The 66,888-nt window shown below is 33.2% G+C and overlaps 7 protein-coding genes across 7 annotated transcripts; 3 read left to right on the forward strand and 4 right to left on the reverse strand.

The window, feature by feature from the left end:
• The first annotated feature begins 1,105 nt into the window (after positions 1-1,105).
• Positions 1,106-4,391, forward strand: LOC105769075 (uncharacterized TPR repeat-containing protein At1g05150). Its single transcript, XM_012589477.2, is given in 2 exon segments — positions 1,106-3,712; positions 3,714-4,391. Coding segments are annotated over 2 exon segments (2,397 nt in total). The 5' UTR covers positions 1,106-1,462; the 3' UTR covers positions 3,861-4,391.
• Positions 4,392-7,371: 2,980 nt separating this feature from the next.
• LOC105766827 (glycine-rich RNA-binding protein 1) lies at positions 7,372-8,219 on the forward strand. The gene has a single exon (XM_012586390.2). It carries the CDS (start codon positions 7,372-7,374, stop codon positions 8,035-8,037), a length of 666 nt encoding a protein of 221 aa, XP_012441844.2. The 3' UTR covers positions 8,038-8,219.
• Positions 8,220-10,474: 2,255 nt separating this feature from the next.
• LOC105770994 (B-box zinc finger protein 21) lies at positions 10,475-11,942 on the reverse strand. The gene is made up of 3 exons (XM_012592380.2): positions 11,617-11,942; positions 11,049-11,516; positions 10,475-10,902 (listed from the first exon to the last, which is right to left on the reverse strand). The coding sequence occupies exons 1-3, from the start codon at positions 11,803-11,805 to the stop codon at positions 10,630-10,632; spliced, it is 930 nt and encodes a 309-aa protein (XP_012447834.1). The 5' UTR covers positions 11,806-11,942; the 3' UTR covers positions 10,475-10,629.
• An 18,049-nt stretch (positions 11,943-29,991) lies between these two features.
• LOC105765836 (S-type anion channel SLAH1) lies at positions 29,992-32,142 on the reverse strand. The gene is made up of 2 exons (XM_012585095.2): positions 31,253-32,142; positions 29,992-30,599 (listed from the first exon to the last, which is right to left on the reverse strand). The coding sequence occupies exons 1-2, from the start codon at positions 32,096-32,098 to the stop codon at positions 30,324-30,326; spliced, it is 1,122 nt and encodes a 373-aa protein (XP_012440549.1). The 5' UTR covers positions 32,099-32,142; the 3' UTR covers positions 29,992-30,323.
• Positions 32,143-36,508: 4,366 nt separating this feature from the next.
• LOC105767573 (S-type anion channel SLAH1) lies at positions 36,509-38,065 on the reverse strand. Its single transcript, XM_012587140.2, has 2 exons — positions 37,043-38,065; positions 36,509-36,924 (listed from the first exon to the last, which is right to left on the reverse strand). Exons 1-2 carry the CDS (start codon positions 38,015-38,017, stop codon positions 36,628-36,630), a joined length of 1,272 nt encoding a protein of 423 aa, XP_012442594.1. The 5' UTR covers positions 38,018-38,065; the 3' UTR covers positions 36,509-36,627.
• A 7,353-nt stretch (positions 38,066-45,418) lies between these two features.
• LOC105771209 (protein SHI RELATED SEQUENCE 5) lies at positions 45,419-47,986 on the forward strand. The gene is made up of 2 exons (XM_012592620.2): positions 45,419-46,817; positions 47,308-47,986. Exons 1-2 carry the CDS (start codon positions 46,247-46,249, stop codon positions 47,670-47,672), a joined length of 936 nt encoding a protein of 311 aa, XP_012448074.1. The 5' UTR covers positions 45,419-46,246; the 3' UTR covers positions 47,673-47,986.
• An 8,697-nt stretch (positions 47,987-56,683) lies between these two features.
• Positions 56,684-58,481, reverse strand: LOC105771046 (cysteine proteinase 15A). Its single transcript, XM_012592447.2, has 4 exons — positions 57,989-58,481; positions 57,763-57,882; positions 57,260-57,506; positions 56,684-57,163 (listed from the first exon to the last, which is right to left on the reverse strand). Exons 1-4 carry the CDS (start codon positions 58,454-58,456, stop codon positions 56,871-56,873), a joined length of 1,128 nt encoding a protein of 375 aa, XP_012447901.1. The 5' UTR covers positions 58,457-58,481; the 3' UTR covers positions 56,684-56,870.
• Positions 58,482-66,888: the final 8,407 nt, after the last annotated feature.

The raw sequence follows: 66,888 nt of genomic DNA on the forward strand, positions 1-66,888 counted from the left end.
TTTCTAAAACCACTTGACTTAGGATTTTACCACTCGAACCTAATAATTCATTATAAAACATAAATTACCCATTCAATAATCTTTTTAAAATCATATTTGACTCATAAATATTAATAATAAAATTTACGAGCTTACTTACCGAATTTGGTGGTCTCGAACTAGTATTTTCGACACCACTGAAAATCAGGCTATTACAACTTAGCTCAATCCTTGCAAATGAGCGTTACCTTTGCAAATGGTTTAAACAAATTATAGATGATGGCAAGGAATCTAACTTTAATCTAAAAAGTTAATTTTAGAATCTTCAAAGTTATCGAAACATGAAGATGATAATAAACTTAACTACAACTTACAAAATTGAATATTTATTTTAATTTTTCTAGTAAATAATTTCATAATTTAATAATACATTTTTATTTTTGTTACAGAATTGTTAGTACTATCTACAGTGTTCGAAGATGATAAAGCTTGAAAATAGTTTGATTTTAACTTTTTGGAATAGATATTTTGTTAATACTTATGAAAACTTCAACCTTGCATTTGCTTTATTTTGATTTGGTTAAAGCAGTTAAACTCTTGATTTTGTTGTGCAGGAAGCTTGAATCTATTCTGTTAAATTTGAATCTTAGAGCGACACATCATCTATATCATATTTTGTGTAGTAGTGGCATAATTTGGTATATAAGATAATTCTTGACGCATAATTATGGTCATAATGATAACAAAATGACCACAAAATGTTATCTTATATAAGATAGTTCTTAACGCATAATTATGCATGTGGTGTAATAGCTTATATAGTTGACTCGAATTATGATCACAATGACCGTCTTGTAACGTTATGTATAGTTATTTTACATGTTTAAAATAGTTCTTTACATGTAGTTATTAAGTAAATTATATTATTTATGTAATTAAATAATATTATACTTCGCTCTACCAATTAAATAGTCGATTCATGTAAACATAATATTGAATATAAATAATAAAATTCATTAATTTAACTCGAAATTTTTCGACTCAATTTAATTTGACTCAATCGAATATTAACCCTAATTGTTTTAATGTGATATCTTAGAGATACTTAGCCTTTGGGGACTAAGACCCACAGCTCATTCGAACCAGAAAAAAGGAAGAAAAAGAACAAAGAAAACATCAATCATCTCTCTACTCCCCCCACTCTCTCTCTCTGCGTCGGTCTCCGTTTCCCTTTACTTTCCCCAGATCCGATGAAACCAAAAAAGACATCCCCAAAACCCCAATTTTAAACACCCCCAGCCCACTCCCATATGGATTATTGTTATTCCCTATTCATACTTTTCTGATTTATATAAGAAATACCCATCTTTATCTCTCTTTTTTTCTTGCTCCCTCATTTCATTTCCCAAAATTTGACCTTTACCATTTCGCATTTCCAATTCCCTAACCCTAGAGGAGAAGGGGGGAAAAGAAGGTAGAGAAAATGGCGACGAGAGGGAGTAGATCAGAAAAGGTGAAGAGGATTTTCCAGCAATTCGACACGAACCGAGATGGGGGTCTTAATAGAGATGAAATGGCAGCGTTAGTCGTCGCTGTTAACCCCAGAGTCAAGTTTAGCGACGAACAAATTAACGCCATTCTCGACGAAGTATTTCGAACCTATGGGGAGTTCATTGACGGCGAAAAGGGGTTAACTTATGACGGTTTGTTGAGAACTTACGACGACGGAGCTGGTGACGTGGACCGTGACTTCGACGCGCTGGGGCTCGAGCTCAATTTCGACGAAAACAAAGGCGCATCTATCGTGTCCGAAGCATCGTCGTCGTCGATTGCGGATGAGAGAGTAATAGAGTCGCAGAAGAATCAACGGACGGCGGCGTGGGCAGTGTCGCCGCATCACGGGATAGTTTTCGACGACACGTGGAAGCTCGTTGATGATTTGGAGATTTTGCTCAAGAGGTTGAAAGCAAAGCAAGCGAAAGACGCGAAATTTAGAAATGATAATTTTGATGCGTATTCAGATGCCGGGTGGTCAAGGGAATTAGGAGCCTCTGCAGAGCTTTCAGAGAAAAGGGTATATTGGGAAGAATCAGGGCCTGATTATGCACTTTTTGTTAAAGAATTGGGAGCTTTAAGGAGTAGAGCTGATGGCGCAAGGTCAAGAGAAGAAGCATTTGATGGACACATGGCAATTGGGAGGGTCTTATATGAGCACCAGTTGTTTAAAGAAGCTTTGATATGTTTCAAAAGGTCTTGCGAATTACAGCCAATGGATGTCAGGCCACATTTCAGAGCCGGGAATTGTTTGTATGTGTTAGGGAAGTCCAAAGAAGCTAAAGAAGAGTTTCTGTTGGCTTTGGAATCAGCTGAGGCTGGTGGGAACCAATGGGGTTACTTGCTTCCTCAAATTTATGTCAATCTTGGGATTGCTCTTGAAGGAGAAGGTATGGTTTTAAGTGCTTGTGAGTATTATAGGGAAGCTGCTATTCTTTGCCCTACTCATTATAGAGCTTTGAAACTTTTGGGTAGTGCTCTTTTCGGGGTGGGGGAGTATAGGGCAGCTGTAAAGGCTTTAGAAGAGGCTATTTTTATGAAACCAGATTATGCTGATGCACATTGTGATTTAGCCTCAGCTTTGCATGGTATGGGTGAGGATGAGAGGGCAATTGAAGTTTTCCAGAAAGCTATTGATTTGAAACCAGGTCATGTTGACGCTCTATACAATCTAGGTGGGCTTTATATGGACTTGGGTAGGTTTCAGAGAGCTTCTGAGATGTACACTAGGGTTTTAGCTGTGTGGCCGAATCATTGGCGGGCACAGCTCAATAAGGCTGTATCCTTGTTGGGGGCCGGAGAAACTGAAGAAGCTAAGAAAGCTTTGAAGGAGGCCTTAAAAATGACAAATAGGGTTGAGTTACATGATGCCATATACCATCTGAAGCAGCTACAGAAGAAGAAAGTCAAGACTAACGGTGGTACCAATGGGGAGGCGGCTTTTGTAATAATGGATCCCTCAAAATTCAAGACTCTGGGTGAGAAGACTACATTGAGGCAGGATTTAGGAAATGCTCTTCAAATTAGGGCTTTCCAGAGACTTACTAGATTGAACCGATGTGAAGTGGATCTTTTGAAGAAAGAAATGAATGAAACTGATGTACCAGTCTCCTATTCCGGTAGCGGTGGTCCTCAGAAATCCATACGCAAGCCTAATTTGGAAGAAGTTCTACGCAAATTACTTAATTTTCTAAAACCTGAAACCTTCCAAGGAGCTGTCAAAGCTATAAATGAGAAAATCCTCTCAGTCTTGGATGAAACAGGATCGGGCAGGGTGGACTTGGGCATGTTTTATGCTGTTCTTGCGCCCCTTTGTAGTGGACCTCCAGATAAGCGAAAAAGGATCGCCTTTGATGCACTCTTATGGCGACCTGTAAATGAAGGTGGTTCTCATATTAGAAAGGTAGATGCAGTTCAGTACATCAAATTGTTGAGGGCTATATTTATCCCTTCTCATGGAGCTAGTGAAATGCTGGAAGTTCATGGAGAAACAGATACCTCAATGGTATCTTTCAATGAGTTCCTTATCATGTTCAATGATCCTGATTGGGGCTTTGGTATTTTGTCCACTCTCCTGAAGTTAGAAACTGGAGATAGGAATCGTCATGAACGCCATGTCTGCTCAGTTTGCCGTTACCCAATTATCGGTTCTCGCTTTAAAGAAGTAAAGTCTCATTTTAAGTCTTTGTAATCAATGCTACAGTGAGGGTAAGGTTCCCCCTAACTTTAAACAAGATGAATATAAATTCAAGGAGTATGGGAAGGAAGCTGAAGCAATAAAAGATAAGTGCTTGTGCTTTAATTTGCAATCCCGGAAAGATCCATAGCTAGTTGGTTTTAAAGTCTTTTGCTAATCTTGTACCATTCCATCGTATTATTTTAGGCATCCCGTGTGCATTGTGCAATATACAGTTCATCAATATGTTCAGTGGCCGTGTCATGCTCTTGTGTAATAACCGTTTTCAAGTGATGGCTCTGAAATATCCCTGTTTCGTAATAGTTGTTGCAGAGCATTTTTACTCTTCTGTTCTTGGGGGGGAAAATTTGAGATGATGTATATTTGAGATTATTACACTGTAACTTCTTCTGCTTCTGCTTCCTTTTTTTTCCCTTGGTGGTGTTGAATTTTCCAGGAGAATTTTCAATGGAGAAACAAACGTTATGTTTCTATTGGGCAAAAAAGATGTTATCCTTTGGGGATGCAGAGCATTAATTCTGCTCAGACTATTCAGCTGAAGTAGTTGATATTAATTGATGAATTGTGATTATTGTTTTGCCTACTTGACTCTTGTTGAGTATCCATTGTTAATTTAGAATAATCCCAATTGTCCTTTTATATATGACTACTGAATACATCACTGGTGATTGCAGGCCCAGCAATTGGAGACAACTAAAATGCTTTATCTTTAAGGAAGAGTTGGTGAAACTCATTCCTGTTTTTTCAGTTCGACGGTCTTAATTTAAGCGTATAGAGCTCCATCAATAAATAAAAGTATAGTGGAAAATATCCCAAACCGGTTTTGCTATTGTTGTAAGTGCTAAATACCAGTAGTTAATGCTCATGAATGGGAGATTTGACTTTGCAAAATCATCATTCCAGCGGATAACAGTAATTACAGAGTACAAGAACAACCCCCCGTATTAGCAACTATTATATGAGCTTCATCGTTCTGATATTCATTGCTTTCTGAAGAGAGGCTTTTATTGCGTTGCCAGCAGTAATGTCAATTTGCTAAAGACTATGATTGTTATATATTGATATCTGCATTCAATGTAATGAAAATATGAATAAATTATCAATTATTCCATTTTTATGTCCAAAAAAAAATTATTCCATTTTAATATAAAGTTATTACCATAAATCATGTATTAACTGAGAGTTTCCTTAAGAGCTGCTCCACCGAGTGACCTGGAGCGCACTGAGTCAAATTTATAAATCAGTTATTTAAGAGGAAAACTTGCCATAGTGGTTCATAGCCACATCAGATCAAACATACATGCATATTCTGATACGTAAAGATGGAATCTCAGCAAATTTTTGTATACCCTTTTTTTTTTTTTCCTATTCGGCATTTTTATATAAAGATCTAAGATTTTCATAAAAAAATTAAGATTGAGGGCCTTAATCTGTTGGTAGTTGCAAGTACCTCTAAATCATTCAAATCAAACATCAGCAGCACAGCAGCATTAAATTTTCATTTCGTGATTTCCTATCTTTGGCCCTTCTCCATTATTATTACAAGACTTTTAATGGTAGCGCTATAGTGGAAGCTCTCAACTCTCAAGGCTGGGACAGTGAGGACATCTGACAGCAGTTGTAGGGATGCCATCATTAGTCCTGACTTTGAGAAAGAGAGCAGGTAATACAGTTGACCTATGCTGATTTAAAGTGTCTTTGTCCATTTTTATGTTATTGAATCACTACTATTGCAGTAACAATAATAAATATATTTTGAAGTAGTGGAAAGATTACATCAAGAACCCCCCACCCCCCATATGTCGCAATTAATCTTGCAGAAGAGATGAAACAATTTTTAGATGACCTTCCATTTGGGGAATACTCCAGTTTCAATTATTGAATACCAAGGTCAAACCAACCACTTGCCTCTGTCGTTTAACGTTTTTCTTTTTATCCTTTTTTTTTGTGTGTGTGTGTCGGTTTTTCTCGCCGCGTTCAAATGCATAATTCCAAAAACTAAATTGCTTATTCCACTAACGAAACTTGTGCCAAGAACTTGGGATGGGAAAACTTGTATGTGTCCATCAACACTGACCTTGTACTCACATCTAACAAACTGCTGGCGACGCTTAGTAAAACCGATGATAGCTTATACTAAATACTCAATAAATAAGTCAGTCCCAGGATGTTAATGGGCCAGTCTTCCTATCTTGGGATGACAAAGTAAATGTTAAGACAACTTGATATGTCAGGACAACCTGGTCCAAACCCCAGTAAGAGAATTGCAAACAAACGTAGTTCAGGCTTCAGCCCAACTTAGATGGAACGGGAAAGAAAAAGTATTGAAACTAATCTACTCTTTATATATAAAAATAATAATAAACTCTGAACAAAATCCTGACACTTTGAGTGGTCTCCCAACTTGCTCTTTTGTTCAATCATGTGTGTGTGTGTCTCTCTCTCTCTCTCTCTCATCTCATCGTTTTCAGTTTGTCTGAGAATCAAGCAAAGCAATCCATGTTTTGGAGTTAGGACAAGCACTAGATGGCTGGTGGTTAAGGAAGCCATTACAAAACTTGAGCCTGAATCTGAATTAGTGAGTGCCAGATCACTTTTTGGAATATTTTATTTCGGATATGAAGTTGGAGGCATGATGGCACCACCGCTCAATTTGTTATGTACCTTGTGAGGAATACGTATTTACAAGCAAGATTATGGTATCCCCACAACTGTTATTTACTCCACTGCTTTTTTCCATTCCTCAAACTTCAGGGTGAAGCAAGTTTGTCTGGTAAGGAGGAGATGGAGAAATTTTCAAAAAAATAATGAAATACCAAAATTGTCATATGTTTCCTAGATTGCTATTGTTGAGGTGTAATTTAAAGCGAAAACTTGAACAGGCTAGTGGATGCTATTTGGTTGGTTTGTTTTATTACCAATGTTCAACTCTGCTCAGCTTTTAAACATCCTTAACTACATCAATTCTCTTGGTCCTTTTTCAACTATATTTTCATTTTCCAGCTCTCATCAGATTAGTGCTTGTTATTAATTTCCACCTTTTCATCAAAAAGATCGTTTTTTGATCATTGCATTTGGGAAAAAAAAAAAAGCTGAAAAACTTTTCGATAGTCAATGAATGTCAATGAACATAGCCGCCTTAATAGATTGGTGCCACTATGCAAACAATTAACAAACAGACGTCCCTAAACATACTTTCAATGTTTCTTCAACTTTCCAAAGAAGCCAACAAAACTGATAAACCCGGAGCTCGAATATGGCTAAGTGTTCACTAAATCGAGTCCATGGCACGTTGCACTTCTCCTTTCCCTTATACTTACATAATCAGGATTTAGGATACACTGATATTATTCTAATTATGTATCTTGGTTCTCACATGTGCAAGTGGGCGAGGGTGAATTCTGAGGCTTCCGGCATGCGCTAGTCACATTACAAGTGGGGACAAAGTGTGTCCTAAGGCATCTCAAACTTTACCACTTTTTTGGAAGAAAACAAGTAGCAATTGGTTGTTTTGGGTTTTCCTTAAGATCTGGGTCAAAGTGGGACCAAATGTAGCTGTAGTAAACTTTCATACAAACCCAAGTATGTATATATAGGTCGAGCAGGTTTAGGCAACAGTTGCATCTAGTAGACATCGAAGGATGGGGACATTTGTAAAAGGTTACTGGGTCGTCGTCCTTTTCGTGGCAGTGGCGGTTGTTAGGCTGAGAGGCGATGACTTGGTAAATGGTACTGCTGCTCAAGCTCAAGGCAATACCAACTCTTCCTCACCCTCAGTTCTTCTCAAGCATCTCCCAGGTAAAGACAATGTTGAAGCAGGCAATAGAAGTTCCACTGAAGTTGTGCTCAACAACAACAAAAATAGAGGACCTTACAATAGAGGTGTTGGTCGTGGGGGAGGTGGAGGTGGTGGCGGCGGGGGTGGAGGAGGAGGAGGAGGTGGCGGTGGCGGGTATGGATGGGGATGGGGTGGAGGAGGTGGGGGGGGAGGAGGAGGGGGAGGGGGAGGGGGAGGAGGTGGGGGATGGGGATGGGGAGGAGGAGGTGGTGGTTGGTATAAATGGGGATGTGGAGGAAGAAAAGCAGGCAAAGGCAATGGAAGAGGAAGAGATAAAGGCAGCATTGGCAGAAATCAAGCGCATAGGAAGAGAGTTTTCAATAAGGAGGATTATAAGATGGGAGAGTTTGCTCAATGCACGGTTAGAGGCAGGTGCAGAGGCATGAGGTTGGATTGCCCCCTTCATTGTGGTGGACCTTGCGTCTATGACTGCCAAAATATGTGCAAAGCTCACTGCAGACGCCCATGATCTCATCAAATTCAAATTCTTCAATAACCTTTCTCATTTATATATACGTTTGTTTCTAATCAGCATGGAGAAAAGAAGATTTTTTAACTAATTAATGTTTGTTTGATTCCATCTTGGATTAATCTTTGAGTTGCTTGCAATTTGACGGAACTGAGATTTTCTGTGTGCTTCTTTTCTTGTAACTGGCTTGTGTTTCAGTGGAAAACCTTAGTGGATGAAAATTGCAGAAACCTTATCTTTAAAGCCTCAACCAGTCATTTCCAATTAAGCCTTCATAGAACTTGTTGGACCCGTAGTAAAGCAGAAACTTTTTGGAGCAAAACAGATTTTGGGCTATTGGAGGCACATGTCTCAACTAAAATATACAGACCCATTTATCCACTACACTCCTTTAAGCTACTTATTTTTCTCTCTTTTTTAATGAGATATAAATAATGTTTTAGTATTTTGGTAATGTTTGATTTTATAATTTTATATTTGATAATTTATAAGTTCATATAATATTATTTATCAAAAAATAAAATAATTCTATTTATTTTAATCATTTTAAAAATATATTTTAATATGGTTGAATGAAAGTAATATGAATTTATATATTATATTATTAATGTATCAAATACAAATTTATTTTCTTAATTAGATAAGTATGAGTTTGTATGCATAAATAAATAATATATAATAAAATAAGAAATAACCTACGCTAATACAACATACAATCTAACACTTTTATTTATACTAAATGATAAAATACAAATATTGAAAATAATAGAAGTTTGGGTTATGTAAAATAAAAATATCTTCATCATTACCTAATTGGTTTATGACATCAATTTATATATATAATACATATTAAATATTATTTAAAAAATAACAATTAATTCGAAACGATATACTGAAACAACTCGATATCCGTAGTAATATCAATAAAAAAATAAAACAATCGCCATTACAATACTAACTACCGTCATAAAAAGCAATTGAAACAAACCTACGTCCGGCACCATGTTTGCTTGTCTAGTGGGCGAAATCGACCGCTACAACGCTTAGAAGAAAGAAGATGGCAAATGATCCAAAACTGCCATAATCAAGCAAATTAAGATCTTGATGTGATATTTCATCCAAGTAACATGTAAGGATAAAAGTCATTTGAGCCCCCACAAGAGTCAACAAAAAGTTATAAAGTTATGATTGAATTGCTTGTGATTAGTAACAAATTCCGATCCAACCTGATATATTAATATTTTTTTTTATGTTTATTCAAGTTTAATTTGACTGAGTTTAAAATTTTGCTAAAATTTATTTATATTTATAAAAGATTAATTTAAACTTATGTTCATTCATATTACCTTTTAAAAATATTTATATTATTTTAATTTAATATTTAATAGTTTCATATATTTTTATATAATCATCTTACTATTATTTTAATATTTACATTAGAGTAATATTATATATTTAGTATATATTTATTTTTATATATTATAAATTACATAATATATAAAAACAATATAATATAAAATATTATAAATTTAAAAACTAATCAAGTCAAATTGAGCTTTAAATATTTAAATTTCAACTCGACTCATATTTTAAATAAATCTATTTTTTAAGTATAATATTTTTATTTAAACTCCTCCAAAATTTAAAAATACTTTATGCACAACTCAAATACGAATAAAGTTGAGGTTTGGGTGGTCTAGACAAAGAAAACCTTTCGGCTCCCCCAAGCAGTCCACATATTGACCCAGCAGTTGTCAATTTTGAACGGTGACTTTCTACTTTTATCCCATTATCACAAAGTACGTTCATAGTGTAAAAACAAGACCAGACTAGAAATAGAAATTATTTCATATTTTAAAGAAGATATTATTTCTGACTATTCATTTTTTATTTATAAAATTTAGAAAGTTCATGCATGGATTGCCGTATCTAGAACAGGGACCTCCTTAGGATGTGGTCGGCCCACCAGCCGATAATGCAGGCTGCTTTAGGACAAATCCAGAGCATCCCTTTTTGCCTACCCCTTTCCCTGGCCCCACCCTCCTGTCCTTATCCGATCCCATCATCAGTTTATCATAAACTATCATCTATCTTCTTCCTCTTATTCCCTTCTCATGATGTCGGTCTCTCTGTCAGTTTCCATTCTTATTGACATGATACATCTCCCCGACCAAAAGGAAAGGGCAGAGATTACTTTACTTTGTTCCCATGAATGTTTGTTACTTGAGACAATTCACTTATAGGTTCTGTTGAGATTTTTTTGATAACGATATGCCATCCCTGCTGTTAGATTCTAGTTTTTTTCAAATTGGGTATTTATTTATTTTTTCATAGTTTCGCCCTATACGTTTTTGTTTGTAAAAGTAAATAAATTTTTGCATTAATATTTACGAAGTCGTTGCATTCTGCAAGTACACAAGGGGTAAAAGAAAGAAAGTGCTACAAACGAAACCGGCTCTATTAGAGTAGGGGGGAAAGGCAAACATCACACTGAAATCTAAATTAGCAAGAAATGAGAAAATGCAAAGAAAGGGCAATGATGTTGTCCAAGTATAAGAGAAGTTGAAGTGTTTGTACTTTGAAAACCTGATCCTACCAGAGACGCTTAGATCTCTTGGAGCTAGTGGATTGAGGGCTGATCCAAGGAACTGTAAAGGAATCATCTACCGGTCTCCTGTTAGCTTTCATGCCTATAATTTCGTTTGTCTCCTTCAACCCGCTTTGCCCTCCCATTTGTGAAGAATATTGGGGAGGATACAGGGAATATGGTGACTGGGGAACCAAAAGCCCCAAACTTTCTGGCGAGGAAGTAGTCATATTGCTCTCAAGATCAGCATCAAGGAACGGCAACATACAATCATCACTCTGAAAACCAAAAAGAAAACAAAATTATTCAGATCCAAAAGAAAAAAAATCACATCATTCATAAACACAACTTGTTAAAAGGGAAACATATTATTCTGTGTCATGACCTTAGTGGTAGGAAAGGGAAACAATAGATCAATGCAAACCTTACAGAAACCAAAGGAAGGTGAAGATGAATCAAGAAAATCTTCGACGTGCCACCCTGGGAGCATCTCTATCAAGTATTCCGATATGCTACTCGCTGAACCACCCTCTACACTTGCTAACAAGTTATCTCCACCGCTCTTGTTATTTGTTACTGCAGCAGATGTTGTACTGATTGATGACGATTTAGCAAGCGAAGTTGAATTTAAATTTGGAGTAGAAGCAGAGACAGAGTTCTTGACCGACTGTTGAGACTTGAATTCAGGAACAGAATGGCCAAGGTTGGATAAAGAAGCGACTGAGGATGAAGAGGAGGATGTGTAGATAGCGGTGGTAGGAGAGAGTTTAACCCCTGTAAGAAGAAACCTGTTATGTTTCTTGGTATGTTCGTTTGCCGCATGAATTGGAACATCACAATCTCTGCACAGAATTGCTCTGTCTTGCTGACAGAACAAGAAAGCTCGTTTCTCCTAACAAAGAAAAAACAAACCCAAAATCAATCGATCTGAACGCCAACTGCCATATCTACACGGTAACTATACCCAGAGAGCAAGAAAGGGAAGAAAGTACCTGACAGATATCGCAAAGAGGGATTTGTTTTGAAGAGGAAGGATGGAGTAGGGAAAAGCGTTGGTGCTTAGAGGCAAGCTTGTTGGCGTGGTGAACCCGGTGGTCGCAGGCGTCGCACAGGGCGGCTTCGTCGGCGGTGCAGAACACCGAGGCCTCCTCTTTGTTACAGACATCGCACTGGATCTTCATCTGTTTGTTGATCCTTTCACCAATCAGATCACTCTTGGTACCCTGAAAGAGTCCAGATGAGATGGAAAGAAGGGTTTATAAGCATATGTGTTGGAGTAAATAGCAAGAGTGTACAGTTTAGGAATGAATAGATTATCTTGACAAGTTGAGTAGTCATATTTCGGATGCTGTAAGAAAGTGGGAGACACCGAAATATAATAAAAATTTCGTTAATACTTTGTCTTTAAAATGTTTTTAAATTATTTCATGCTAGCAATCTAATCTGATATATAAATTTATTTTAAATTTTAAGGTATTTATTGGAATTAATTTCTACATTCTATAGGGTGGATAAATTGTTTTCTTCACAATTTTAATATGTACTATTTTAATCAAATAAATCAAATTTAACATAAGTATATTAAAAGAAAAAAAGAGTATTTGTTAAAAAGGAGAAAATACTCTTTAAAAGAAAAAGATAAGAGTGGGTAATGACTTATTATTTTAGTAACTTTTCTAAGATACATATAAGATTAAAATTCTCATGCGGATGTTACAAATAGTAATCCATTTAGTATGATTTATTTATTTAAGTTAGTAATCTGCCAAATTTCTCAATATTATATTCTACTCTTTTATTTACTTAAGTTAAATGTATTGCATCATCATGGTCGTCACCTAATAAAGCTTTTGTACTATAATCATTTTTTGTTTTGTTTTAGCAAAATTGATTAATCAAAGCAATGGGAAATCAGAATTCTTATCTGGACGGCATGTATTTCCTGTTGAACATTTAATTGTATCAAATGATGGAGAAATTTTAAAATTAAGACTGCTACTCTGTTTTGTCTCTCATCTTTTGAAAGATTTATATTATTAGTATATGGGTTAATATTTCTTTTACTTTCTTTTTATGTCTTCAAAGACATGAATAAGTTAGAAATTAAGAAGTAAAATGAGATAGAAATTTCATAATTAATGAATTCACGCAATTAAGCCATTTCTTTCTTTCTTTCTCTTTTGTGAATCTTATTTTATAGGGATAATATAATGTTAAAGGGCTGACATAATTAGTTGGTCAATAGGAAAATAAAACCCTCGTAGAAATAGCTTCTATTTCTCTGTCCAAATATATGTTTACTGAAATAAAACCAATTTAATATAAAGTATAAATAAATTAAAATCAAAATTTACTTATGATAAAATTGATGATTATCATAGTAAAATATAAATTCAGTACTCAAAACTAAAAGAATAAACAATCACCAAACACAATAAATTTGAATTTAAAACACCATAATTTTAACACGCATACTATAATACTCAAATTGATTTCATATCTTAGGGATTTATGAGCACTATGTTGATGGCATTGTTATAGGTTTAATTAATTATTATAACTAGGGAATGATTGTATGAAATAATGACGCCATGTTATATGTATTCATTTTCATTCATTTAAATAACATTTCATTAATGATTTATAAGCCATATAAATCAAAAAGTTTTCTCAATTCAACTTGATATAAAAATAGAAATTAAAGTAGTGTAAGGTATAAAAAAAATGCATGTTGTTGAGGGTTGTGACTTTCACCATTTAAATTGTGAACTCAAAGTAAGGGCTACCGCCTAAGGAAATGGGAAAAAGTACCAAGTTACTTTCTTTCAAAGAATAAAGTTATTTGAGCTATGAAGCATACGTATTTCTCATTACATTTTGCACATAGACAGATATCTTGGGGAAAATCACAGGATTTACAATCTCAAGGATTTCTTTCAACTTAAAAATAGCAATATCGTTCATATATATGGAGAAGTTGTGTCCGCTAATAGGCGACCATTCCATTTTGATTCCACTTTATATTTTTCTTTAATTTCTCCCATATCTCTCGTGTGTAGGATTATTTTTAATAATAAAATTATTAAAATATGAGATTATTAAATACATTATTTTGTTTAATTTATTTAATCGGAATATAAAATTTTAATATCAAAGTATAAGATTTTTAAAGTTTATTTTATGAAATTGTCATCGTTATAAAACCTTTTTTTTTCGTAAAATTACAATAATTCTTATTTTTATTAAAATTCGACAGGGTCGAGAGGCTTTTAAGGAGTTGGATTGGGCACCTCCGAAGGATGATGGGTTTGTTTAAACTGTGAGGGGTTGTTAAGAGGTAATGAGGGTTGGCATCGGCTGGGGGATCGTTTTGGAAATTGGATGTTGGGGTACTCGCGGTTTTTAGGTTCTTGTTCCATCTCGAGGCTGAGTTGTGGGGGGTATTCAAGGGGATTACTGTGGCTTGGGGCATGGGGGTCCGTCGACTTCAGGTAAACTGTGATATAGCTATGGTGGTGCAGCTGTTATCGGTACGGCAGGCAAAAAATAGTAGTTTGCTATTGGTTCGGAACATTAGATCATTCTGTAACAGGCCCTGGGAGGTGTCATTCAACCACGTCTACAGGGAAGCAAACCAACTAGTGGATGGAATGGCGAAATTATCTCACACGCACAATCTGACGTTGCTGCAGTTTAAGCATCCCCCGACGCATCTGTGGAGTATTTTTCTCCATGAATCAATGGTTATTCAACTGCTAAAAAAAATTTATATATTAATAAGTGTATATATAACTTTGAAATAAATTTAAAATTCATAATTATAATAATTCATTAAAAGTTGTTACATCACCAAAAATTGACTCTTAAAATTTTTAGAACTCAAAATAATTATTTCAAATAATGTAATAATTAATAATAAATAGATGGTAAAATAGTTTTTGAAAATGAAACTCCTTCTTAGACTTATATTTTTATTAAAAAAGATAAAATTGATTAAAATAATAAAAATGAAAGGTGAAATTATCAAAATTTTAATATTTCATTTAGAAATTTAAAATTACTTAAAGAAGATGTGTTATTAAAATTATTCTTTATATCTCAAAATCTTAGAAAATATTAAATAATATTATATTTCGCTAAATTTAATATCTAAAATAACCAAGCAAATCCACCTAAACTTGATTTTATAATTCTCTAATGTTTTCCTTTTCCCATCTCTTTCGCTATCCCGTACAAAGATGGTGGAGATCTTAAAAAAAAGGGAACAACCAGAAGCCTCCCACGTGCCCCCGTCCTTGGAAAAGGGTCTAAACTGTAATTCGATTTAATCTGTAAGAAAGTATTGACACGTGATACTTAGAGGTGATTATTACCGGCCAGGTTCAAATAAAAATTTAAGCTCATTTGTTAGGCCCAACTCAATTTAATCCGAAAAATATGATTTAAGTCTAGCTCTGATAAAAATATTAGAATCCGGGCTCAACCCTGTCCGCCCATATTAAATTTTTTATATTATATTTCTTTACATGATTTTTAAATGTATATAATACATAAAAAATACTAAAAACATTAAAATAAATATTTCTAAATAAATTAAAAATAATTTTTTTTAAAATGTATACTTAAATAATACTAAGATAGATGCAATTTAACAAAAAATGTCTCTAAAATAAAAACAAAATCAACAATAAAACAAGTGTTATACAATATCCAACAATAATAACAAAATAATAGTAATATAATAGTGAAATGGTAGCAAAATAGAGAGAAAATAACAAAAAAAATATCATTAAAATACAAAAAATAGCAGATTTTTTTTTTTGCTATTTAGTGAATTTGGGCCGGGCTGGGTTCGGGCAAAAAATTTCTTACCCAAGGCCCGACCTATTTTTAAAACAGGCCTATATTTATTTTCAAACCCTTTCACTTTTCGGGGCGGGCCTTCGGGTTGGGCCAAGTGGCCCAAACAATGAGCATGTCTAGTCGTACTTAATATGGCACTCTTTTTTTTGCATTATAGGTTAATGATTAAATCTTAGATTTTGGTCTTGATTTTTAACAACCCAATAGTCATGGGTATTGCAAAGCATATTTTCAGGTTTCCGTTTTCGGAAAATGGATTCGTAAATATTTATAAATATTTAAGAAGTTAGTTGTGTGGTTAATTAGATTTTGATTAGGTGAATTTGCTTAATTTAAGAGTAATTAGGTGTAAGGAGTAGATTGCATATAGGGAGAAAGTTAAATTATAGATTAGAGAAAAGTGAAGGGACTAAATAAGCAATTAAACCTCAAATTAATAAGTGTGTGGTATTGGTAATGACATATGTAACATTTAAATACATACATTTATAATAATTATTACTTACTTATTATTTAAGTAAATATTATTATATTATTATACTATATTGTTATAATAATTAAAACATAAAATAAATGACAGAAAAGAATAGAAAAGAATAACAAAGTAGAACGAAACCGAGAAGAAAAGAGAGAAAGAGAAAGAAAAAGGAGAAAAAATTAGGATTTTAAAGGGTTCAAAGCTTAATTGGTAAGTCAATTTAGTCTGCTTTTCTTGTAATTTTATGTTTTAAAATTTTAGTATTAAATACTACTTAACCTATGTTGAAATTTTAGAAAATATTGAATTTTTAGATGTTGTTCATGTTGAATAATTTAAGTATTTGGGATTAAATTGATATAATTTTAAGTTAGAAATGAAAAGAGATTGAATTGTAAAATAAATTATAAGTTTTGAGTATTAGGGACTAAATTGTAAAAATTTCAAAATTTAAGGATTTGAGTGAAATTGGAGAGTTGAATTTAGTTTAAAGTGGAAATTGAATGAAAATATGGAATTAGTTTTGAAGAAATAAAGTTAGTCTCGGTTTAGGGACTAAATTGGAATTTAGACAAAAGATGAATAAAAATAAAATATTCAATATGAAATTGTATTGTATTGATGAATTTTAATTGTTTTAATTTCCGTAGCTAATGTTGTACGAAAACTTCGACTAAAAAGGAAAAGATAAAGTCGATGAGGAGTAGCTCAAAAATTCTGGTTTGTATTTTTATAATCCGAATTTAATTATTAATTGTTGTATTTTGATTTAAATGTTTATGGTAAGTTAATAAGGTAAGTGTTAGCATTTTTTATATTGAATTGAATGTATGTGAAATTGAGATTTATGTGATAATTGTGGCATTAGAAAAGTGATTTGAAACCCTATTAACTGTATCGAGCTGAATCGGATATAGATGGCATGCCATAGAATTGGAAAAGTTCAGGGATACTTCGACTTCGAGTCGTTGAGACACTGGGTTTCAAATTATTACTTCGGATAAATTCAATGAGGTACTGGGTACCAATTTACTTCGGCATGGCCGATGAGACACCGGGTGTTAACTTATTGCTTCGAATTATACGATGAGGCACTGAGTGTCAAACTGGTGTGTTTTGGTTAGATCCGTGTATCCGTCCGAGTCCCTGTCAGGTTAATAGGGGTTATTGAATAAAATAATGTTATGATTGATATTGAACGGTGATTTGAAATATGGTTAGAGACACATGATTTGTGTATTTATGAATTGAATATGAATGAACAAATATTGTTGTTCAAATGATTTGTGCTAATATTGTGAAAAGCTATATGGGATAGCAAATGATAAAAATTGAATGTGTTATAAATACTTTATTTATGAATTGAATAATTGTATGACTATAGTTATTGTATGTTATATTATTTTACTTTTAAGCATTCGGATTATAGAAATACCACTAAGTTTATACTTAGCGTACGGTTTGTTTTCCGTGTGCAGGTTAGGTTAAAGTCAGATTGCCGATTCAGCATCCATCAATGATCCCGAACTCAAAACGTGGTGATGTATATTTTTTTTGTCGGCTTGTACCTAGGATGTCTTATACTTGTGATTTTGGGAAGTGAATGTAAATGATGTTATAAGATGACATTGGTTACTTATATACATGATTAAACGTGTTAAGTTGAGGTTTAATATGAAATGTTGAAGTTGAGGCTTAATCGGATCAACACATCAAACCACACTATCCAACTTGTTCCAGTAGTTTTTGCAACACATATTATGGTTTATATGGCATGTATAGGGGTGTTACAAATATATATACACTTACTATAGCATAGTACTAAATCACACCAAGTTAGAAAACGTACCTCATATGTATTTTCAACTACTATTTTGCCTTTCATCATTCAACCACAAATCATTCCATAAATCAACATTTTAAAGCAAATTATGCACATATCAAAATACCAAAGCACAAGTCAAATGAGTGGCTACACTCAACAAACACATATAGGCCAACATTTAGCCAAAAATAACCTATACATGCCATTATAACCAAAATCAAAACATTCAAAAGTACCGATAGAACCGATGGATAGTGTGATATAACTCTGACAAGCTTCCAACCCAATCGAGCTTCCGATAATCTGAAAAGTAAAGGAAAACAACTACGTAAGCAATGAATGCTTAGTAAGTTCATATAAACTTTAATCATATCAATTCATTTCAAATATGAAATTTATATATATCAAGAATAATCCAATATTGATACCACAATACTCATGAATTATATTCAACAACTCACAAGGTAAATAAATCCACAGCATCACTTATACATATTATTCCTAGCATAGTAGGATTTTAAACAACTTTAACTCTTCCAACTGTCTTTATTTTCATTTGCATTTCTTTACTTTCCACAGTCATTCCATATGCATAACACACCAGTCATAAGCATATCATTCAACCATAGCCACAAGCTAGTGCATTTAAACATATCCTTTTTTGAATTTATTGCATGATAAGTCATTTCATAATAAATTGCATAAATTAAACCTTACCACTCTTTCATGAGCACTAGCATATTTTCATTTGAGTACTTACCCTTTCAATGCATCATATAAATAAACATATTACCATTTAACCAATAGCTTGGTGTTTGCCTAAGCATCAAACAACAATACTTGTTAGTGTACTTGCACATATTTCATATAAATTTAACATTGATAAATTTATTTTCTCGACATGTCACACTTGAGTTTATTACTCGTCTCAACTTACATAATTTCCTTGCAGAGTCATATAAAAAATATTCATATATGTACATATCGTGATACATATAATTCTCTTACCATTTCTTCATAAACATATATCATTCATTTTATTATATCAATATATCATGTATCATCATTTCCATGTATTTCGTATATATATATTTCGGTAATAGTTCGTATCGAACTCATATTGTCTCATAACAGAACATTGTCTATTGAACCATTTAGAATATCGTTGGATACACGAGTAGTACACACGAAGTGTACAAAACTGTAATCCGTCAATTCATGTACATGTATGCTCATACGAGCATGTAAACAGGAAGCTCTTCCAAGCCATATAATGGGAAGCTCATGTGAGCCATGTAACGGGAAGCTCATAAGAGTCGTAATCAAGAAGCTCATGCAAGCCAATATCGGGAAGCTCCGGAGAGCCATTAATCAGAAAGCTCATGAGAGCCAATTATCAGGAGGCTCATACGAGCCATAAATGGGAAGCTCAAGAGAGCCATTAATCGGGAAGCTCGTGAGAGCCATATAACGGGATGCTCATAAGAGCTAAATAACGGGAAGCTCGTGAGAGCCATATAACATGATGCTCATAAGAGCTAAATAATGGGACGCTTTTGCAAGCTGTGGTGTGCCCGCAACACATGCAAGACCACAACCAATCGGGAACCCTTAATGTCAATGTCATTTGTATCCATCGAATTTCTTAGGTTCAACGGGACTTAATACTTGTGAGATATATTCAGATATGTGATCAATGCTTATACATAGAAATCATACATTTCACAATCATAACATTCAATTTAGACATATAAACATACAATTTAGTTACACGAACTTACCTGGCTAAATTGCAGAAATACCAAAGTTTAAGGGCATTTTGGTAATTTTCTATTTTTCTTGATTTTCTACCCGATCTTGATCTAAATTAATAATTTTATTCAATATATTAATTATTAATTTAGACACTAAAACAATTCATTTCATGCAATTTGGTCATTTTGACATTTTTATAAAATTACCCTAAAGTTTTACTTTTATTCAATTTAGTCCCTAAACCCAAAGAATGCAAATTAACTATTTTAATACAAATCCAAGCTAACTGAATATTCATGGCATTTAATACAACCCATTTTGTAATAATTTCACAACAAATCCTTATACTTTACTAATTTAACAAATTAATCCTTAATCGAAAAATTTATCAAAATCACTTAACAAAATACTTTTAATAACAATTAATATCTTAAATTCATCATTTAATATCAAAATTCACAAGATTTATCAATGGCAACATTTAAAATCTTTAACAGTTTCAAAATCGAAGGTATAGGCTAGCTAGATCTAGTTGGAACGATCTAAAAAACATAAAAATTATTAAGAACGGGACGAAAATCACTTATCGATTGAATTTTAAAGCTTGGCCAAACCCTAGCTCTATTTTCATGGAAGCTTTCGGTAGTAATTGGGAAAGAAGATGATAACCACACCTTTTTTTTTCTTATGTTTTTAATTTAATTTAATTTAATCCATCAAATTACCATATTACCCTTAATTAATAATTAATTTAAAACACCAAATCTATTCCCATATTTTCCATCACATAAATATATGGCACAATTACCATCAAAGGAAGGTTTAATTTCACAATTGGTCTTTCAATTTAATTAAATTCTAACTAAATAAACTTATTTACAATTTAATCCCAAACTTATTAGGACTAAAAGAACAATTAATCCAAAAGATAGTGGAATCAATCATAACACCACTGCTTGGAAACTTTGGCCATGGTTTAGTTACCATTTAAGTCCCTTTTCCTTTATCAATTACCCATTTAATTAAATAGTGATTAAATTTTATATCTTTTACAATTTAGTCCTTTTAATTAATTTACTATCAAACGTTAAAAATTTTCAACTAAACTTTAATACCACCTTAATGTCATTCTGTAAATATTTATTAAAAAAACTTACCATTGGTTGATTTTGTATACAACAATAGTTTCCAATCGAGTATTAAAATGGCTCCGTATGAAGTTTTACATGGTAATAGATGTCGATTACCTGTTTGTTGGATGGAATTGAATGAAAGAAAAATGATCGGAATGAAATTTATTTAAGGAAACGTAAGACATTGTTAAAAAGATTCGAGATAGATTAAAGGTGGCTTTTGATAGACAACAATCATATGCAGATTTGAAACGGTGGGATATTGTATTTTCTGTCGGCGATAAAGTATTTCTTAAAGTTTCGCATTGAAATAAAATTTTGAGATTTGAGCGAAAGGGAAAATTGAGTCCTCGTTTTATTAGACCGTATGAGATTACAAAAAGAATGGGACCAATTGCATACCGTTTGGCATTGCCTCCGAAATTACAGAAAATTCATTATGTTTTTCACGTATCAATGCTCAGAAGGTATCGATTAGACCCCTCTCATGTTATTTCGATAGAAGATATTGAAATTTGACTTGATTTGTCATATGAAGAAGAGTCAGTTGTGTAACACCCCTTACCCGTATCCAACACCGGAATAGGGTACGAGGCATTACCAAAACACATACACTTGTAAACGTATTTAACCGAGTTATAAAATTTCATCAAAATTAAAACTTTCAAAATAATTAACATGTTTCTATAACTTTTCACAATATATCCTCAAAATATTATAATCATAATAATTAGGGCCTGCGAGACCCGATACATACTCATGCAATTTAATGCTTCATTTCCATTTCATTCAATTCGCAATTTCTCATGCTCATAATTTAAATCATGTTACTAGCAATTTCCATTTAATTCACGTACAATTCAATGACATCAAGTTCAAAACTAATACGTATTTACCATTTAACTCAATGTTTATTGATTATACCATTCAATAACACATTTATGAAATTCTCAATTTTGCAATGAAAATATCACTTTAGTTTGAATAACAACATCGTCCTGATATAAATACGCTACCACTTATCCATTTACTTTAATTCTTTTGGGCCCATTTGTCACTTACCATCCTTAATCAAATTAGGGAACGGTCACGGAAAATTGAGTACTTCACTTTCACTTTGCCATAGTATAACTATGGTCTTACGTATGATCACTTATCACTTGTCCCTGATCAGATAAGTGTAGCTAGGCTACCACTTATCACTTTGCCACTTGATCAGATAAGTGTAGCACTTATCACTTTGTCACTTGATCAGATAAGTGTAGCTAAAGCTACCACTTATCACTTTGTCTCTTGATCAGATAAGTTTAGCACTTATCACTTTGTCACTTGATCAGATAAGTGTAACCACTTATCACTTTGTTTCTTGATCAGATAAGTGTAACCACTTATCACTTTGTTTCATGATCAGATAAGTGTAACCACTTATCACTTTGTTTCTTGATCAGATAAGTGTAGCCACTTATCACTTTTTCACTTGATCAGAAGTACCCAAATCCGGCGTTCCGCTCAATTTGACCATTTATTCATATATCAGGCTTACCAACATGTGTTAATTCATAAACCATTCATGACATTATTTCATGCCACATCATATATTGAATATACCATACACACATACTATGAAACTTTCTTTTCACACATGCCATGACCAATAATGCACAAATATAAGTATAATTCATATTTCATCGTTTATCAATTAAAATCAAGCATATGACCAATTATACACAAATCATTCATATATTTCCCAATTTTCCTCCTCCTCCTCTCCATTCCACATCCTTAATGTGTATAACACACTTAAACAACATTAACCATAATTTCAATATTCACTAACATATATATATTCAAAGCTGTTTATCCGAGTCAGAGTCACTAAATTATTTTTATCCGGAGCTACAGAGCTCCAAATTAAGATCTGTTAATTTTCCCTGAAACTAGACTCACATATTCATACCATAAAATTTTCATAATTTTTTGTTCAGCCAAATAGTACAGTTTATTCTTTAAAGTTTCCCCTGTTTCGCTGTCTGACAGTTCCGACCACTCTTCACTAAAAATTAATTATCTCATTGTACAGAATTCGGATAATGTTTTTGTTTGTTTCTTCTAAAAATAGACTCATTAAGGATTCTAACCATATAAATTATAACTCATAATAATTTTTGTACAATTTTTAATGATTTTTAAAAGTCAGAAAAGGGGAACCCGAATTCATTCTGACCTTGTCTCACAAAATCTATTATATCTCATGATTTACAATTCCATTGCTCACACCATTTATTTTATAAGAAACTAGACTCAATAAGCTTTAGTTTCATATTTTATTCATCCTCTAATTCAATTTCTACAATTTTTGGTGATTTTTCAAAGTTACACTACTGCTGCTGTCCAAAACTACTTTAGTGCAAAATGTTGATTTCCATTTTGCCCCAAATTTCATAGTTTATACAATTCGGTCCTTTCTCAATTAACCCCTCAATTAACCCCTCAATTAATCTAATTTTCTCAATTAATACTTTACCTAGACATTATAAGCTGTTACACAACTATTGGAATTTAGAATTTCCACATATAACTCTATCTTCAAACTCTTTTACTATTAGGTCCCAAATTCACTTTCTATTCAATTCTTTCAATAAAATCAGCATATGAACAATTTAAAGCTCTAATTTCATGATAAATCATCATATAGTTCCAGCACATATTCATATCAACTTTCAACTTCTTTCATAAAATCAAAAACTAATGAATAAAAGTCATAAAATACAAAAATTTCAAGAAATAGTCAAGAATTGAACTTACTTGTAATAAAAATATGAAGAACCAGCTTGAAGAAGCCTTTCCATGGTGTTTTAGCTGATGAGAATTCAGAAAAATGAAGAGAAATCTAGATAATTCCACTTTGGTCCTAACTTTATTAAGCAATTTTTGCAATATTCCAATTTTGCCCTTAATTCTCTTTACTTTCTGCTGATTTCATGCCCCTGCCGTCCAGCCCAAATAGGCCTTGGGTCTATTTTCCTTTTAAGCCCTCTTCCTTTTATCATTTAAGCTATTTAATCATTTCCTATAATTTTGCATTTGTTACAATTTAGTCCTTTTGTTCAATTAATTATCGAACTTTAAAATTTCTTAACGAAACTTTAATACTAACTTTTAACACTCCATAAATATTTATAAAAATATTTATGGCTCGGTTTAAAATCCCGAGGTCTTGATACCTCATTTCGATTCTAATTATTTTAATATTTATTTCTAGTGCACTATTCACTATTTCAAAAATTTTCCTAACTTCACATTTAACTTATACTCACTAAATTAATAATATTTTCTACCCATTTGTCGAATTTAGTGATCTCGAATCACCGTTTCGACACCTCTGAAAATTCAAGCCATTACATTTTTTTTCGTCGGATTTGTGGTCCCGAAACCACTGTTCCGACTAGGCCTAAAATCGGGCTATTACAAGTTGAGATTTTAGCACGAGAAGTAAAAGAATTGCGTAATAAGCGAGTTTCATTAGAGAAAGTATTATGGCGTAGCCATAGTGTTGAGGAAGCAACTTGGGAACCGAAAGAAACAATGAGATCTCAGTACCCTCACCTCTTTTCAGGTAAATTTCGAGGATGAAATTTATTAAAGAGGAGAATTATAACGACCTGATAGTCACGGGTATCGAAAAATGTATTTTCAGGTCTTCGTTTTCGAAAAATAGGTTCGTAAATATTTCATAAAAATATTTACGAAGTTAGTTGTGTGGTTAATTAGATTTTGATTAGGTGAATTTGCTTAATTTAAGAGTAATTAGGTGTAAGGACTAGATTGCATATAGGGAGAAATTTAAATTATAGATTAGAGAAAAGTGAAGAGACTAAATAAGCAATTAAACCTCAAATTAACAAGTGTGTGGTATTGGTAATGACATGTGTAACATTTAAATACATACATTTATAATAATTATTACTTACTTAGTATTTAAGTAAATATTATTATATTATATTGTTATAATAATTAAAACATAAAATAAATGAAAGAAAAGAATAGAAAAAGAAGAACAAAGTAGAATGAAACAGAGAAGAAAAGAGAGAAAGAAAAGGAGGAAAAATTAGGATTTTAAGGGTTCAAAGCATAATTGGTAAGTCAATTTAGTCCCTTTTCTTGTAATTTTATATTTTTAGAATCCTAGTATTAAATAGTACTTAACCTATGTTGAAATTTTAGAAAATATTGAATTTTTAGATGTTGTTCATGTTGAATAATTTAAGTATTTGGGATTAAATTGATAGAATTTTAAGCTAGAAATGAAAAAGAGATTGAATTGTAAAATAAAATATAAGTTTTGAGTATTAGGGACTAAATTGTAAAAATTTTGAAATTTAGGGATTTGAGTAAAATTAGAGAATTTAATTTAGTCTAAAGTGAAAATTGAATGAAAATATAAAATTAGTTTTGAAGAAATAAAGTTAGTCTCGGTTTAGGGACTAAATTGGAATTTAGACAAAATTTGAATAAAAATTGAAATATTCAATGTGCAATTGTATTGTATTGATGAATTTTAATTGTTTTAATTTCTGTAGCTAACGCTGTACCGGAAACTTCGACTAAGAAAGGAAAAGATAAAGTCGACGAGAAATAGCTCAGAAATTCTGGTTTGTATTTATATAATCCGAATTTAATTATTTATTGTTGTATTTTGATTTAATGTTTATGGTAAGTAAATAAAATAAGTGTTAGCATTTTTTATATTGAATTGAATGTATGTGAAATTGTGATTTATGTAATAATTGAGTATTGGATAATTGTGGCATTAGAAAAGTGAATTGAAACCTTATTAACTATATCGGGCTGAGTCGGATATAGATGGCATGCCATAGGATTGGAAGAGTTCAGGGATACTTCGACTTCGAGTCGATGAGACACTGGGTGTCAAATTATTACTTCGGATAAATTCGATGAGGTATTGGGTAACAATTTACTTCGGCATAGCCAATGAGACACTGGGTGTCAACTTATTGCCTCAAATTATCCGATGAGGCACTGGGTGCCAAACTGGTGTATTTTTGTTGGATCCTTGTATCCGTCTGAGTCCGAGTCCGTGTCAGGTTAGTAAGGGTTATTGAATAAAATAGTGTTATGATTGATATTGAGTGGTGATTTGAAATATGGTTAGAGACACATGATTTGTGTATTTATGATTTGAATATGAATGAACAATATTATTGTTTAAATGATTTGTGTTCATATTGTGAAAAACTATCTGGGATAGCAAATGATAAAAATTGAATGTGTTATAAATACCTTATTTATGAATTGAATAATTGTATGACTATAGTCATTGTATGTTATATTATTTTACTTTTAAGCATTCGGATTATAGAAATACCACTGAGTTTATATTCAGCGTACGGTTTGTTTTTCGTGCACAGGTTAGGTTAAAGTTAGATTGCCGATTCAACATCCATCAACGATCCCGAACTCAAAGCGTAGTGATGTATATTTCTTTTTGTGTCGGCATGTACCTATGATGTCTTATGCTTGTCATTTTGGGAAGTGAAAGTAAATGATGCTATAAGATGATATTGGTTACTTATATACATGATTATACGTGTTAAGTTGATGTTTAATATGGAATGTTTAAGTTGATGCATAAGTGTGAGTGATATAGGTAAATTTGGGTTGAAATTGGTATGAATTTAGAATTGACTTAAATGGTGTTTTATTTGATTGTTTTGATAATATATGTGAAGTACCTATGAGCGTACATTGGTTAGGAAACTAGGATGATTGTTTTGACATGTTTTAAAGGTATTAAATTGTGTTTTAAAGTGATTGAACGATTGATTTTTGAGTTGCTTGGTGTTTAAGGTTGCAAGGAAGGGTAAACTTGATATTTAAGGTTCATTTTGAGTCCACACGGCCAGACACACGGGCGTGTGATTGGACCGTGTGAGACACACGACTAACACATTGGCGTGTGTCCCTGCACCTAAGAAAATTTTTGAAATTTTGCGAAAAATTTTTGGAGTACCCGATTTGTTTCTAACAGATATTTTGGGCCTCGAGGGCTCATAAAAGGGACAATATGATTAAATTATGATGTGTATGCTAGATGATTATATAATGTTCGTATTTGATCTGAAAAGTCTGGCAATGCTCTGTAACCCTATTCTGGCGACAGATAAGTATAACATACATTTAAACGAAGCAATTGGATAATAATACAAGTATAACATACATTTTACTTAGTTGTGTATAAAATTAAGCATAAAAATTCAATTAATAAAAAAATTCAAATTTTTTAAGAATATTTTTTAAAAATTTATCACAATTAGACGACAACGTCATTTTCCTCATCTTCAACCTTTAGCCAGGTCAATTCAACCTGGTTCAAACCCGATTTCATTAATCAACCATCTCCCAATATATACATAGAAAATTTAAAACAGCAAGACAGAGACAAAAATGGCTCTTACACCAGTCGTTAGAAAATCTATAAACGATATTAGATATCTCTAGATATCTTCACAACTTCTATATTATGGTTATTAGGAATGACATATTACTATGTTCGATAAATGTACGAGTTAAGGAAGAAAGTTAAGTATAATTTGTGTTAATCAAAACATGTAAATTTTGGTTACATCATTAATAATGTATTTAATTAATATAACTTAGATCAATAAATAAGAAAAAACATTTGAGTGTTTTATATATAACAGTCAATGAAAAATAAAACTTACAATGAAGAAAAGTAAAAATACATGACATATAATTTACTCATATCTTAATTCGCAATGGGGAAAAATGGAAAGACAGAGATAAAACAAGAGAAAAGGAAACCTGGGAAAAGAATTGAAAAGAAAAACGAAGATTAAGGCTTCTGTTTTCTTTCAGAAGAAAATCAATAAATTTCTCTCTTATTGGGTAACTTTATCATCTATTAAAAGGTATGTGCTTTTACCGAATAAATAGCATAAATTTTTAGAAACATTCTTAAATCTCTTAAAAGTTAATTATTTTAACTTAATTTTATTGCTGCCAAAACAACGTACTTTAAAAGATTTATCAGCTAAGAAAATTGTAACACTCTAAAGAAATAATTGAGGTCCAACAAAGCGTTTGCCCCAGAAAAAATTGGGTTCCCCACTCGGCCAGTGGCCACACCCATGCCCCTTTGCTTCTCCAGCACTTTGGCTGCAAAATTTAACATCCTTCACTTGAGAGTCAAGAGTTAGCGACCTTAGGCCAATCCTTGGGCTGGAAGAATAAGAAGGGGCACCAACACTTCCATGGGCTTGGCTCCAACTCACCCAAATTAAGATTCAGCCATCTTGAAATTTTTACTCATCATATAATCCCAAGACATCAATTTCTTATTTTCCATAACCTATTACTTCATGCAAATCGGTTTATTAATGAAGTAAAAGTACGACTACATTTCCAATATCTTTTAATAAATTCTGTGACTTAACCCAGGACCTCTCTGTTCTAGACCTCGTACTCTGTTTTTACTCTTTTATATGTGGAGGAGAAAAAGGGGCTTGACCATCTTGAAATAAAGCTGAGTCAACATTCTTCCTGCATCTAATAGAATTGCAATAAAGTTTTAGAGAGGTACAAATCTCTAAGCTGAACTTTATATGGAGTTGGTAAGCTTTATTTATGGCACCAATGAAAGGTGGATTTTGGGGGTGGGTGCACTAACCAAATCAGGAGCTGGACCATCTAAAACTGAAGATGACCAAGCCGTTAAAGCATACTGCATATGACGATGATATAAACGGGAACCAGAATTAATTTAGACCGGTTTCAGTGAATTCCATGTGCAATGTTGTGACTTCCAGGCTGTCTTAAATGTCATCAATTGTGATGCTGATGCATATCTATGAACTAACCCATCACATGGACAATGACAAGGTTTTTATCTGTTGTTTGATGCCCCCATACTTTCCATGGTTGAAATTTATACACCAGTAGCAGCAAAGGGTGGAATTAAGAACTGGAGCAAAAAACCAAGTTGGAGGGAGAGTTTAGAACATTAGGGATATAAGATAAACAAGGGCACAATACTGTTGGAAGCTAGCGTTTGTAAGGGAGCTAAATATTGGTTTCCAATCCAAATTGAAATACAAGCAGCTTGTGTAGAGAAATTGATATATAGACAATAATATTGAATTACGTTTCTAGGTTGCATGCAACTTGGAAGAAAGACAACATCCCATGGAATTAATGAAAATGCAGTTTATCCTTATATGCAAACTGTATTGTTGGAAGACAGCAACTGGGTTATTATCCTTTTTTCTCTAATACAGTTAAGGTAGAGTGAATATTCTTTATATTTCCTATTTTATATATACTTTTTAGGGTTTTATGTGTTAGTCACTTAACTTCAAAAATGTATAAAATGGTCATTAAACTATTAAAATTTTCATTTAAGTTATCAAACTATTCAAAGCTTTTATTTAAGTCACTAGACTGTTGAGTTATTATTATTATTTTAAAGTCCAACTCTAACTGATGATTCAATAATTGGTACAGTAGATTAGTACTCATCGACGAATAAAAAAGCATATCTTAAATCCAAGTCAATCTAACGATCAATGTTGGAGATCGGTATAGAAAGCTGTTTAGATTTTAATTCGTAAATTTATAACATTCAAGGTTATTTAATGAAAAAAACTAAACTGTAAAAAAGAAAAAGAGAAGAAGAGCTTTCGTTTAGTGTAAGCGGTGCGAACGAAAAATGTCATACATTAGTGATTTTAATAACGACTTAAATAAATTTTTTATATAATTTAATAACTATATTTTATAATTTTTTGAAATTAAGTATGTACGCGTTAATTTTACAGTAACGAAATAATATATTACCAAGAATGTAGGTCTGATGAATGCATAAAATTCTTTAGCAGGAAAAAAGTCAGAAACATTTGGTTTTGACATGTCTCGTCAAATTTGAGGTAGCGAACAACATAATAAAACAAGTTACCATATAATACCATGACTCTGAACATAAAGTCATAAGTTGTGCACCTAATCCTAGGAAGTAGACAAGTTTAAAATTTTATAAACATTAAATTAAAAGTTTATGCTGTCCAATCAACATCCCTTGTTAACTTACTAGTCACCTTCATGATATAATACCATTTTCAAGATGATTGTGCTACATTTGTTCTTTTCTCGACTTCATCTAGGGCTGACCATATATATGTTTTCCCATGCCTTTTATTAATTGAACAAACGCATCAGATGATTTAAGCAATTCAAATCGTCCAAATCTATATGTAATCTAAAAGTCATACAAATCGAATTTCAACGGCAGTATTATATGAAGATATCATCGAATTAGGTAAAATCTTATTTTAAGTATACACATCATAAGCTTCCAAACCTGAAGGGAATCGGCACATTTTCTTTTCCTCCATATTTAAATCTCGATTAACGTAGATCACCAGGCTATCATTTTTGGATGTCTAATATTTTATTCTTACAAAGAAATGGGAGTGTTTACAGATGATCATGCTTACAATAGCTACAAACAAACTGCAAATTTTATAGCCTAAACAACTAGTAAACGAGACCGAGTATATAATATTAATTGCAGGTGACTTCTGCTGCTTCTTCGATCCGGGGCTTTTTAGATTATGGAGAAACTGTTGGTAAATGGTGGAGAGTGGAAATTGGATCGTTGTCGGGTAATAGCATTCTAGTGTTTAGCAGCGTGAATATAGTGAGACCAAGCGAGACTAAAACGGAGAGAGCTAAAAGAAGAAGCATAAGGAGGTGTGCGATGCTGCCTTTTACTTCTTCTGCATATTCGGTTGAAGCTAGCGCCAGTATGGTCAAGGGAAATGAGTAAGCCCACCAGGCAACATTGAATCTCCTCATCGATCTCCTGAAAAGAGCTGGCCGGCAAACCTATTCAATACCACAAAAACTCAATATATAATAGGGCGAAGTAAAGAAAATTTAATTTTTTTAGGCTGAAATTAAATTATATATTTTTATGATAGTAAAAATATAATTTTATCATTTCAACTTTATAATTTTTAAAGGATTAAATAAAATTTTTATCATTTTTAAGAGTTAAAGTACAATTTTACTTTTATTAATTTAAATTTTATAAATTATAAAAGGTCTAAATGGAAAATTTCCCATTTTTAGGGGCCAACCCCCCGTCTACGGTCTATCCCCCTGCATATAATATATGTATAAAGCTATTGCATTAGTTCTATAAACCTATTCAATACTACACCATTCCGAGTCTGAGTACTGATCAAACCGGGAAGAAAACGGTCAAGATTAAAATAATATAAAGGGTCCTGGAAGGACCACCGGTGATGCAAGGATGAAAAGTGGCATACCTTAAAAAATTAGCAGTTCTTTTCATTGAATATGCCAAAACAAATAAAAATGGCCTTGGGGACCAAATATACTTTAGTCCCGTATGAACCATGAAATGACTTAAAAATTTTCCGATTTATAGTACCACTTAAGTCTACGATGCTAACTAGCTCATTACTGCATGACAGTATCTTGATATGCAGTATTTTCCGATTTATATACATTACCAGAGAGATGAAGAGGAAAAGGGATAGAAAGAAAAGCATCTTGGATGCGATATCAAAAGCACCAGTTATGGATTCCCAAGCCAAGCTTGCCACGCTCGGTGCAGCAAAGAACAAGAAGAAAACCGGCCTAAGCATCGCTGGAATCCGATCACTGCCTGAAAACCGCTGGTAGAGAGTCACCAAAAGCACTAAATAATGCACCATTCCCAGTGAAAACAAGCAAACGGCGCTTTCTTTCCACCCCATACTTGCTGCAGCTAGTGCTCCCACCAGATTCCCGATAACTGATATTTGGCTCGTTGGATTTGCCACCGTTGACAGAAACTTCTTCCCTTTGGTAAACCATTGCCCATAAATTTTCACATCGAGTGCCACAACGGGGACCGCAAAGAACCACCAGAGTACGTAATAGGAGGTTGTCTTTGGTGTGGCAAATGGAGCTGATTGGAGTAAAAGGAGCCAGGAAATCCATGGAGCGAAAAGGTAGTTAACCCCTACATGGTGCAAGAACTCTGCTTTGACCATCTTAAAGTAAAACAAGCATCTCAAGATGTAAAGAAGAGAAAGCAAAATTAGGATAAAGAGAGCGAAAGACCACAATACAAGAAAAGCAGTGGGGTGGAACTTGTGGACCAAATGCCTTAGAGTGCTTTTGTCATGAGTTGGTCCGATCAGAGTCTTCCATAATAAAGCCTGGCCGCCTAGAGAAAGGCTTATCCTAAAATAACCTGCATGAAATTTGGTTAAGATGGAGCTTAATGAACGCTTAATCCTGTCGGTAAACCTACTGCTCTGAGGTGTGTTGACCTCGGGTTGGGATCTTTGGCTGGCCATTGATCGGATCATGAACTCGATGAATTTGAGCCGAAATCTGGTTCACGCTATGGCTCGCCTCTTATAGAGCTATGTAGAGATCGGTGATAAGGAGTGAGACAAATTGAGACATTAAAAAAATACGGACGGATGAATATTGAATTGCATGTTGAGTAGACATTACCTTGGAAATTCAGGATATTTTAATAAAATTATATAGGGAAGGTAATATCCCCAGCAAGATGCATTGCGTGCAAATGGATACACCCCGCAGACCTATTACTGAGAAATTGCGAAAAAAAAGGGAGGCATTTTCGTAAGCTGTCGCGACTCATGACGGCTGACAGTGAGGGTAATAAAATGCAGACTTCAAATTTGTATTTCCTGTGGAAGACATGAGATCACCAAAAGCAATAAAATGTGATTGGTGTGAATAAGCCAGTTTTTCTTATTCATATTGCATGTTCCATCGTCACGTTTTGAACGTTGAACATCCATATAATTAACAACAAACTCTGTTTTTTCTTCATAGAATAGAACTGAAAGTTCCAGGGAGCCGCGCTGAGCTGAGACACTAGCAAACAAGGAGTCTACGCTACCCTAGGTTTAGCACTCCCAAGAATTGGTTCAGTTTCTGATTTCTCTTGGGAAACATGGAGAGGACCAACGATTGTTTGCATCGGAATCATGTTGCCGCAGACTCACGCAGGCCTGACGGCAGTCAGCCCAAACACTTTCAGGCCATTAATCCAATCGAATCATGGCTTGCCAATGGGCTTTTATGGTGACGTTGAACACCTTATTTAAACTATAGCAGTTGCAAACCCAAAATACCTTGGCTGGCTTTTAATTTGCTATTCCTATCTTTCATTTTCTTTATTTTTTCCGCTTTGATAAGGAACAAAATGGTCAAAATATGTGGCTAATCACTATACGTTGACAAGATTTTAAATTTTAGTCTAAAAAATAAATCTTTTCACATTTTTATTTTTTAAAAAATTGAATTATTGATGAGATTTTAAATTGGAAGTTTTAACCTACTTAAATTTTTTTGGCAGATGTGAACACAGAATTCATGGAAAGGTTTAATTAAGGTTAAAATGGAGAACAGAACAATGTACAAAACAACTAGAAATCGTGTAAATAGACATTCAAGTATAAAACCCTAAATAAAAATAAGAAAAATTTGGAATTCTGAACCAAAGTCTTTCGCAAGTTGTTCGGATAAATAGGATTGGACGTCTTGAAAATGAAGTCTCAGAAAGAGAGTTCCGTGGAAAGGCTGCTAAGCTATGAAAGGAAGAGGTTCTTCACACGGACGGACAAGACAACTCTATTCTTTGCTACAGTTGTTGGGGGAAATTTCCTCAACTTAAAAGCTGCTTGACTTCATTCATGGAGGGGGAATTGACAGCTTGAACTAACCAAACCCCTTTCACAATCAATTTGACTTCCACTGTTTTCTAAATCTTGGTTTAATAGCAAGCGACAAAATTTTGATTTTGACATATATGGATCAGTTGCAAGAACAGACAAGCTTGGAATTATCAGTTTTCAAGATATATCTATTCTACCTAATCTAAACATATCGACGGCTTCATTGGATTAAAATTTTCTTTCTTGTGAAGTTCATCTCTAGGCGGATCGATTATAAATTTAACGTTAACATCCTTTGCTTGTTGTTATCTTCTATGAATCCAAATCATACTTATATGCTAGCTGTTCTCCATATCATACATCAGATTATTAGCTGTTTTCCGCATATAGATACTAATATTTTTTTAAGGCCCTCAATGTTTCTTTTCTGTTCTTCAAAAAAAAAACCCAATTTTTTTTCCCTTGAAAGAAAAACATCTTGTTATAAAAAAATCAAGCACAAAGAGTTAAGTCAAACGAGAGGAGAGAACTAATTTAAATCCAAGTCGAGAGACTTATCCATACACTCGATCTTAAATTCCCGTCACAATAAAGACATTCAAATTAAGAAAAGGGATAAAGAACTCTAAAAGTAAATCCCAAATGGAAAAGCTTGTAAATTAGAGAGTAGCTCGAGCCACAGTGTGTGTCACCTTATTATTGTCTTTTCTCGTCCAAGAAAAAACCAAGTTACAAAATGGAGCTTTAAGCTCCTTACAGTCGGCAACTGCCAATCCGAACTCAGCGATATTCAAACTACGAGTCAAAGCATTAAAAACAGCAAGCGATCCAATTCAATGATAACTAAATCCATACCTTCTTGCTGAAGCCACAAAAGAACATTTTAACAGCAACAACTTCAGCTAGTCGAGGCTCCAAAAGGACTCACCGATAATTGATCTGTCGTATTCTTATACGTCAAATTTTCAATCTTTTGTTCTATTCAATTTAGTCCCTATTTCGATATTCAGCTTCCAACCAAAGCATTTCAACTCAATAACCATTAATAACTTATCTCAACATTAAATAATGCAAAATGTCATGAATATACGGTAGTCAGATTGATCTCGAGTCATAGAAATACAAATACAAAACTCGTACCATGTCATTAGATCTCGTCTTTCCCTTTCCTCTAACAACATATTCTGAAACTCTACATCCATGGACAGAGGCAACCGAACATGGAGAAAACAATAATTGACAAGGATAAGTCATAAACAAAGAAAACAAAAGATGGCGGTGGGGCAAGACAAAAAGAAAATCCCAAGATTAATGAATATCGTATTGATGATGTTATTTAATAGGCAAGGATGATAAGTTTTTATCAAAATATGGGGATACGGCATGTAATTTGTTAAATTCTGAGATTTAATTTTGTATTTAAAAAAATGAATATTGATTTTTTTATTTTTCATCCATCAAAGAGCTAAGGACAAACCTAGATTTTAACATCTTTGAATAAACTTTTTCTGGTATTTGAATTTATTCAAAAATTTAAGAATTTTGACAATTTTTTAGACCTAAAGAGAGAGAAGATATATATTTGGAATGAATGATTTGGAGGCTATACGTGATAAGTATGCAGGCAGTAAAAGGTAGGTGATCTCAAAACGCATTTCCATTTATCATATCACCAATCTCCTTCACATAATTGTTAGGCCGTCAGTTGATTTGGTACCTTGTACTTGTCCTTACGTATACCGAGAAATCGCTTTCAACTTTAAAAATAAGAAAAAAGATGCATTTGTTGCAGCCAGTCAGTCTACATTCCAAAGATTAGTGGCAAACGTCAAAGCACAAGTTGCTAAAGCATCAACGTTAATGCAAGTGGAAAATTTGAATTGTTACTCTCAAAAAACTGTCAGCGACTTGGACACCTACATTATTAACTTATCCAAAAATCCCATAGATTGTTCACTTCCATCCTATACTTATCATGTTCTTTTTTTTCTCTCCAAATTGATAAAGAGGCAGTAATTTGAGACAAAAAGTTATCAATGCTGACATGCGCACTTTATATCTAACTAGACCAACTGTGAGAGTACTGTGAACCAATTGAATTATATTAAAATGTGTAGTGGAGGTAATGGAGAACCCTAAGAGATCTCTTTTTCGGCCTAGAAATGCAAATGGAAATGTTGTGTGGATTGCTTCGAATAGTCTGATATGCTTCTCACTAAAAAGTAGCAAAATTTTCTTAGATTCCTTGGCAGACTTGGAACTTTAGCCATATTCAATATGACATTCAATGGGCAATCCAAATTTTCAATGGTAAAACCTTTTTGGTTTACCTGGACAGCATCTATCTACCACAATCTTTTAAGTTCTTCTAGGATGGAAAATGACCGGAATGAGGGGGAAGAACCAGAAGCAATTCAGCCGCTATATTTTTTTTATCTCAATACATGATTAAAACAAATAGAATCAAAATTAGTTTGTGATGCAATATCTCCGGCAACCACAAAAACACCAAGCTTCCTCTCAACATTCTCATGGCTTTTAAACAATCAAATTCAATAATGATATCTTGCTAACCTAACCTAATTGCTAGAGTTTTTAGCCACAAATGTGTTCAATGATCATGCTTGTGCATTAATACCATCAATAATGTCGTCATTACTATCTCTCACAACAGCCACAAGTCCCATCATATTAAAATCTCCAATAAATGAAGAGTTACAGTTAATGTTGATGACATCAGGTGGAGGGAGAAACCATTGTGTAGAGTTGAAGTTCTTTTGATATATTCAGAAAATTTCACAATATCTCTTACTATCTCCTGTATTTGGTGGGAGATAAATGCGATGAAGCATTGAGGGAAAACCCAAGAGATTTTTTTAATTGATTGTCGCACAGTGCAAGTTTGTAATGTAAATATCATTATTATAGATGTAAATAAATGTCTTTGTAGAATGTGGGGTAGAAGACACAATTGAAAATGTATGGCTACACTTTGTATCATGTTTTCTTTTCGATTTCGTATACAAATTCAATTATAAAAAATAATAAAACGGGTAACTCAACATCTAAGATGTACACATCATCTTTTATGTAATTAATAAATAAATTAAATTTCTCAAATAAGAGATGAGAGACCATTTACCATACGTATATACAATTGTTTTACACATAATCTTTTAATCTAATTAAACACTTGCTGTAGTTGTTGAATTGCTGCGTAGTGTTGGCAAACATGAAATAGGATCGGAATTGTGGGGTAAGACCAATATGGGGGTGTTGAGCAGACTGAAAATGATCAAACCAACGGAGACGATGACAGAAGATGTTAAAAGAAGAAGCATTAGGAGATTTGCAGCGTCGCTTTTCACTTCTTCTGCATATTCCATTGAAGCCAGAGCCAGCATTGACAAGGGAAACGAGAAAGCCCACCACGCCACATTGAACCTTCTCATTGATCTCTTAAACAGTGTCGGCCTCAAAACCTGTCCCAATACCACTATTACTATTAGACAAAACAAAACCATGTTTTAAAGCTTCAAGCTGTGCCATTATCTTAATGACTTAATTGACTGTAACTTTTAGCATATATTAATTAATTACCAGTGACATGAAGAGGAAGAGCGAGAGAAAGAAGAGCATTTTTGAAGCAGTATCAAAAGAACCAGCAATAGATTGCCAAGCCAAGCTCGCCATGCTGGGTGCTGCGAAGTACAAGAACAAAGCCGGCCTTAACATCGTTGGAAGCAGGTCGGTGCCTGAAAAACGCTGGTATAGCGTCACGAAGAGCACCAAATAATGCACCATCCCTAGTGAGAAAAAGCAAATGGCACTCTCATTCCACCCCATATTTGCCGCCGCTTGTGCACCGACCAGGTTCGCTATAACTGACAAATGACTCGTCGGATTTGCAATCGCTGACAAAATCTTTTTGCCCTTAGTAAACCATTGGCCATAGATTTTAACGTCGAGCACCACGATAGGAACCGCAAAAACCAACCAGACAACTACGTATGTGTATGGGTTGTTGAAGCAAAAGAAAGGTGCTGATTGAAGCAAAAGAAGCCAAGAAATGGATGGAGCAAATAGGTAGTTGATCCCTACATGGTGCAAGAACTCGTCTTTCACCATCTTAAAGTAAAATAAACACCTCAAAAGGTAAAGAATGGAAAGCAAAACAAGAGTAACGAGTGCGAAAGACCAGAGTAGAGTAAAAGCTCTGGGATGAAACGTATGGAGGGCAAGTCTAAAAGTGCTTTTATTATCGGTTGGCCCTATTAACGTCTTCCATAATAAAGCTTGGCCACCCAAAGATAGGCTTACCCTAAAATAACCAGCATGGAATTTGGTTAAGACGGTGGTGAATGATTCCTTGATACGCCGAGCAACAATGGTTGAGAGGCTGCTACATTGAATTTGATGGGTAGAATCGATGCTGCTGGTGTGGGATACAGTACTGTCTACTACGAGCTGAAGCACGGTTTGAGATGTTACGATGGCCATTAGCATAAAATGTAGGTGAGTGAACTTTGTTTTCAGATGAACTATGAGTTTGAAGAGATTTTTCTTGGTTAGCATGGTGATTTATAGGGGTTGAGCAAAGGCGAAGTACACAGTAAAGCATTAAAAAATTTTGGAAATATACTAAGTACTGCCATGACTATAATTAGGGGATATATATGCAAACTGTTGCAGGTCAAACAGCACAACTGTAATCAGGGGACATCAAAGTGCAAATTGCTAATTAAAGCAAAGCAGTCAAATTTGGATTGTAATACTATTTTTTTCCCCACAGAAAATGACGAGGGAAGATGCGTTTATCACTAATAAAAAATGTCTGTTAAATGGACCCTTTTTCTCCATTTCCGTCTTGAATATTTTAAACGTATACCATGAATGTACTGTCCACTTGACACTAGGAATTCATGTTCATTACCAAAACGACTTTAACTGTAAATGTTCATTTTATATATTCACCAGCTTGTTAAAATCTTAATCTTGGAGTCGAGATAGAGACGATTTAGTGGCGGAGTAAGAAAATTTTGTTGGGTTGAAATTAAATTGCATATTTTTACAATAATTTTTTTTTATCATTTTTAGAGGGATCAAAGTATAATTTTCCTATTATTAATTTAAAATTTTATAAATTATCGCAACTGGACGGAACCTATAGAATTTGTAGGAAATGAAGTCATTTGGTTTAAAAGAGCACGGATTTAGGGTTTGGAGAATATAATAATTTAGGTTAACAGCATATTCTCTTAACACTTGAGCCCGCCATGCAAGAGCGAACCTACCATTAGAAGCCCAATTTATTGAAATAAAACCCGGAGACGAATGAAATATTGTTCCAACAGTGGAGGCCCATGGGATACTGGATTTTGCTTTTCGGAGTGGAGTAAATGTTGGGTGTCCCCACCGTTCCTTGAGAATATCAACTTGTAAAAAAATATAAAGTGTTGGGTTTTTTAAACTTAAAAGGAACCATCGTAACAAATAGCAAGTAACAGTAGCGGCTTTTCTTAAAGAAGAAAAGACCTTTGGGGGAAATGAGAAAAAAAAAAAAAGAAGTTTCTTTTGTGAGGCATCTGTGGTTAAGAGGCAAGCGGTTTTAGGTTTGTGTCAAAAGGTTAAAGTAGTAGGCACGTGATAAGGAGTTTCGTAACCTCCCTCTGAGACAAATATGTCATGCAACGCCTATTCACTCAAATAATAATATGCTTAAAGAGCAAAAACCTAATGCCCTATACATTTCGACCTATAAATCCTCTCAATCATGTCCATCACATGCAAAAGCCCAGTGGGTCCACTCTAACCCCATTCCCTCCCAACCCCATTGTTTTGAACCCACTCTAACGCTATGTTTGATGGATAATTAGTAAAAGAAAAGAAAGAAAAAAAGAAAAAGGGTTTTTAAAAGAAATGAAACAAGGCATCTTTTCCCTTATTTAAAATGCTTGATAAAAAGGGAAGGAAAGGAAATAAATGTTGGTCTTTATAGTTTGGGTAAAAAGAGAGAAGAAAACTATGCATTTTAATGAATATTATTTTAAAAATATAGGAAAACAACAAAAATCCAGTACTAGTTACTTGCAAGGTTGAAATGCTCACGTGTACTGAACATGGAGGAAAGAAATAAGAAACTGTAAATATTACTCTTTGTATAGCTTGAGATGTTAAGAGTTAGGAATTAAACGTTTACAGATGATGTATTCTTTTCTCCATAAATTCTGCCTTTTCTGGTTTAATGAATTTAAAGCTTATAAAAGAACAACAAAAATAAGTAGAATAATTTTCAATGTCAACTACGTGAAGTATATGAGTTTACAAAAGCAATAGTTATTTTGATGAATATGAAATGGTAATATTGATATTCAGATTTGATTTGGTTTTTTTTTTGAAGTTTCACTTCCTCTCTTTTCTATGATTTGCAGCTATGAAAAGTTGAATGGTATTTATATATATATAAAAGCATCCCATTTTCTTTTAATTTAATTAAAATGTTATTGAAATAAAAGGAGGTTTCCTATTTTTCCTGCTTAATTCCCTCAATTTAAACATAGCGTAAACGTTCGAAAATCTTCCAAATCCCGATGCCAAAAATTGTAGAATTGTACGTAGATGAATGTGAAAGCAAATTTCAAGTTTTACCTAACCATGTTAGACTAAAGGGTTTTAAAAAAATATACGTATTTTCAAAGGTCTTGAAACCAGAAGGACGTTGTATGATATAACAAAGAGTAGTGGGTGGATAAAGGCTATGACTCTATATACCTATATCTCCCCACCCACTGCACTTTAAAAACCTTCACCTAAATTGTACGCAGTGTCTCCTCTGGCCCTCCTTTGTGGTTGAGCTGGGCGGCATTGGTTAAGGCTAGGTAGGGTGGGGCTCAGCTGTGCCTGTGTGCGTGTGTGATTTGGAGACGGACCCCTACATGTACCCTGAATAGGAGAGTTTAATAGCCGGCTTGGGGTCCCCGGTTCACTCTTTTACAGGTAGTTTCTAAAGGCATTCTTCTGCTACTGCTACTGCTACTACTACTACTACTACTATCTTTTATGCCCATCTTTTCATTAATCCCTCTCTGAATTTGTATCTATATATGCAAAATCACGTGAACCTTTTTAGGACTGAATAATAAAGAATAATGTAGAAAACGTTATATTGAAAAACATATATAATGATGCCATATCTCTTTAAAGTGTACAAAACAGTGATAAATTGACACTTGATGACACAGGGATTCACTTATAGAAGTTTTTATTCCATTTTAATGATGTTATAAATAATTATTCTGTTCATTAAAAGGACATTTGATAAGAGAAGTTTTTATCTTAATGTCAATAATATTATAAATAATTATTTTGTTCACAATGAAGTAAAAATTAAAATTTAGTAATTGATTCGAGGATGGTTATTTATTATATCATTTTAAACTGTTTTGATATAATTTTTTTACGATGGATAGGATAATAATCCTACTTATTATTATTATGGCAAAGGTAATGCAATTTTAATTTGCAAGATATGGTGGCTAGGCCAGACCTCACACATGGATTGGAGAACGTGTAATGAAGAGAGATTAAAGGTTCAGGAGAAACAAAAGAAGCCAGGGCCTGCACTAAATCACCTGAATGCAGAAACAAACCCCACAATTGGCTTTTCAATAAAGGGGACCTAAGGGTTTCAAACTTTCAAACAGTCTTAATATGCAGCTCTTTTCATATATTCCCTTCCCTTGAATCTTCATTGGAAATTAAAACTGTGAAAGGTTTCGTATGTATTACTATATATTCTCGTCCCCAAAAAACAATTTTTGATTCGATGAAATTTGTTTTCCCATCTACTTAACGACATAGTTGGCAGGCATCATCTGGCCATTGATGGAAAGTCTATAGTTTGACGTGACTTCACACAACCCCTTGTAAATTTTCCCTTTTTTTTTTTTAAATTTGATTTCCAGGGTCAAGGAAATGTTCAAACCCCACACAGAAATCTAGTGGAATTAGGGTTATTATAGTTCTATTTTAATGACTGATATAATAGGTCTTTGCTAGGTCATATGGTTCAATCTTTTGTACAACAAAAATTTTGGCTTTGATGAACAGTACAACACTTTTGTCTTTCTCTTTTTAAAGGACGGAAAGCTAATGATTAGTAATGAGAGTTTAAAAAAAGAAAAAAGAGCATATAGAGAAAAAACTACAAATAAATTATAGTCATTTGCTAAATGGATGGCTAAGCTTATTAGCTTTGTCGAGTTCATGATGAAATGAGATGACTAGTTCCAAACCCATGAGAGGGGGGAAAAGAAAAGGAATCGTAATGAAACATCACTTTAAGTCATCTAATCTTAGATCTGTCATTAAAATATCTCTAAAAAATTATGCCGAAAGTAATTGTGTTTATGACCCCTAAACGTGCAATTTCACTGCATCCATCTAACACCAGATGCACAATTTCGTATTATTGAAAAAAGTCAACAAGTTCCAACTCGGGACAATTGCACCTTAATGTAATAATGTCAAATTACAAATAAATTAAGTGTTGGAGGGGGAAACGCTTGGCCCTGAGAGAGTCAACCAACCAGGAGAAAGCAAAGCAAAGCAAAGCGCAGGGCTCGAGAGGCAAAGACAAAGACACAATTATTGAGACCCTCACACATCATTCAATCTTCCAATTAAAACCCATCTCTCTTTTTTGTTTTTATCTTTTTGTTGGTCGCTCTCTCTCTCTTTCTCTCTCGGTCTCCCCTTTTTATCTTTAAGTTATGTCATATATCCCCATTTTGGCATTGAGTTCACTTTAACGACGGATGGTTTACTCAAATTCTACAGCCGTTTAACTTTCACTCAATTTGAGGAAAATGGGTGTTGATCATTATCTGCAACTCAAATTTTGATGCTCTATTATTCTTCCCACTATCTTTGCCTTTTATCAAATCAAAATCTCGGTTTTAGTTTAGATTAAAAAGATGTGTGGAATTCTAAAGGTCGTCTTCCACTAATTTGAATCCATAAATATTTGGTGTCCTAAAATATAATCATAAAAGATAAGTTTGATTGACAAGACTCAAATTAGGGAAAACGTTCAAGATCCGACAAGGCCTTTTTCTTTTTTGTTTTTTTTAGCAGGCTTTTCCATATTTTTAATTTACACCATACGCATTTATGTGAATAAAGAAAATTACCTCTTTTATGGTATAACATTTTATTGAAAATTTAATTTTAATAATATAAAAAAAGAAATCGCAATCTAGCAAGAAAGGTGAGAGAAGAAAGGATGGTAAGAAGTGTTGCTTTGGAACGTAATGCAATACAAGTTGCAGATAAAAATGTTTTACTTTAATGGTTCAATGACGTCCAAAGCACTTTTTTTGGAACAATGAGTTAAAATCATTAATTACCCAACTCTTAATCCTATTAAAGAATTACATTACAACTTCCGGGGGTAAGCATGATGTAATAACCAAGTCTTAAATTTTCTTTAATTAAACATAAAACCATCAAATCCCCCGCCATGCAATGCAACAAGAAAGAACCTAATTTCCCAACTAGTTTAGTGATGTGAGTGTTCCATCAAAGCTTTATTTAGAACAAAATTAGTAAATTACATGCAAGATAAGAAAAAAAAATGTCGAAAACAAAGCATATTTAAAGAGGAACAAAAAAAAAGCTAGCTAGGTTCCTCAAAATTTGCATGAGCATGGTGCTTACATAAAACCAGACAGACCTTTTCCTTTTGCAAGACAATGACTCATTTAATTCCAAAAGAAGGAAGAAAAAAGAAGGTAGCTTTCATCGTACCTCGAAGAAGGATATATAGTAAGTCATAGTAGTGGTTGTTTTCATTCATGTCCAGAAAAAGGCAAAATTTAGGGTCCCTAGTTTTAAAAATCATGAGCAGATCAGCTTCAGCCTTAATATATTTCATCAAAGTTAGGAGCTCCATGTCTGCTACTATATTCTAATAAACAATCTAATCGACTATATTAGCATTAGTCAACAGTGAAGGCACAAAAAAAAAAAAAAGGGTTCATCTCCTCGGGCCCCTAATTACTATCGGCATTAAATTTAATTGACCTTTTTTGGGGATTAATTAGTAATAATCATGATTACTTTATCATAGCAAAAGTTTGATTAGGCATGGCAAAGCCTGTTTTGTCCAGCGGCTGTGACTGTAGGGTTGGGACTAACCTAAAGCCGCCGTCCGTCTTGTTAATAATCATAATTATAATTTATTAATTTAAAAGTTAATTAATGTCTGACGAGAAAAAAAAGATAATTGCAATCAATTCATTTTTTATTGAATTCAGTAAAAGAATGTATCAGACGTAAAAGAAAACCAAAAAAAATGTAATAGTTTAATTCCACCAATAAAATTTTATAAATAATATTAATATATTATAACGTATATTTTAGTTTTTAATATTATATTATATTTTGTTGTACTCATTATTAACATGCATTAATCAGTGGTCGAGGTTCGATCCTTATTCTAAGTATGAAATAATTTTAAAACTCATGATCAAGATATCTATCATTTTAATAAACCTATAAAATACGGAGAATTAGTTATTAAGTTGAAATAGATGCCTTAAAAAAATAAAAGGAATATTAAAATCCAGTAATTAGTGGCAACTAATTTCACGCGGTTTACACGTGATTGTTTGTTTATAGAAACCTTCTGTTTTTTATGAAAGATTATAAGGTAACTTTTGTCTTTTGGTTCTTGGGTCATGAAGTCATTTTCTAGTTAGGCATGATCATGATTTTCCAAAATTTACTTATTTACCCTTTAACCTATGTACGCGATAGGTGTACTCATTAATTAAATTTAAAAGCTATCCCATTTTTTCACCTCTACTAATATCAATTTATGAATTAGTCAAATATATATTCAATTAATCAATTTAATTTAAAATTATAATATAATAATAAATTACGTAACACTGACTATGCGTATGAAGAAAAAGATATTATATTAGATATATTAATTTTTCAAAATTAAAATTATAAACACTCTCTTGAAGCATTTGTTGAAATTTCTTTGTTAATATGAAAGCAGGGTCTTGCCTCAAAGAAAAATTATCTTTTTAATCCATTAACAAACGGTGAAATACAAATTAAAATCACACTTTAATTTAAAAATATTATAATTCAATTTCCGTCCAGAAAAATTAATTTTACTCTTGCAAGGTTTAAACCTTGGTATTTTGTTTTCAATAGTTTATATGTATATATATATTTCTGTTGTTACATTCTTCTCTTTTCCATTCAATCAATCAAATCAAATATGAAGATTGAAACCTACAACTTTAAGTCACATGAAAGTTAACCCAAATTATAATGACAATTAAACCAGTTGTGTTAAATTATTTTTATTATTACTATTCATGCATACGGTTACTCTTTTTTAATTATGCATACACTTACTTTGATATTTCTTAAATAAACATATTCTTATATTCTTATATTTTTGGGAATTATTATTTTCTTATTATTCATGCATGTAGCCACATTGGTATTTCTTAAGGTAAACATAACATCAAAGGTGTTGACCTGTATTTTATCAAATGGAATTGTAGGTTTTTTTTTTTAATATTCCTTTATATAAAAATAAATAGATTTTGGGGTCAAATGGTAAATGATTACATGAAGAATTTTAAGAAGAATACGAGGGTTTTACGGAAAATAAAATACCCGCACGGGACATATGCAGACACGGAAATTTTGCATACTAACAAGATCTCATTACAGAACATTTTTTCGCCGTTGGATTCAACATCACTGACAGATGTTATGTGAAAGTAATCCATTTTTTTTTTCTCTTCTGCTTTTCTTTTTTAGTTAAGAAATAGATTGCTTGTTATATGAGAAGATTAAAGGGGCAAAAAAGAGAGAGTGAGAAGGGGTGAAAATCAATCAAATTACAAGGACGGTCAGATAAAGTACTAGCGGGTTTTCCGGTGCAAGGACGAATAAGGAAAAGCTGATGCTGTGCCACGTGGGGAGAATAAGGAACGTATGATGGACATGCAACGGCGGAGATTCAAACCTTTAGTTGATTAGATTCATTGAAACTGGAAGTGAACTGTAGACTGTAGAGAAGTGCCCAGAGACATATATTTTCTTGCATCTTTGTGTTTTTTTATTTTCTTTTCTTCTATATCTCTCTCTTTTCTCACTTGCATTACTCAACAAAAACCAAAGATTTATATCAAGTTGTTCTTTTTGTTAGAATTTTAGACAGAAATAGAGGAGTGGGCAAGTTTTGTAATAAATGAGCTGAGAGTGTAGGAGAGAGCGGGGTGCAGTTCTCATGGCGGCGTTGCAGGGGCTCTAATTCCGTGCCATTATTGCTGGGAATTGAAGGGAGAGAGGAGGGGGTGGGAGTGAGATAAGTCCAGGAAACCATCGTCGTTTGTTTTTATTACCCTAAAAGTTTTTAACCTCAAAAGTCGAAAAAAAAAACCCAAAGATCACAAAAGAAATTAAAACAGGCCCTTGTATTAAATTCTAGTTATTGAGGGGGAGGGGAGAGGGGTAGATATAGCAGAAATAGCAAAGATCGGGTCAAAACAAAAAAAAACCCCTACAAACATTCACAGACTAACAGTGGGCTTTAAAAACTGACCAGAAAAAGCTTCCACAGTTGAAACCCATAAAGACCCCAAGGAAAATCCAACCAGCTCATCACACTAGTGTGATCTGGCGGTGGAGGGTGTGGGGTACTAAATAGGGTGTTTCTGCTATGGATTTTTGGTCAAAATTGAGATTGGTTTCAGCTTTTGGGTGCAACAAATGGCTGGCTTCTTCTATCTAGGTGGACGTGAAGGAGCTGCTTCAGGCAAACAAGAAGGGGAAAATAAAGAAGAGAACCTTTATTTTTACAGAAACGAGGAGATCTACAACAAAGGGTTTGAGATATGGCCGCAGTATTATTACCAACAGCAAAACGTCAACAATTTGTCGTTTGGAGCGGGTCCTAGTCGAAGAACAACCGGATTTAATCTCTCCGATGAGTCGTCTTCGAGATCAGCAGGGTTCACGGTTATGAGACAAGGAGGTATGAACTGTCAAGATTGTGGTAACCAAGCTAAGAAAGATTGTGCGCATTTGAGATGCCGGACTTGTTGCAAGAGCCGAGGGTTTCAGTGCCAAACTCACGTTAAGAGTACATGGGTTCCTGCTGCTAAAAGGCGAGAGAGGCAGCAACAACTCGCAGCTTTGCAACAAACACAACAGCAGCAGCAGCAGCAAAATCAACAACAAGAACACCAACAACTGTTTAGAGGAGACAATCCCAAAAGGCAGAGAGATAATCATGGTTCTCCCTCTCTTGCCTGCACTCGTTTATCCCCCACCACGTCAGGTAAAGTCGTACTAGTTCACAATACAAAGACAAATCCAAAAGACACCCCCCGCCCCAAAAAAAAAGCAAGAAAAAAACATGAATGCAAGTTTTTTGGATTCTTTTGAAATGAAACCTTGTAAAGGTCTATGATGGAGAATTTTCAAGAACCGCGTATTTGCAAACATAGACAAAAGTTTAATTTGGTAAGTTGTTGAGGAATTCCAATGACTTCCAGCAGTACCTAGTGCCCCAGCAAGACCGTATCATTTGCGTGTGAGCAAGTCCACCTCCATAGTCACCCAACCAACTGCTTTTCCTTTTCTTTTTTCTTCTTTTTCCCATTAATTCTGCCACTGTTTGCTGGAAAAACTGACGAATATGTCCCATAAAAATCGGGAAAAATTTTCAAACAAATCTTCTTTTGTTACTTTTCCAGTTTAGTAAGTTTGATTATTAATATTATTATCGTTATTATTTTTGTATGCTGTTGAACTTTGAAAAATATTAGGGTTGGAACTGGGCCAATTCCCTCCCGAAGTTAGTTCTCCAGCAGTGTTCCGCTGTGTAAAAGTAAGCGCTATGGACGACGTAGAGGGGGAGTTTGCATATCAAACGGCTGTAAACATCGCAGGTCATGTATTCAAGGGAATTCTCTACGATCGAGGCCCTGAAAGTCGTTATACTAGTGGCGGTGAAAGCTCTCAGCAACTCAATCTCATCACAACTGCTTCTACTACTGCAGCAGCTGCTACAACGACAACAACAGCTACTACCAGCGATCCAGGCACAAGTATGATTGACCCTTCCCTTTATCCAGCTCCACTTAATGCTTTCATTGCCGGTACGCAATTCTTCCCACCTCCAAGGTCTTGATTTACAGGCATGTCTCCAATTGTTCCACTCTCCACACTGATCTCTATAGGAGCTGTTCCCTTTCTTTTAGCAAAAAACTTCCATTTGTCAGAAACGACTCTAGATTGTTGGACTTTAGTTCTCATTTTTATTTGTGGTCCTTTTTTTTTTTTAATTATCTAGTATGTCAAACATTAATTAACACCCACCGAAGAGCATTGTAATTGAAATGAGAATTTAAACTTTTGAGGATGGATATGAATATTGGGGGAGGGCGTTGGTTGATTTTTGTTTTCGAATTTCAATTCAGATTTCCAGTGCTTTTGTTATTCTTCCCATCGATGATTAGCCCTTTGTTTTTCGATTTGAGCGCACTTAATGTAGCATGTGGATGTGCGCTTTTTTGGGTGTGAATTATTTTTTTGTTTCTTCGTGTATATTTGGAATTTGGTTGGTTTTGAACTCGAAGCCGCTTTTCCCCATTTATTCGTCTGCGTGGCCGATGGAAATGGGACGAGAAAACTAGGTTTCGTGTTCGGCTAACCAAAGAATTTTAATGTCTCCTTTTTCTTCAATTTTTAAATCCCTCAAAACCTTTACTGGAAAGAGAGAGAAAGAAAAAAAAAACAAAAAGAAAGGAAGCCGAAGCCCATGAACCAGCTTTACAAGTCTTTCATGCATTGGCAAATGAAAATCCTGGTAATCCATTCCATTCCAAAAAAGCAAAACCATGAAAGATCTCATCCTCCGTCTCCCTCTCTTTTTGAAAGAGAATGTACGTATTTCTTTACGTATTAATATATCAACTTCTATGGGGCATTTATATCAGCTACTGATTACCCCCTGCAAATTAGAAATGCAGGCACTTGAATAGACCTGCATGGATGTGATCCTCTGCTAGAAGGGAAAAACCCTTGCTCATTTGCCAAAAACTTTTAATGATTCTCTGCAACTTTGTGCATGTGATCACGTTACATTTAGCCTGAGACTGATGTCTTTGCGGCTATCTAGTGAGATGCTTCTGTTTTTCTAGGCTTCTAGAATTATCCCTTGGGGGAAGCAAACAGAAAGATTATGAAACTTTCCTAAGTTACTAGTTTCTGGCTCAAAAAATGTGCTCTGATCATCTTTTTACTTGACGTTGTTGAGTGTAAGGGAGGATATTGACGGAGGCTGTCATCATCCCAATGATATTGGAAGTTGGAACTTTAATGCATCGTTTTGTTACCATGGAAAATCTTTGATTCAAGGAGTAATTCTAATGGAGGGTATAAGAATTCACCACCATGACCAACATTTTCTAGATGGGGATGAATCTTCATGATCTTGAAATGGCGGTGAATAGGGAAAACAACCTTGTAGGAATTGTTTTGGAGAGGTGCTTCGAGTCTTTGTTGGATACGTAGTTAAGTTAGTATTTGTTTAAATAGGTTGTGTAGATAGTAAAGAATACTGTCGCTGCATGAAGTCCATGCATCTAAAACTTTATAGAAATGCGTCAGGTTTTAAGATTATCATAATACCTTTACCGTAATTTATCGGCATAACCTTACTAAAATTGCACTTTTCGATTTCCTAAGTTAAAGATTGTTTTTAGCAATACTAGGAACAATACAAATGTCTTAATTATATACTAGGTGTACACCCACGTGGATGAAAAGGCTGAAGGATAAAGTTTAAGTATTTTGAAAGCACGGTTCTTAGGATCAAATTTTATCATGGGTCACTATTTTTTTGATTTATTTGAAAAGAAACATAAGAATACCGAGACTAATTTATTTTAAAATTGATATTCATGACTGTATCTTTACCCTATGAGTTAAGTCATAATGGAAATTTCTGCATGCTAAATTACTGTGCTAAATATTATGAAATGATGGTAGTTCAAATAAAGTACTGGTTAAGATCATCAGAAGAGGCAAAAATATTATATCATACTTAAGGTATAGGGGCATGCATGGCTGGCTATTTCGAAGCAAGAGTCAAGTTTCTTTCTCGGATTCCTTCCTCCATTTCATCAATGTAATAATCCCTCACGTTTTTCATACTGAACCAAATAATGATGAATATAATAGAATTATCTTTTTTATTTTATTCAAATAATATAGATTTTAGAAATTTAAACACAAATATATAGAAATTTTATCAGTTAGGGTTTTTTTTTTTTAAATTTGGCTGTTGTTCTAGAATTTGAAACAATAAGCTTTGAAATGCAAAAGTATATTTGTTTGTTTGATTAAGCACCGAAATGTGAAGACAAAATTATGGCTACAGTATGTGAAGAGACTTGACGAGGGAATTATATTCATAAATCTTTAAAAGAGGGTTTGCATGTGGGAGGTCGATGGGGAAATTATAAAATTTCTAATATTTGATGAATGACAGCAATGCATGTGGGCTTCGGCATGCTTTCTTCTTCGTGATGACACCACTTGTAATTGACAATCGCTATCCTAAATCAGATGCATCCGAAGAATATGGCACCTAATTCTTCAGTGAAAAGCAAGACTTTCCTGCGCAGCCCCCACAACACTAGAAAAAAAGGTAAAAAGGAAAGCAGCTAACTACTTATTTCTTATAGGTTGAAATAAATACAATAATTTGGTTTACTGTTTTAATATATTATTTTTTGTTTTTTTTGGGGGGTTCACGTGTAATTTTTTAATTATCCATATAAATTGCACCATCTTGAACTTAATGTGATAGTTTATACTTTAATTCCAACTTAAAAGTTAATTATTTTATATATTAAGCTTAATAATACGATTCTCACTGAATCCTAGTTTAGGTAACCGGTAGGTAAGATGAGTTGATGGTGTGGGTGAGTATAAATCACACGATTTGGGACAAGAATTAAATCAGAAAAGATGGTTTATTTGGTTTCAACATTGATGGAGACTGTTGAGACAGAAGATCTCAGCTTGGCCATACTTGAGAGTAAAGGAAAGGACCGATTTAGCTGACCAATGCTAACCGAGTTTGGCGTAATCATTAACCATCGAGAGGGGACACTGTAGCTACCTTTCTTTTCCGGAACTTGCCCAAGTTATTGAATTGACAGCTGACACTTGAAAAAGAGTGTTGGTCCCGATTTGAGGTCTCCCGTAACAAATGGTGCTAGGGTTTCCAGTATCCTACAATAGGCTGTTATAGGGTTGTGAATTTAAGGTTTTTGGAATAAGGACATATCGTCAACAGCGGCTTGTGAATCCACTTGTAGTAGCCTCTTGTGATATTGGCTCTGTGTTTGCTGCTCTGCTGCAAATTTTTGTGGTCCAAAAACTCGATTTTGTTTCATCAGAATGGATCGTTGTGATTTCCATGCCTAAACAGATTGTTGGGCTGCTCTTTGCTTGTGAAGCTATATAAAGCTCATTGCACCTATTGCAGGCTAGAGCGAACTGAAACATTGGCAAAAGGACTTGAGAATTAATGGAAGCGCCATTTTTATTTTTATGCATGTAATTATGGTGCAGATAACCGGAAAGAAAATTAGTACATGAAATTCACGCAAACCTTGAGACTTTATGTTGCTATTGCTACAGAATTAATGTTTGTTATGCATAAATTGTTTTTTCTTCCCTTTGTCTAATTGTCTTAGTTAAGAATAAATTGTTGGAGTATACCTGTTCTGAGAAACTCCAAATTCCCATGACAAAATTAGCTTTGAAGCTTTAAGACCGATGAACATCAAACATGTCTGTTCTATTTTTTGCAAAAAAGATTAATGAATAAATTTACTGCAAATCATTCCCTGGCCCTGTTGGGCCCATATTACAAACATTCAAATGGGTCATAAGAAAAGGGTCCATTCTTTTTTATCCTTTATAAATTGGAGAGTTGCTTTTGTTAATTGGAAAAGAGAATTAGCGACAGTTGATCCACAAATGAGATGCCTTTGGGTCCGTCCGGGACGGCGTCGTTAGTCATTTTCAATTTTCCTTGCACTCCACCCAACAAAAAGCGCTAGAAAGCGACGGTGAAATAGAGAGAGTCAAATTGGGGAAGACGAGCAAAAACAGTAAACCAATCATCACCAGCGGTCGTGAGGCGCCTGAGTACCCATCTCCGGCTAGGAAATTTCCTAAGCTTGTATGACACATTATATAAATTTAATTTAAAGGGTAAACTACACTATTAATTATTAAATTATGGATAAATTTTCGTTTTAATTATTTAAGTTAAACAATAAAATTTAGTTATTGAACAATCTAAAAGGTTTTTTTTAAGTGATTGGGTTGTTAAAATTCATGTTATATGGCTTTGTTTGTTTGCACTACAAGCGCCAATTGAAAGTTCTACTTCCCCTTCTCTTCTACCATTCATTTCTTTTTCATTAGACAGTTTTGAATATCATGAATCTACGAACTAAAATCAAACAGCCTTTTTTGTCAATCTTCAACATTGACCGTCAAATCATTTGGATCTAAGGTATAATCCTCCGCTTGTCGATGGGTATTGATCCACCATATCGATCATGAAATCATCGCTTGGTTAAAAACTTAATAACCAAGTGACTTAAATAAAAACTTTTAAATAGTTCAATGGCCAAATTGTAACTTTTTAAGTAATCAAATGAAAATTTACTCATAGTTTAATGACTAATTGTGTAGTTTATCTATATTGAAATCACTAATTTTTTGGATAAACTATTAAAATTGTCACTTTGTTTGCCTCAGATGACATTTTAGTCACTTATATTTGAAATATTACGTTTTAGTCACTTACGTTACCGTATTGTAACATTTTAGTAACTAAGCCATTAATTACCATTAACGGTGTAATGGTAAGCTGGTGTGTCATGTTAAATCATAATTTCAAACGAAAATTTTAGGTTAAGTTCTACAATTGGTCCCTATATTTTTTTTTCATTTTGGGCAATTAATTTTTTTCTTTTATGTTCTTTTAACTTCTTTTTTTCCGTTCTCTTCTCCTTCTCCCTCTGTTTTTCTCCCTTCTCCATTTCTTTTAACGTAGTTTTTTTTATGTTTCTCATATGTTAAAACTAGTCCACAAGCTTTCTCACTCGAAAAAATTAAATTGTTCAAAAAAATAAAAGTATAGGGAATAATTTTAACAAATGAAAAACATAGAAAAACTACGTTAAAATAAATAGAGAAAGGAGGAAAACAGAGGGAGAAACAGAAGAGAGTGGAAAAGAAAGGAAAGTTAAAAGAACATAAAAGAAAAAAAATTAAATTGCTTAAAACGAAAAATATGGGACGGATTGTATAAATTAACCTAAATTTTTTGTTTGAAATGATGATTTAACGTGCCACGTCAGCTTATCGTTAACTTACACCGTTGATGAAAATTAAAGACTTAGTGACTAAAATGTTACAACGCGATAACATGTAACACACCCAACCCGTATCCCTCACCGGAACTAGGTTACGGAGCATTATCGGAGATTACAGATCAAACAGACAGAAATCTCAAACATTTTATATCATCAAAACAAGTCATCAAAGCATCATTTTAATCCAAATTATAAACTCTCCAAAATAGATCTTATAACTTCATTTACAATCAAACCACAAAAAAAACTAATATTTAGACACTCTAGGTACATGCCGACACAGAGAAATAAACATCACCATATTTGAGTTTGGGATCGTTGTTGGATGCTGAATCAGCGATCAAACTTTAGTACTTTACCTGCACACGGAAAATAAAACCGTATGCTGAGTAAAAACTCAGTGGTATTTCTATAATCCGAATTTTTTAAGAAATAAAACAATAAAATATGTATAATAAAATGTTAAGCACAATTGAACATTTCAAATCACACAATACTCAATTGCCATCACTTGCTATATATAATACATTTCCATAATTTATTCACGTAACATTTAAAAAATGACACTATTCATTCCACAATCAATTTATGAATATATAACTCGTGTATTTCATGTATTTACAACATATTTCACATTCTATTTTTAGTTTACTATATTATATTCTTAGGCCAAAGTAGATTTTATAGAACACACTGGATATACGAAACAAATACAGAGGTGCATTATTATGTATTAATGAATAGAGAGCACTAAAGTGCTATACAGAGAGCACAGATGTGCTAAACGGAGAGCACTGTCGTGCTAGTAATCAGAGAGCACCAACGTGTTAATAATCAGAGAGTGCGCTAAAGTTCCTTAATGGCATGCCACTAATATCCCAGTAGTTCTAAATTTCGTCTACTTGGGCATTAAAACTAAATTTTACACATATAAAAAACAATCCAATTATCATATTTGCACAATTTCACATTTACACATATATATTCATAATATATATATATATTCAATTGGATTCAACCATTTCAAGACAATCCATTTCAATTATAAAACACAATAATTCTCACCTCAATCACTTACTATAACATTTAATCAAAATACAACAATTAATAATTAGATTCGGATTATAGAAATACAAACCAGGAATTCCGAGCTATTCCTTGTCACTATATTTTTCCCCTTTTTAGTTTAGAATTCCAGTACAACACCATTCCCACATTAAATATTTCAAATTTTACTCAATATTTGCCTTTAGTCCCTGAACCGAGACTAAATTTTATTCTCAAAACTAATTTCATATTTTCATTCCATTCCCACTTTAAACTAATTTAACTCTCTAATTTCACCATAAATCCCTAATTTTGAATTCTCTGAATTTAGTCCCTACTATTCAAAACTTATGTTTTATTTTACAAATCAACCCTTTGCTAACTCCTAACTTAAAATTCAATCAATTTAACCCCTAATTCATCAATTAATTCAACATGAACAACATCTAAAAATTTACTGACTTTCAAATTTTCAACTTAAATCAAATAGTATTTTGTTCTAGGATTCCAAAAACATCAAAATTATAAGAAAATGGACTAATTTAACTTACCAAATGAGCTTGGAACTTCAAAACCCCAATTTTCCCTTTTCTTTCTTTCCTTCCTTCTCTTCTCTGTTTCGTTTTAAGCTTTCTGTTTCCTTTGTTCTTTTTATTTCATTTCTTTATTTTGTTTTGATTAATTAATATAATATAATAATATTTTAATCTAAAATATATTATACTTAAATAATAAATGAATTATACATATTATTACAAATGTATGTATATATTTTTATTACACATGTATTTTATTATTACCACACAAGTGTCACATTTTGGTTTATTTATTAATTTAGTCCATTGATTTTTTCTATTTCATAATTAAACTTTCACAATCAATTTAATTTAGTCCTTTTATCTAATTAATCTTAATTAAGTCAAACTCACCTTATCAAAACCTAATTAACTACACACAACTAGCTTCGTAAATATTTATTAAAAATACTTACGAATCTGATTTACCGGAACGGAGTCCCGAAAATGCATTTTTAAAAAAAAATACATTTGACTCGTAAATATTAAATAATAATATTTACGAACTTACTCGTCGGATTTAGTGGCCTCGAACCACTATTTCCGACACCACTAAAAATCGGGCTGTTACATAATATAAGTGACTAAAACATAACATTTCAAATATAAGTGACTAAAATGTAATCTGAGATAAATAAAAATGACTATTTTAATAGTTTACCCTAATTTTTTAAATAAATAAGCACTAGTTCTTTTAGCCGTTAATTGTGTTAATTAATTTATCGTTTCAAGAAAATATGTAGAATTAAAATTTTAAACTGTGAATTTAAATTGATTGAAATAATTGGAATCATAAAATTGTGATAGTGTATAAATAAAGATATTTTTTTGGTGATTATTTTGTACAAAAGGCAATAGAAAGTTTTCATTCTACACGGGGAGTTAAGATTTTACAACATATTTTATTTATTTAAATGCAATTTAATGACACATGTCAAATTTTAATTTGCTTGTGAAATTAAAATTTTCACCACAAGTGCACTAAATAGTTATCCTTATTTAATTTTTATATAAATAAATATCAAGAAAAAATATTTGGTATATTCTTTTAATAATTTACAATATCTCTATATGACACTTGTCACCTCTCTAATCCTACTTATTGAGTCTAAAAACTTCAAATATTTCTCTTATTTATATAATGGCCTCTTCACAACTCTCAAATAGAAAGATATTGTGCTTTAGCGCACTCGAACCCATATCCTCTTGCACCGACAACAATGTCGATGTCAATCAAGTTAAAACTCAATTCAACATCATTTTTTATTTTTTAACTAATCAAAGAGAATCTTAAAATTATATCAATCCATGTTTATCATTATACGTTTATTCTTTGTGTTTTTAAATTCATAAAAGACAATACACCGTTTTAACATTATATATTTTATTTCAAAATTAAATATAAATAAATAAAATTTAAAAGATATATACAAGATTTTATCATCACAAATATTCAAATTTAATTACTATTAGTATAAATAATGACATTTTCCTAGCAAAAACTACAATGTTTTCAAGAGATTCGAATTCTACATTTCAACTATGAAGTATTTATACATATTCTTTTATTTTTAATTTCTTATACATATACAATAGGATACGGTGGTTCAAAACGTAATTTGTTTGATTTGAAACCAAAATCTTTTCAATTTGGTGAAGACGAGTTAGATGAAAGAAGATTTGATAATTATTAAATCTGACTGCATTTTATTTATATTTTAATTCAATTCGTTTAATTTATATTTTATTTATTGTTGAATCATATGAAAAACTCAGAAAGATCAATTAATTAAAAGAATAGTTTTTACCCTTTTATCATTATAAATAGAATGTTTTACCGGTTTAAGTCTCACACTCTACTTGTAATAAATTCTTTACACATTTGTAAATAGATATGTCGGTCGGTCGTTGCAAAATTAACAACAAAATAAGAATTATACAAAATTTAAACAATAACAACAAAATAGTAATAATAGAATAGCAAAATGGCAACAAAATAGTTTGTTTGAAATGATGATTTAAACGTGTAGTGAGTTTAATGGCTTTATGTCTAAAATATTAAATTTTAAATATAAGTGACTAAAATATAATCTGAAGTAAACAAATGTAACTATTTTAATAGTTTCCATTTATATATATATATTAAACGTCTTAATTAGAACACAAACATGAACATTAGCGATCTCCGACGGATAAGGTTATTGAGTTTCAAGGCACAGCATAGCAGGAAATAATACTTACTGATATATGTATTTATAACAATGCTAATGCTACTTACCATTTAGTTACAAAGCCAATCTAGTGTGATAGCTGCTGCCTTTTTAAAATATGCAAGGCAGATACACTGGACACCATGGAGTCCACTCCACAAACATTGTTACCTCTACAGATCTTGTAATATCCGTTCTCCCCCCAATTTTCTCCCCATGAATTCTTTATGATCCAGTAAGGCTTGTTCTTAAATCGAACCGGTGCATAACCAGCAGATCCATACCCTACAAGGAGGACTCCATGATCCAAATGTTTCCCACAAATATATGGGCATGAAACCCCGTGAATGTATGTCTGCATGAAAACGGCATTGATACCCACTGCAATAACCAAAGCAAACCATATATATTATATATGCATTCAGGCTACCAAGTTATGATGCCAACAGCCAAAAGGCATGAATTATCAAAATTTACCCGCAAGAGGGCCATGCTTAACCAAATTTGCAGCGATTTGGTCCTCATCAATGGATATGACGCTGAAGTTAGAAACAGAGGCAGCGATTTTGGTCTTGTCAAATTTGCAGGGACCACCGGCGTTCCCAGTGTAAGGATAGTCCTTCTCTCTCTCAAGTCCACCAGCTTTTATAGTGTACTCAAAAGCAGTAGTCATAAGCCCACCATTACACCCTGAGTCACACGCACCATATTCTTGTGGATCACACTGCAAAAATACCCAATTGTTGATGTTTGTTAGATACAAAGCGCCTAATATGAGTTTTATGGCAGTAGTCAAGGCAACCACCAAGAACACTGATAGTTTTAAGTTAAATTTGGCACTGGAATTGCAGCAAAAAGCCACGCAAAACACAACAAGAAATGATCTTCTAGGGATTAAATGCAGCAAGGGGCAGATATTTCCCTCCTCTAAAGCATCAATTTACAGATTTAATAATAAAAGAAAGGGAAAAAAATGAAACCTCGTGATCACAATCAACAAGCTGCTGTTCGCTCAAGCTGACAAGCTCCCCTGTCGCCAAATAATGGGCTCCCTCCAAAGCTCCAGTCGTACTAAAGGACCAGCACGACCCACACGAGCCCTGCTTATCAATGCAATGTTTCAAAGCCATCATATTAGATAAAGTGAGGCCAGTTTTTTTTAACTAATCCATAGTAATAGAGCTAAAAAACTAAATTTGATAGTACCTGATCTTTAACGCCGGTAACGGCGCCTTGGTCGCGCCAGTCAAAGTCATCGGGTAAATCATCAGTCGGAAGAATAGGAGCCTTTTGAGCATCAGCCGGGAGTTTGAGCGGCTTCAAGCCGAGGAACTGACGACGGAACTCCGATGGAGTTAAATCGGAGAACTTCGTAACGCCGTGAAAGGCAGTGGGGTCCAGGAGCTGATGACGCTTGGCCCGGCGCATGTTAGCCTTGAAGACTCCCAATCGGTAATCGTGTTCCTCCTTGGTAGCGTATGTTTTCCCGAACTTAGACTTGAACAGCGTAAAGTGGTGCTCGGCGTTAAGGAGTTGGTCAACAAAATCTTCTTCGGCAACTCCGTCGGATGCCACTTGGCGTATCAGAGGGCCGTCGTTGCTGATGACTTCCGCGACCACCGCAGAAGCAACGACTGAGGAGAGGAGGAGGAAGAGAAGGGATAGGCGTTCCATTTTTAGGAAAGAACTTTATGAATTTAATGTGCAGAGACAAAGATATTATAACAGTGCTTCCTAGATTACTGTGAGTAGTTTTGACACGTTATCTGTTTTCATTGGTTGGGCGCCTGACAACTTGATCTAACTAAACAAAATGGGAAAAAGAAAATTGTTTTTTCATTGAAATAAAATTTTAAATGATTTTAAGAAAATTAAAAAAAAAATTCTACCTAGAATAATTCAAATACAAGAAAATACCATTGTTTTCAAAAAACTTAATCTATAATCCATAAATCATTTTCCAAAGTTATTTTCATCTGAACAGATATAATCATAATAATATAGAGGTGAATGTAGAATCAAGATCGTGGTACTCTAAAAATAAAATAAAAATTTAGGGTCTGTTTGATAGGGAAAATATTTTCTGGAATTGGTTTTTCCCATTTTCCAGTGTTTGATTGGAGGAAAAAAATTTTCCTTCTGGAGAATCAATTCTGCAACACGGGAAAATCAACCCATATTTCCGAAAAATGTCTTACCCCTTAGAAATCGGTAAGACATTTTCCACAGCTCATCTATTCACCATTGAAACCATTTCCACAGCTCCTCATCATCTCTGCCTCATCTTCTATGCTATTGTTGCTAATTTTTAAGCTGTATCCACAACATTTGTGTTTTGTTTTACTGCCGACAGTCTTCCCTAACCCTATCTCCCCTCCTCCCTTTTTTTCCCAAATCCAAAATCAAGGCATCAAGCTACCTCCGTCCTCCATCGATCCACCTCCACCAGTCCACCTCCAGTCCTCCACCCAGTTCCAGAATCAAGCATTTAAGGGTTTGTTTATTTCCGAATCGCCAACAAATTCGTATTTAAGGTAAACCGTTTGTTTACTCGTTAATGTTCATAATTTGTTTGCGTTGTATTTTGATTTTTTGGGTAATAATGTTGCTAATTTTCACTTTTGCTTTATTGCCCTACAGTCTTCTAAATCTCTAACCCTATCGTGCCCTCCTCCCTTTTTTTCCCAATTCTAAAATCAAGGTAATGTCTATGCCCTGAGAATGGTTTTTCGTTGTGTTTTTAAGCTGTTTTATTCGCATTGTATTTTGCATAAGGTAATGTCTGTGATGTTTAATTCTATCCTCTGTTTGTCATTTATATTGTATTTTTTTCGTAATGCAAGTCTTGGTGTTTTGCTTAAGCTTGGTAAGTTGGAAATGAATTGAAAATGTGAGTCTTTTAACAATGCTTCAGCTTAGTAAGTGAGAAATTAATGGAAAATGTTGCATTTTAGTATAGTTTTTAAGTTATTCAATGTGATTTAGGAATTTGATTGCATTTATCTACTGGTTCTCTATGAGTAATATTATTGAGATTGTATTTTAAGATTGAGATATCTTTGAATGTTGTTGCTAAAGAATCAATGCACATACTATTAGAATACTTTGTTATCACAACAAGATTATTTGCTTTGTTAGTTGTAGCCGTCTGTGCTTAGATTATTTTCAAAAGTTTGAGAGTCCTATTCTTGTCGTTGTTGTCACTAGACCTTTGAATTTATCTCTGAAACCCTAAACCGCTTAGACCCAAAATGATCGAACTTGTATTGACTCGGTATAAAAACCTCACCTCCCAAACCTTAAATGAAGACCGGAGCGAAATAATCCAAAAATTTTAAAACTCGAGTTGATCTAATCTAAAACAAATCCGATCCATTCAATTTACGTGTTTATTGGTCCGACCATTTTACATACTTAACATCACTTGTCTGCTTAGTGGTTTAGCTTCATTGTTAAATGTTTGATTTATCGCTGATTTATTTGATTCATTATTGCATCCTGAATAAATGTATTATTGTGTTGTGGGCTATCGAAAGCTTAGCATCCGTGTAAATTTCAGTCTTCCTAGTTTGATTATGGTATTAGTTACCAAATAGCTAACACTTTATGCTGATATGGATTTTTTGTTGTTGTTGGAAAGGGTGTTTTAGTCAGATTACCTATTTGGATTAATTAATGACAAGATAAAGGTAGGAAAAATAAATTATGTCAAATTAAAGTACATTAAAACTCAAATATGAGTATATTTGAGGGACCAAAATCATAATAACCTAAATATTCTTCCTTTGGATGAAGGGACCAAAAGTCTTAATTGAGTATAATTATGTTGTGACGCATGTTAATAAGGTTATGGGTTGAGGGGTTAGGAATGAAGAAAACTCATGATCAATCGTCATGTAGGCCTGGAACAACTTGTTTAACCATTTCAAACCATACGCTTCAGCGTTAATAGTAACCTTGGCTGACATTAAAAAGGACCTCAACCTTTTTCCAAAGCTACTCACCATGTAACAGTCAGGTAATGGCAGAAGTTATCCTGATCTTAGAACTGATTTAGAGGATTTGGGAATACTTAAAAAGTATATATATTGCATTTAGAATAAACTCAGCTTTAGTACACAAGTGGCCAACAAAGAAAAGGAAATAAAAAACCTTAGATGTTGCATGAATGATGCATTTGGTGTATTGCAGGGGCCTGGATGGGATAACTCTTATTTCTTTTCTTCTTTTTTTTTTTCTGAATGTCAGATATGATAACTTTTATCCAAGAACACATATGATGCTCCTTTAAAAGGAGGATACGAGTACCAATTTGGTTTCTCATACAATGTGGCCTAGGAGAAGCTATCCTCTTTATTCCTTCAAATCTGATCATCTTCATAATCCACTTCAATAAATGCACCACAAATGGTGGGTTAAAAGGAATGTTGAATGATAAGATAGCAACATATGCATATGACTTGGAAGAAAAGGAGAGGAAATACTTGATGTACTTAAGATATATGGTTTAGAATTACTAATCATGTAGGTCATATATTTGGATCCATATTTATTGATTAAGTTAGTAAATGTATTATTTATAACAATAAATGCATGTTTATGGCACTCTTTAAAGTTAGTAAATGTATTATTTATAATAACATTGTATCATGTGCAATAGTTGACAAGTTTATTCATTATTTCCAATGCTTCGTAAGATATTACTATATATTAGCAAAATCCTATTACAAAATGTAATTTGTAGACACAAAGCATTTGTTATTTAAAATATTCTCGATTGCCTAGAATATACCACTATTCACTTTATGTAAGAATATATTAATTAAAATATTCAAAGTTGTTTTATTTGGCCTACAAATAGGCAACAATTCACAAAGTCGTTTGAAGTTTTAAGAAATCATTAACAATTCACAAAGTCTGGTTATAATTAATTAAATAGTTAGTGAATTCTAATCTAATGATGATTAATTAAATAGTTAGTGAATTCTAATCTAATGGAAAAATAAGTAATCTTATTTTATTTTTGTTCATTATATGCTTATCAAATATATTGAAGTATTGTATTAACCAAATTATTTATTGAAGTATTGTATTAATTATGGCAATTAGCTTGATATACCACTATGCATAGTCATGGTAACTTTATGTGATCTTATGAAAATCTTGCATCTTTTTTGTAGTGATCATATATTTGTGGGGCATAATTTTGTGTAGATGGATCGTAATCAACATCAAATGGCAATTGCCGGAGTCGTGGCTTCAGTTTTAGCTTTTAGGGCTCTTTGGATTAGAAAATTAGAAACTAGGAAGAAAATTGTTTCTCGTCCTCGTGTGAATCGAGATTATGAAAGAGAAAATTATATTAATAGTATTTTTATATAGTGGTGACTAGCATTGTATTGATGTGATAAGGATGAGACCGATCGCCTTTTTTAATTTATGTGATATTCTTAGTAGGAATAATTTGTTACAATCATCTAAATCTGTCAATATTAGGGAGCAAGTAGTTATATTTTTACATATAATTGGTCATAATATAAGGTTTCGAGAGTTATTTTGAAATTGTATAGACTAGTTATTAGATTACCTGATGAGTCAACTCCTAGTGAAATTAGAAACAATCCAAGGTTTTATCCTTATTTTAAAGATTGTATTGGAGCATTAGATGAAACTCATATTCGTGCATCCGTTTCACCTAGCATGCAAGGAAGATTTTGTAGCCGTAAAGGGGGGAAGACACAAAATGTATTGGCCGCCATTACATTTGATTTGAAATTTTCCTATGTTCTAGCTGGTTGGGAAGGTAGTGCACATGATTCTTGTATTTTAAGTGATGCGCTTTCACGCCCAACAGGATTAAGAATCCCGGAAGGTAATATTTATCACAAATAGTTCTAGTAAGCTCATAGTTTATTAGTATTAATTATGTATTGTAAAATTGTAGGTAAATATTATCTTGCTGATGCTGGATATGGCATCCGGATTGGATGTATTACCCCATATCGTGGTGTCCGATATAATTTAAAAGAGTTTGCTGCTGAAGGGCCTGAAAATGCAAAGGAACTCTTTAATCTTCACCATTCATCATTACGAATCACTGTTGAGCGTGTTTTGGTATTTTGAAGAAACGGTTTTGTGTATTAGATGCTGAACCATTTTGGAATTTTCAAACTCAAGTAGATATAGTTTTGGCTTGTTGTATCATTCATAATCATATAATGGGAGTTAATCCTAGTGATTTACTTAATCAAGGATTATACGAGGCATTTGAGTCTGATTCGATAATACAAACTCTCACGGAGCGAGAAGAAAGACAAGAAGCAAGAGAATGGTCTGCTAAGAGAGATGAGATTGCACAAACTATGTGGACTGATTATATGGCTAGAAATATTAGGTAGATTTAGGGCATAGGGTTATTGTTTCTATGTTATGTATGTTTTAGTATAAAAATTACTCTTTTTTTTTGTAAATGTTGGTTCGATAATGATATTGAAATTTTAGATTGTTGGATTTTTATATATGTCTTGAATTTGTTAGATATTGATTATGTTTTAACCTTATTGGATATTGAATTTATTATTATGTTTTAAGCTAGTTGGATATTGAAATTATTGACAATGATAATTATTTAATGTAGAATGGGTAAGGGCAACAAAGAAGGGACCTCCAAGCAATTCAGGTGGACAAAACCGATGGGACATGTTTTCCTTGAAATTCTAGTAGAGGAGGCTCGAAAAAGAAATAAGCCTCCTAATACTTTCAAAGCAGTTTCTATTAATCGAGTTGTCGACGCCATTTCTGAAAGATTCCAAGTCCAATGTGATGCGAAGCATGAGGAAAATCATTTGAGGACAGTAAAAAACCAGTGGCAGATTATATGCAAAATTCGAGGTGAAAGTGGTTTTGGATGGGATGATAACCTGAAAATGATCACATGTGATAGAGCGACATATGATGCAGCAGTGATGGTAATATATGTATATATATGTTAAGTATATTTCAATTGTTTTTTACTTGTTATTCTAATTGTGTATAATATCCAACAGGCACACAAGAAGTATGAACCATTTTTGAATAAAAGTATTCATCATTATGATGAAATGGCTTTGGTTGTTGGCAAAGATATGGCAACCGAGAGTTTTGCCAGAACATTTGTCGACATAGATTTAGGTAATGGTAATGAAGATTCAATGCCTGTAGACTACGACAATGAAGACACTGAAGAGGTAAGAACAAATGTATCTTCATCTGGCACATCCAAACGTAAAAGAAAAAGTGGTCAAGAAAGTCTCGTTGATGAACAAATTAAATTTGTGGGTGAACAACTTGGCAAAATTGCTAATGCTTTGGAACAATTTACTGCCGATAAGACATCACAGCTTTACGAACAAGTGATGTCGATAGAGGAAGAATGATTTGATGATGACTTCTTGTGTTCTGTGTTTGATTATCTAGTGAGTCATGAATCCGAGGCCAAAGCTTTTTTAGTTAAAAGTAAGAAGCATAGAAAAATTTGGCTTCAAAAATTTTCTCAGGGTTGAAGATATTGATACTTTTATGTGGTGTAATATTATGCACTTGGATAATGTTGTTACTATGTGGTGTACTACTAATTATATATTTGGATAATATTATTTCTAGTACTCATTGTGGTTCAAGCAATTTATAATTATTCAATACTTGTTTTATAACACAATTACAAATAATTTATTTGATATTAGTTTTTTCAATTTATAACAATTAATATTGTAGCTTAATAATTGAGTATTACTATAAATAAATCATTGCAATATATGTAAAAACAATTTAAAATATAAAATTTATTAATATTTATTAATATATGTAAAACAACTTTTCCGAAAAATATTTTCAGAAATCACAAACAATGAAAAACATTTTGCACAGATTCAATCAAACACCGTAAAATATTTTCCAGAAATCATTTTGAAAAAGTAAAACATTTTCCAGAAATCATTTTCCGGAAAATATTTTACTGCCAATCAAACAGACCCTTAAATTGATATATAATGAAATTATATTTTTTTATCGAAATTAGGATGTTCATTTTCGGTAACAGCGATTAATTCTTTCATTATAAGTGCTCTACAAAGAGACAAATAATTGGCCATAAAATACGCTACATTCTTATGGACAATGATCAAAACCTCAACCTCAAAATTAATAGATAAAATTATAATTTACTTTTTAAAATTGATAACTTTTGATTTAGATTAATAAAATTGTATTTTAAGGTTTGATTCACATGTTATAATGAATTCTACATTAATACATAACCTATAGAGAAAAAAAGAAGTAAACCCACTAACCCAAAAGTAATGGTATTTTATTGGCATCTGATGGGTGTCGAATCCACCAATATAAACCTACGCCTAATTTGCAATTTAAGCAGTATAGGGAGTAGGGTCGATCTCTCAGAGACTGAGTTTACTGCAAATTGTTGCTCTCTTGACTAGATTTACGTCGGGGCATTTGTCGTGCCCAAGAAGTTCGGGAGGATAAAATTTGAAACCTGAAATAAATAAATAAAATGTGTAAAAAGTAAAAGCTGAAAATAAAATAATAAAAAGCAGTTAAATAAATCTGAAGAAAAATGAATTAAACTAAGCTCAGCTTTAGGCACGAGTTTTTCTCGTCTTTGAATCGATCCTTCAAATTAGATAAACTCCTCTTTTCCAATAAGCTAGTTATAGCTACCAAGGAGGCCTTGGACACCAACTCTTCCTTGTGTAAATTAGTTATGGAACGTCCAATAACTAACCCTTACCGATTGAACAACCAACGAAACGTTCGTGATTTAAAACTCCGGCAGCTTTGAGTTCTAGAAGAGCCTAGCTCGAACCAATGCCTTCAACCGCGTGGGATATTTAAATTCAGTTACCACTTCCCTTAACGGAACCAAACAACAATCTCCACTTGGCACGCCAATGTGTTCACAGAAAACCGATTAGACAATCGATCCTTTTGGAATTCCAACTGTACGTCTAACCACACTAAATCAAACGACGTCTTTTTTGACTTAGTGTTGATCTGACTTTGTGAGTTGACAAAATCATACTCTTAATCCGGAGAAATAATAAGTACTGGAATTTAGGAGTTAAATTGCTCGGGTTCGTAACTCAAAGGTTTTGACGAGGCTAATTCCGACCTAAAGCTGAAAATGGATTTAGTTAACTAAGGTTTGGGGCATATTGGAGTTGGATAAATTAAATAAGGTAAAAATGGGTGAAAAGAATGGGTGGTGTGATTAAGTATGGAGGCTGGAATTTTGGTAGTGTATTAAAGTGGGATGGTTAGCTACTGGAAATGAAAAGGAAGTTTGAAAAAGAAATTGTAAATGGTTTAAGTGGTAACAAGCTGGAAATTAATGAATTGAAAGTAAAGAAAACTAAAAACAACAAATAAATTCGTGAGTAGAAAGGAGAGAATGTATTCAAAGATGAAAGCTTGATTTATGAATTGATGAATAAATAAACAATGTAGCCCTATATTTATACTAGTGGCTTTGCTAAATTAAGAGCCAACTAGCCATAGAAAATCAAGGAAAAATATTCCATGATATAAAAAATCCCAACATAATCTCCCACTAAGTCAACAAAAATTTCAGCTAATTAATCTTGGAACAATTCTGCTTTGGTCCTCCTTCTTTGTTTCTTTCTTCAATCTAGCCCAATTGTTTTCTTTTTCTTCTATTTAGCCCCAAATTGCACCCCTGCACAAAATTCAACATAAACATGGAAAAATTAGTGGTGCACTCTCATAAATTAACCAATTTAATTTCATAAAATATGTAACTTTAGCATTTAATCAAATCCTCCCTACTTAGCTTATGCTAGTCCTTGAGCATTTTGTATGTATCTACAAAAGGAAAAATTTTCTCCAAAATAGGACTTGACCCCCATGGTTTGCACAATTCAACAATTTAATCCTAGCACATTAACATGTCAAATAACCTAGCCTAAGAAGTAAGTAAACATATTTCAGAATTTATTAGAGATAGACTTACCCTACATTTTATTTTATTATTTATTTATTTTTGTACTTAGGACATTCTCGAATTTTTTTACGTGAGACATAATGACAACCCA

The sequence above is a fragment of the Gossypium raimondii genome, chromosome 5 (assembly GCF_025698545.1).
Source record: "Gossypium raimondii isolate GPD5lz chromosome 5, ASM2569854v1, whole genome shotgun sequence".
Taxonomy (NCBI): Eukaryota; Viridiplantae; Streptophyta; class Magnoliopsida; order Malvales; family Malvaceae; genus Gossypium; species Gossypium raimondii.

Coding starts and splice junctions, on each gene's coding strand:
- LOC105766827 (XM_012586390.2), top strand. CDS start 7,372: ATGGGGACATTTGTAAAAGGTTACTGGGTCGTCGTCCTTTTCGTGGCA.
- LOC105770994 (XM_012592380.2), bottom strand. CDS start 11,805: ATGAAGATCCAGTGCGATGTCTGTAACAAAGAGGAGGCCTCGGTGTTC. Junction 11,517..11,616: donor CTCTTTGCGATATCTGTCAG/GTACTTTCTTCC, acceptor TTTCTTTGTTAG/GAGAAACGAGCTTTCTTGTT. Junction 10,903..11,048: donor CTTCCTTTGGTTTCTGTAAG/GTTTGCATTGAT, acceptor TTTGGTTTTCAG/AGTGATGATTGTATGTTGCC.
- LOC105765836 (XM_012585095.2), bottom strand. CDS start 32,098: ATGATCCGATCAATGGCCAGCCAAAGATCCCAACCCGAGGTCAACACA. Junction 30,600..31,252: donor TTTTCCTCTTCATCTCTCTG/GTAATGTATATA, acceptor GGTATTGAATAG/GTTTGCCGGCCAGCTCTTTT.
- LOC105767573 (XM_012587140.2), bottom strand. CDS start 38,017: ATGCTAACCAAGAAAAATCTCTTCAAACTCATAGTTCATCTGAAAACA. Junction 36,925..37,042: donor TCTTCCTCTTCATGTCACTG/GTAATTAATTAA, acceptor GTATTGGGACAG/GTTTTGAGGCCGACACTGTT.
- LOC105771209 (XM_012592620.2), top strand. CDS start 46,247: ATGGCTGGCTTCTTCTATCTAGGTGGACGTGAAGGAGCTGCTTCAGGC. Junction 46,818..47,307: donor TTTATCCCCCACCACGTCAG/GTAAAGTCGTAC, acceptor GAAAAATATTAG/GGTTGGAACTGGGCCAATTC.
- LOC105771046 (XM_012592447.2), bottom strand. CDS start 58,456: ATGGAACGCCTATCCCTTCTCTTCCTCCTCCTCTCCTCAGTCGTTGCT. Junction 57,883..57,988: donor TTACCGGCGTTAAAGATCAG/GTACTATCAAAT, acceptor ATTGATAAGCAG/GGCTCGTGTGGGTCGTGCTG. Junction 57,507..57,762: donor TTGTTGATTGTGATCACGAG/GTTTCATTTTTT, acceptor GTATTTTTGCAG/TGTGATCCACAAGAATATGG.